This window comes from Ranitomeya imitator, chromosome 2 (assembly GCF_032444005.1).
Source record: "Ranitomeya imitator isolate aRanImi1 chromosome 2, aRanImi1.pri, whole genome shotgun sequence".
NCBI lineage: Eukaryota > Metazoa > Chordata > Amphibia > Anura > Dendrobatidae > Ranitomeya > Ranitomeya imitator.
Window position 1 is genome coordinate 46,410,861 of NC_091283.1, and position 72,089 is coordinate 46,482,949.

Consider the following 72,089-nt stretch of genomic DNA (forward strand, 5'->3'; position numbering starts at 1 on the left):
ATCTACTTTGCATCCTCTGCCTCCTTTTCCTCCAAAGGGTTTTCAGTTAGCCAAGTGGGTGCCAAGGACACATGATTCTAGTCATCTCAACTCCTACATGTCCAAGTTCACTGTTGACAGCACCAGTCAATGCTATTGACTTTACGTGTATGTCTGTTATGGGTCATTGAGTCAGTAATTTGAATTTTGAAGATGCACAACTTCTCTGGTGTTTTTCATGCCGACCTCTGAGTGGTCAGTCTAACCCCTTCCCCCTTTTATGACCTTTTGTTTAACTCTGAACATGTGTTCTGGCCACACACCCCTACATCCACTCACAGCTGAGTCCTCTTAGTAGCACATATATTCAGATCCAGGAGTCTGATCCAGACTCTAGTCTGATCCATGAATCTTTCAAATTCCATCTTTCAAATTACATATTTCTAATTACTTTGAATTAGACTGAATTGGACTGGAATTAACTGGAAGGTAACAGAATACCAAACCACTACAATGTTTTGGTTACTTTTCTCTTTCACCCCCATACTACTTTCCTTCTTACAATCTCCTGCAATCCCTCCACCTAGTAAAGAACTACTCATTTCTCCTTCAATATTCCCCAGCCATCTCACCTTCTCCTTAGAACTGTTCCTCCACATACAGTCCTTTTTCGCCAGACACACACGTCCGCATCATGTCCTATCCTGCTCCCACCTTCAAACGCTCTGTCTGCTACTTCTCATCTCTGGTGATGTATCCCCAAATCCCGGCCCTCCTCAACACATCCCCACACTCATTTCTAACCCGCTGCCACGATCCTCTACACGGTTTCCCAACCATGATAACCTCCAACCATGATAACCTCATACCCATTCATCCAGCCCCCACTCCCCCGGTCCCCTTACATGGAGCACTATGGAACACACGCTCTGTCTGCAACAAACTGCCATTTATCCATGACCTCTTCATCACCAACAAACTCTCCTTCCCTGGCATCGCTGAAACCTCGCTCAGCCCCTCTGGCTCAACCTCTCCAGCTGCGCTTTCCTATGGTGGATTCCACCTCTCTCACACCCCTCGCCCCAGCAACAAACGTGGCGGAGGAGTTGGCTTGCTCCTGTCCGACACCTGCTCCTGTCCACTACCACCCTCCACTATTTTTCCCTTGCTTGAGGTGCACTCCATTCGCATCTATTCCCCCTCCAACCTCCAGCTGGCTGTCTTCTACCGCCCCCCAGAACTAGCCATCTCAACCTTTCTCGACCACCTCACCACCTGGCTACTTCATTTTCTCTCTGCTGACATCCCCACTATCATAATGGGTGACTTCAACATCCCCATTGATACTTCCACCTCAGCGGCCTCTAAACATTTATCGCTCACTGCCTCCTTCGGCCTCACTCAATGGTCCTCTGAGGCCACTCACAAAGATGGCCACACGCTGGACCTAATCTTCACCCGCCTCTGCTCCTTTACTAATCTCCCCCTGTCTGACCACAACCTACTGACATTCTCTTCCCTCTCCTCTCCTAGTGTGCAACCCCCACTCCACAAACTCACTCACCCTCGCAGAAATCTCAAACATCTCAACTTACAATCACTCTCTGAGTCCCTTCTCCCTCTTACAGACATAGCCATGACACAGTTGCTGCTGCCACTTTTTAAAACACCACAATAACAGCAACACTCGATTCGGCCGCGCCGCTAATGCATAGCAAAACTCGTACAATCAACAGGCTGCCCTGGCTGACCAACCTGACCAAAGAACTGAGACAGGCTTCCAGGGTCACTGAGCGGAGATGGAAGCGATCCCGCTCTGCCGACCACTTCACTGCATACAAGCAGTCCCTCGCCAGCTTCAAGTCCACGCTGACTGCTGCAAAGCAAACTTACTTCTCATCTCTGATATCCTCCCTGTCTCACAACACTTTCAATTCTCTACTCCATCCCCCTGCACCTCCTCCCCCCCCCTCTCATTTTTGCTGAAGACCTTTGCCTCTTTCTTTAAACAGAAGATCAATACAATCAGAGAAAGCTTTGGCCCACAGTGCCCAATGCCCCTCTTAGCTGCTAAACCCTGTTCCTCCAACACCAGCTTCTCCACCATAGCAGAAGACCAGCTGTCCACCCTCCTGTCAAGATCACACCTCACCACTTGCACGCTGGACCCTCTCCCATCCCACCTCATCCCTAACCTTGCCACGGTCTTCATCCCAACCCTAACCATGCAGAAGTCTCCGACAGAGTACTGAAGGGGAAGAAGAATGTGATACGAATTCTGCCTACAAGGATTTGATAAAAAATTGACATACGCCGTATACACATAGGTCCACATGGGAACTGCAGACAAAAAATTGTGGCTTATTTTTAATCAAAATGTTTTGCTAAGTTGTTATATTTAGGTTGTTTTTTATTTTTTTTATTTTGCAGAAGTGGATAAATTTCTTTACTTCATTTTGCCACTGTGGGAAGAATGTAGTAGACAATTTTGCAACTTTTTAAAATACATTCATAGTTGAATGCTCATAATCTGGTTTCTCGTCATGTCTTTGTCCAATCCTAAAGGCCACAACCCCTCTATCTCTCTTCCTAGAATTCGCGCAATCCATGATACTTTAGCCGGAGTATTCTGTAACTTGACTCTCCAGCCGTAGACCAAACATCCCATTGTTCTGGAGTTATATAACGGTGATTAGCTGATAAATATTGAGACACTTAGCAGGAAATCTCCACCTGACGTAGAGTTTATATCATGGACTAGCGAATATGACACCTTATATGAGCACAATTTGTACTAAGACATCTCAGAGACAATCTTCTATGGTGTGTGGTAAGAATAGAGATCTAATCAGGTCATTACCCTCTAGTAGGCCCAGAGCCATTCAGCCCAAATCTACGGAGATGTTCACGTTGTCATGCGTTCTCCACAGTTCTCAGCTTCTCATCATGAAGATATACATTGTTATAGAACATCCATGATTGTCCATCTTTAAATGATCGCCCTATGCTATAGGTAAAGAGGCCTTCAAAATAGCTACACCAATTTATCAGCAAAAGCAGCCTACATGAACTTAAAGCGAACCTGTCACCAATCATTGGCTGATATGAGGTAACACCACCACCTTTCTGGCCTGATATACAGCATTCTATAATGCTATATATCTGCCCCCAACCCAACCTGAAAGAGAAGAAAAAAAGGTTTTATTATACTCACCTGTGGGCCACTCCGAAGGGTGTTTTGGTCTGCGGCTCCCATTTCTTACGATACTGTCCTCCTTCTTGTTTCATGTGGATGAAGTGTCGCTACATCATCCACACAGTCTCCCCAGCATCGCGCTCCTGCACAGGCGGACTTTTCTGCCCTGTTGTGGACAGATTAAAGTACTGCAGTGCACAGGCGCCGGGAAAGGTCAAAAAGCCCCAATGCTCGCGCACTGCAGTACTTTACTCTGCTCTCAACAGGGCAGAGAAGTATACCTGCGCAGGAGCAAGACTGTGTGGATAATTTAGGGACGGATCATCCACACGAAGCAAGAAGGAGGTTGGCATCATAAGAAGAAGGGAGGTGCCGGACCAAGACCAACAACATCCCTTACCGGACTGCCCCGCCGGTGAGTATAATTAAAGGTATTTTTCTTCTCTTTCAGGAGGGGTTGGGGGCAGATATACAGCATTATATCAGCCAAATCTGGTGACAGGTTCCCTTTAAGATAGCTGCGGCTGAATGATGGTTTGGCCAATCAGTCAACCTGTAACAATCTCCCCTAACCTTTCCATACACAGGAGTGCCGAGTGCTAATATGTTCTCTCTGGGCGAGCTGCTGCCAGACATCTATAGTGGAGTCATATCTTTTAATGCCCCCATACACATTAAAGGGAACTTGTCACCCCCAAAATCGAAGGTGAGCTAAGCCCACCAGCATCAGGGGCTTATCTACAGCATTCTGGAAAAGCCGGGAAGGGTCAGAGAGGCCCGGCGCCTGCGCACTGCAGTACTTTGCTCTGCCCTCAACAGGGCAGACAAAGTACGCCTGCGCTGGAGCCACAGCGTGAAGACAAGAGGAGGACGTCATCGTAAGAAGATGGGAGGCCCCGCACCGGACCGCGACACCCATCGTATCGGACCGCCCCTGGGTGAGTATAATATAACCTCTTTTTCTCATCTTTCAGGATACATCGGGGGCTTATCTACAGCATTCCAGAATGCTGTAGATAAGCCCCTGATGCCGGTGGGCTTAGCTCACCTTTGATTTTGGGGGTGACAGGTTCCCTTTAAACTAACGTCATCCGAACCCACCAATATTGACCGATTCAGACCAACGCAGTGCTCTCCAACCTGTGACACTTCTTCTACAGTTTATATCACATACCGGGGCTGATTTACAAAACTAAATGCTCCAGAAATTTGACTTAATTTGTGCCAATTTTGGATTTGCGCCACATGTATCATTTGTTTTAGACTTTTTTCTAGAAACAAAAGGGTATTTGGCCTATTAGAAAGTGCGTAGGGAAAAGGATGTTTTCTAAATTACAATTCAGATTTGTGCCCAATTTTGTAACTTTGTGGGCAAAAATAAGCCAGCTGTCTAAAAGTAAAGGCCCGCATACACACAAGACCAATTTTGTCCAAACCCCCTGATATCGATGGGCTCGACCGACAGTATAATGTGTATGAGGGCCCCCAATAGATGGTGTAGGGAAGATAAGGATTTTAGACTGCTGATTTTTTTTGTTCTCTGTGAGATAAGCCACCGCCAGAGATGTCTGGCAGAGACTCTCATAAAAAACACAGGTGGGTTTGACAAGGCGAGCAATCCTATGACTGGTGGAGTCGGGAAAGATAGCTGCAACCCAAGTGATTGGCTGATAGCCATATATTGTGTAAGGCCAGTTAGGCTGGCCATAAACATTAGACTTATGTCGGCTGAACATACCGAAATCAACGGATTTGGCCAACGGTCTAATATGTATTTAGGCTCTGGCAAAATGATGGTTGGGCGACATGTCGATCAGGCATGTCAAATTTTGGACTGCCGATCACATTGTTTTCCTTGAGATACGCCGCCTGTCGAAGTGTCAATCGCAGCTTTCTCATAGTGAACATAGGAGCGTTGACCGAACAAGTTCTCCTGAGTATGGGAGGGTAGGCTGAGATGGCGGTCGGCCGGACAATCTTTCATCTACTGTGTTTGGCCGACCTTAGTATAGAAATTGAGATGTTCCCGCTTATCCCTCGCCGACCAAAAACTATTTCTTTGCTTGCCCGGTCTTGCCTTACCTGCCTTTATATATACTCCAGAGTACACCTGTTACCTGATAGACACGCGGGTGCAGAATAGTAATCAGAGCTGCTTCTTGTAAACTCTGGGCAGAATTTTTATAAACCAGTTCACACTCACTGACTGCAGACTGATATATTGAAAACCATGAAGCATTGTTAAATTGGATGAAATCTGTGTATCACAAGCTATCATCTCATATTTTTGAAAACATGTTTAAACTATTTTTTTTTTTACTTTTTGAAAGCCGGATAAAATTGACAAATCTATACACATTTAGTAATGACAAAATTGTACCGATGCCTAGAATAAAGTTACCTTGAGCAACAGCAGTGAAATGTTGATCTTTCCATTTTACTCCACAAATATTTTTGGTTTCCTTTGGTTCAGGAAGAAGCTGGCGGCGAAACGCGCGTCGGGGTGAGGGGACGCCAGGAGTATCCATGCTGTAGGTAATTATCAACCTTTTATATTACATTGGCAACGCCATATTACTTAAAATAGCACCATATACTGGGGAAGAACTTTGGCATGTATCCCTAGGGCCATTATGCAGTGATTACAGATAGGAAATTTTTCATGTCCCTGTATGTTAATTAACACAAGGCATATCTGTGGGTATAGACTGCTTTGAGACATTGGGCCTAGTTATATTAATGTATAGATAATCTGTTGGATAGTTGATGGACTAGACTTGTCTGTTAATGAACTCTTTTTGATATGAATTGGTTGGTAATGTAATAAAATAGCTTATGTGATCAGTACTTATATGTGGGGAATTTTCCTATTTAAGTGAATCTGGCATCCCCTAGACGGCATTTTGCTTTTTTTTAATATTGTCTTTTATTGTTTGTTGTCATTTGTGGCTTTAATAAAAATAATATTTTTTAATATAGTATGTGGGATCTCTTCTTTGTCCCTAACATTTGATAATGTGGGACTTGGTTTTTGCATTGTATGGTAAGCAAAATAACTAAGTGATGACCAGAAGTAAAACTTGTCAAGTCCCTTAAAAAAGTTATGGTTAATAGGAAGAGAGGGACCCAAAAAAAAAATTAAAGTAAAAAACTACAAAACCGTATCATGTCCTTTACCTGCTGTGGTTGTATAATCATTTTAAACTATATTCGTATGGATTATTCGGTGAGCTTCACCACAGGTTCCACTAGAGGGAGCTTAATTCAAGCATTTTTTTCAGCTATTATTGAGTTAAGAGGGAATCTATCTCCTGTATTTTTTAGTAAATCTAGGGAATTTGTCAGCAGGATTTCTTACCCCAAACTATATACGGATGTCGCTCTTTCAAAGTCAAGTCCGGCAATACCTTTATATGGTCAGACCATTTCTCCGTTACTGAGAAAGCAGCGTTTGAAATGATATGCAAATGAGGCTGAAGAGCTACGGTAGATCTGAAGCCTCTGTCACGCAAGCTCATTATTTTGATGGATATCCCTAAAAAAAGCAACCAGTTTCATACTATTTCCGCTTATATTTTTCTAGTCAAAAAGTTCTTTTATGGTGAAACCCTATTACATATATGCAGCGTATATTAAAATAAAATGACGTACCCGTCTGCAATAAAGTAGCTTTATTTGCATGGAATTAAATCAATTGATCACTGTCAAATATGAATCAAATATATATTATAGTCAGTATTGTGCATTTTCTCTTTTGCAGTTGCAAGAATATAAGCTAGAAATCCAAAGAGATCTCTTGGGTCCGGAGATAATGCGGCTCCTTCCCCAGGATTTGCCTGTTATTACTCTTGTAAATATTGGCAAATTGCAACACCATTCGTGGCCTACAAACAGGAGTGGTGGTTTATTTATGGCAAAAAGAAAACAGGGTATTTTTCTTATCTTAGCATCCTCTTTAAAGGTGTTGCCCAGGGGATACATTTTTTTTATAATGGTTTAGACCAGCTAAAAAAACTAAAGAAGTAATACTCACCTTCTCCGATTCCCACTCTCCCATTCTGACACTTTGTCAGTCTCCTATACGTTGGCTTCCCATTTTGACACATCTGAAATGGCCACAATTGCCCATTTATTGGCTAAGGAGCACTGTTGGCAGCCATTATCAGTGCTTTCAGACTGGGTCAGGAAGTAGAGACTGGAGAAGAAAAGGTCAGAACTGTCAGAACACTTGTGAAGGATCAGAACTTTTTTGAATTTACCAAATGGCTGCAATGAAACAAAGAGTGAAAAATTTAAAGGGGTCTGAATACTTTCTGTACCCACTGCAGTTAGTATGTGTGAATGTGGGGTTATAATGGAGGTTGGCGGGTGCAATAATGAGTAGAGCGCCCCAAAGGGCAGCGGGGTACTCAGTAGCGGATCCTTCGGTTCACAGGGGGATGTCACGGTGGCTGACCCGGTCCGTGGCCCTTGTGACGTCCGTGTAAAAGGGAAAGGTCTTTAAGGGGAATGTTCGTGAGGCCACCTGTGGTATTCGGTCAGGGTGACCAACGCTGCTTTAAGGGGTCCGCTGGGGTGATGTTATGGCAGCTAGATGGTATACCTTCCCATAGGTGAAGTATGTCCCCAGGGCTTCCCAGTGTGTAGATGGTGGATGGTGTGAGGCACAGTGAAGAACGAGGACCCAAGGTTGCAGTCTCTTTACCTTTTACTGAAGACTTCAGCATCCACAGTCCAGGGCACCAGACCACAGGGCAGGCAGAGTCCGGCCAGTTTGGAGGCAAGTCCAGAGTCCCCTTATCCAGATGGAAATCAGTAGCCTTCCTTTACACTGCAGTGTTTTAGTCCCTTACTGCTAAGCTTCTCATAAGGTCCTCACAACTGTTGTAGATGTTATGTCTCTCTCTTTGTCCCCCAGATAGGATAGGACAAACCCGTATGACTGGTGGCTTGAGGCAGTTTATAGGGACTCTAGCATGCCCCAGTCTCTGGGAGTTGCCACCGTGCTTCTTGGGTATAGGTTGGACAGGTATCGTGGAAATAGCTGTCCTGCCGGTCTCTGAAGGAAAGAATAGAGATCCTTACTCCCTCGGTATTCCGGTCACCGGATTTCTGCGCCTCAGAAGGAAGCAGCCTGCTCCTGGCTGATCTCCCTCTGATATCCTCTCCTTTGCTTTGCTTTCCTTCATGCTTGCTGCAATATGTTCTGCTTTCTATCCATCTGTTTCCTAGGAGCTGCAGCACTTCAGGCCACAGGCCTCCTATCCTTCCTCTCCCTCTGTCTTCCTGACAGGAACTGAACCCTTTCCCTCCAGATCAGGATGTTCTTATAGGGGAGTTCACCTTAAACAGGCTTAGAGCTCCCCCTTCTGGTCTGGAGTGTGAACATGTTGCATGCATTGTGTTACCTGACAAAGAGTTCTCCTTCATTGCCTCCAAATGTAGTATCACTCCCCCCGAGAGGAAAGTAATACCACTGCGACGACCAGAACCCTGGGGCGCCGTACTGAGCATCGTCATCTTTAAGGTGCCTCTAGTATACCCATGATAATGGGGAAACCATCAGGAGCCATGTACTAAGTCACTCAACGGCGCAATGGTGACGGACTGACCTGAAAATCAAGTAGGATAGCCTCAGGAATTAGCACCCAAAGGGTGTTTCCTTCCACCACATCAACACCACAGGGAATGCCACCAAATATCAAAGAAATTAGGGAACAATGTAAAGTGCTGCAGAGCAGTAGTCGTGACCAAGCTGGTGTCTGGTTTTGCTCCGGTGCTTTACAGACTAACCGTGTACCAGTGTCCTGTCAGGTGTGAGGTGCATCACAGTCACTTGCAGGCCGCAGGCCTCCATTGCCTCCAGGCTTTCATCCTCAGGAGCCACCACACACAATTCAGGGGACACCAAGTTCTATGCAATAGGCATAAGTTTACTGGTCAGTTCAAGTTCAGATGGTGACATAGGGCACAGCAATTAATGTTTTTTTCCTCCTTAGTACAACTCCTCTTCTTCAGTCCTGTCACTAGTTCATCCTGGACTACCCCCAAGACCCCTTACTCTGTCAGCCTTAGGGATTTCCTGTCCTCCTCGGCAGGGCACTCTGGACCGGCCATCACCTAGCATCTATGATGGTCCCTGTCCATCTTTCTCTGTACATCAGAAGACATGATGTATCTGGCAGACCCTATGCCACACTTTGGGCTCCGGAAATGGCAGGGGCCACCGCTTGGGATCCCAGTAATGCCTCCCACTGTGTGGACCTGAACTTGATCTTCACAATGCACTTCTCTACCTACTCACTAACTCATTACTACCAGGAAGCGCCCCTCTTTTTGTTAACACTAGTGCCCACCCACTGGGCTAGTTGTATCATTAACTAATTCCTATCTCATATGCTAAACCGGCATTAACCCCTTCACACCCATAGCCGTATGTCTATTTCACTGCACTGGAGTGCCAGGCATTGGGCACAGCCACCGCTCCCATGAGAAAACAAGAAGGATCCGACTCATGCCCGGTGTACTGGGTTCACTGTGTTGCGGGTCTTACCATTGATGTGAATTCGTTTTTTTATTACTTTTCAAAACATTTATATGCAATAATGAAAATATATTTGGATTTCAGTTCTTCAGCATTATACGATCAATATATTCAATAAAATGGGGAGGTTTCTAGTCTCTGGCAAGTCTCGAGAAAATATTGAGTTCAATGCTAATGCAATAGAAGCTATATAAATCCATGATGTTATCTTAATTTATACAGCAATTGGCGGGAGAATGAATCTTATGATGTCACTCTACGGCTGCATTAATCAAATATTCTCATCAGATTTCCAGGGATACCAGTTGACAGCTCATACCATGTATAATTTCGATGTACATAGTTTCATACCCTAGACCACCAAATATTGAAAATGAACTATTAAGCCATTAGAGCTTCTAACAGGAGTGTGATGAATGCTATCAATAACCCATAAACAAACTAAAAATGTGTAATAGAAAAGTGAAAAGGTTGCAATCTGCCACCGAAAACAATTAAAAAATTCAAACTTTTCTTTTATTCAAACTTTTCTTTTAACTCCCTTAAAAATACGAGTTCAAGAACATACGTCACCCTTTCGGACAGTAATGTCCTTACTCAACAACCCAAACTGTGAAAATGTGTAATGTAATTTATGTAGCTGACAGTGTAGGTATAAATACAAAAACAAATATGCCATATCATTTGTGGGCACACTTGCAAATCTCACTTTAAAGAACCTGCATTTGTAAATCATAAGTACAAGTGCTGTAGTCGTGACATGGCATGACCACTGAGCCCAGGGATTGGAGGTCCCATATGGTCATCATCTAGTTTCTGCAGCCATGTCATCAAATATCAAAAGGGGAGAGGCAGCAGCAGTGGGTACGTAAGGGTCATTTTGTTCTACATTTCAAGAACTACAAGATGGAAAAATGGAAAACGCCTTAAATAATTGTTTTATGTTTACAGCTCCTCTGTAACCCAGTGTGAATCCCTGGTAAAACACACCTAGCAAACCCTGGCTTATCCTGCAGTTATTATTTATTTTTTAGAACACCATTGATTCTATTGGTACAGAAGGTAGAGGGCCCTGCCCTTTCAGACTTACAGTCTACAAAATAATGGGGAAAGACACAGTAGGTTAAGGGGTTTATGGAAGCTCCGGTGCCGGTGAGGTGGCAGCAGGGTCATTTTAGGCTCTAAGCTTTCTTGAAGAGATGGGTTTTCAAGTTCTGTCTGAAAGTTCTGAATGTGGTAGATAATCGGTCTTGTTGGGGCACAGAATTTCAGAAGATTTAGAGAGAGTACAAAGGAGGGCAACAAAATTAATAAAGGGGATGGGAGAACTACAATACCCAGATAGATTAGCGAAATTAGGATTATTTAGTCTAGAAAAAAGACGACTGAGGGGCGATCTAATAACCATGTATAAGTATATAAGGGGACAATACAAATATCTCGCTGAGGATCTGTTTATACCAAGGAAGGTGACGGGCACAAGGGGGCATTCTTTGCGTCTGGAGGAGAGAAGGTTTTTCCACCAACATAGAAGAGGATTCTTTACTGTTAGGGCAGTGAGAATCTGGAATTGCTTGCCTGAGGAGGTGGTGATGGCGAACTCAGTCGAGGGGTTCAAGAGAGGCCTGGATGTCTTCCTGGAGCAGAACAATATTGTATCATACAATTATTAGGTTCTGTAGAAGGACGTAGATCTGGGTATTTATTATGATGGAATATAGGCTGAACTGGATGGACAAATGTCTTTTTTCGGCCTTACTAACTATGTTACTATGTTACTATGTAAGATGGGGGATGCTCAGGAGACGTCTTAGAGGCAATTAGATGAGGAACGCATGAGTGTGGAGGAAAGAAGGTGGTCTTGGGAGGATCAGAGATATCATTCTATCTGAAAGACTTACTTCATTCTAAAATACACTTGGTACTTTAGCAAAAAGAAACAGACAAAGTATGACTATAGATTCAGAGATTCAGACTACACAGGATGCATTTGTTGTCTGTTACCATGGAGACACATATTTAGTGTGTTTCCAATTTCCAAAATACTAGTTGACATACACTGATGGATTGACCATCAACTTGTCTTTCACTGAATCATAAGGGGCACAGGATGGCTTCATAGTGGTTCTGTGTTGACCCATTGGCATGATCATTGTCAAAGAGGGAAATATAAAAGACCTAAATGATTAGGAAGGAACATATTTTGGGGTCGTGGACTTATGATGTGGTTATATTTCAGATTTATCTTCTAGAAGAGGCTGAAAAGTAAGGTCATAGTTGACTAAGTAGCCATCATTGTACATGTAGAGCTTATGATCGTTAGGGTTGTAAGACAGACTCTGCACATTGTCCTTTGGTTTCTCTAGGGGAATGCTCAGCCACCATTCCTTCTCAGTTTTCGTATCATACATGTAAAATATGTCTTCCTTTTTTGTGTTGATGGCTCTAGTGACATACAAGACACCGCACGCCATGAATGCATTGCTGGCTGAAGGTTTGTGCTGAGCAGTGGCCCAAGTTTGTGTTACTTCAAGAGATATAGGGTCTAGTTTACTTATCACAATGTTTCCAGCATTTGATTCTGTTGAATAAATTGCCCAAAGTCCTTCTTCATCACTGGTCATGTCAATGTCTTGGTAAACTGAGGACGAATAGCTGAAACGGTTGTCGTAAACTGCATTCGGGAGGTTAACATTGAGTTCCACGCTATTGGTCTGTGGATTGTATCTGCAGATATTTCCATTGGAGTAGCAATTATAGTACATAGATTCATTATACATAATCATTCCACCACCTTGTCCATAATATCCATAGTTGATACCTCTGTCAATGGTCGGGTTATAGATCAGGAAGTTATCATATGTGTCGTAGATACGTAAACTGTTCATTAACCTTCCATCCGTATTGAGAGGAGCCACCCACAGAATGTTCTGATCTGCTCCCACTAACGAATCTCTTCCCCATCCTCCATATCTGTAGCTGAATCCCAAGTAGTTCAATTGCACTACAACTGGTTTACTGACGGCGATAATATAACCATGTCCACAGGCACCTGCGCAATAAAACAATCAAATGTCATTAAAAGCAAGAACGTAGCTCATCATGATTCACATTAATCAACTAAGGCCATGTGCACTTCTATTTTGGAGTCTCTTTAGCAGATTCCATCATATTTCTTCAAATAATTTACTTAAAGGGGTTTTCTCACTAATAAAATTAAGTTTAATCAACAGATCTTGGAGGAATAATAATTTCCACAATTGGATATGTTTAAATAAAATGTTCCTGTGCTTAGATAATCTTATAAATGTGCCCCTGCTGTGTACTATGTATTGGTCATGTCTGACCGTACAGGTGTCTCAGTTTCTTGGTGGTGTGAACATGTCCCTACAGGCCTGTTCACCGTGTGCACGGCTCATGTGTTTGTTTCAACCAATTGTTTTCTTGTTTCTACAAAACTAGAGAGGTTCCCACCCCTCCTTGTGACCCGTGCACATAAAATCTGTTCTATGCTACGTGTCCACATCGGACATTCCCTTTCTGAGGCCTGCTCATACAGGTACTGTACATATGACCAGGTTTTTAAATACATCAGATAGGGATTACATACATTAGTTAGGACTGCTCTAATACAGGTATACCTTGACGTTTCATAGAGCGGCTTAATATACATTTTTTGCAAAAAACATATTAACCAAGTACCCTGTGTTTTTCCATCTTTTTACTAGCACTTGCTGTTTACTGATATTTTCTGCAACAGAGTATTTTTTGGTTTTACTGTGCCTTTTTGTGTCTCCGTACAGGAACATGGTCTGATCATACCACAGCTCCTGGACAGGGGAGGGTGCAAAAGATTATGCACCATGAGATCATAGCTGATTCTTTCTCTGAGATAAAACATTTTTTTAAAACAGGCAGCAAAAATGTTTTACCTCACAGAAAGAATCAGCTGTGATCCCATGCTGTAATGTCTGTATAAGCTTTTCCGTAACCCCAAGGCCAGGAGAGGTGGAAAGTTCAGACATATGTTCCTGCATTGTCAGGCACAGCCATTAATTACACGGTATACAGCAGGGGCACAGTTATAAGATTATCTCAGTGTGGAAGAACATGACCGGCCGTACAGAGCCCGGACCTCAACCCCATCCCACACCTTTAGGATAAACTAGAACTGAGATTATGATCTCCTCCAACATCAGGGTCTGACCTCACAAATGTGCTCTTCTGGACGAAGGGGCAAATATCCCCATGGACACCTCCAAAATCTTGTAAGAATCCTTCCCAGAAAAGCATAAACTGTTTTTGCCTATCAATGCCTATAGTCATCTGCATTAAATTCAGCTACATGGCCTGATCTACTACCTGAGCAGTCATTATCACACTGTAAGGTATAATATACTGTGTCAGAGTGTTATTTGGGCACTTTGCAATAGACCATAAGGGAGACAAGGCATCAGTACAATGACCAGCAACCGGAACTTCATCAATGTAAAGATGCCGGTTCTGGTGATAGTTTTCATTTAGTCATAAAATACTTAGAAGCAAACACTGCGTTTACATACCATTTTCTTTTACTGGAACTGGAGGGTAAGACATTGGTTTTGACTTGTAGTTTTCACAATCTTCAAGTCGTTTTCTCAAGGCTGCAATTTCTCTTCGGATTACAATAACATTGTTCTTATCATGGACCTGCATCTGGCTCACCATGATGGAAATGTTGCGGATCTTTTGGAAAGAAAAATAGTGGATTGGTTTAAGGAAAAAGTTGATATCTATCTATCTATCTATCTATCTATCTATCTATCTATCTATCTATCTATCTATCTATCTATCTATCTATCTATCTACCAGATACCACCAGAAGTTTACATACCCTTTATAAAAAGACACATATGCTTGTTTTGCTCAATATCTGATATGAAATCAGAATAAACCTTTCCCGTTTTAGGTCAATTAGGATTACCATAAATATTAATATTTGCCAAATGCCAGAATAATGAGAGAGAGATAATGTTTAAGGTATTTTTATTACTTACTGTAAAGTCAAAAGTTTACATACACTAAGATTACTATGCCTTTAAACAATTCTGGATTGCCCTTGTGATGATGTCATGTGTTTAGAAGCTTCTGATAGTTTTTTGGCACCATATGAGTTAATTAGAGACACACCTGTGGATGTATTTTAATGCACACCTGAAACACACTGCTTCTTTTTGTAGCGTCATGGTAAAGACTCAAGAAATCAGCCAAGATATCAGGAAGAGAATTGTGAACTTGCACAAGCATGGCTCATCCTTGGGTTCAATTTCAAGATACCTGAAGGTGCCTCGTTCATCTGTACAAACAATTATACGCAAGTACAAACAAGATGGGAATGTCCAGCCATCATACAGCTCAGGAAGGAGACGGGTTCTGTGTCCTAGAAATGAACGTGCTTTGGTTGGAAATGTGCATATCAACCCAAGGACAAACGCAAAAGGCTTTGTGAAGATAATGGTGGAAGCTGGTAAGATTGTGTCAATATCCACAGTGAAACGAGTACTGTATCAACATGGGCTGAATGGCCACTCTGCCAGGTAGAGGCCATTACTTCAAAAGAAACATAAAAAGCCAGATGAATGTTTGCAAATGCACAAAGGAACACAGACCTTAATTTTTGGAGACATGTCCTGTGGTCTGATGAAACTAAAATTTAACTTTTTGGACATAATGACCATCCTTAACGTTTGGAGGAAAAAGGGAGAAGCTTGGAAACATAAGATTGCCATCCCAACTGTGAAACATGGGTGTGGCAGCATCAAGTTGTGGGGTTGTTTTGCTGCAGGAGGGACTGGTGCACTTCACAAAATAGATGGCATCATGAGAAATGAAGATTATGTGGCAATACTGAAGAAACATCTCAAGACTTCAGCCAGGAAGTTAAATCTTGGGCGGTAATGGATCTTCCAAATGGACAATGACCCGAAGTATACTGCCAAAATGATAAAGTGGCTCAAGGATAACAAAGTCAATGTTTTGACATCACAAAGCCCTGATCTTAATCCAATTTAAAATGTATGGGCAAAACTGAAAAGTCAGGTGCGATCAAGGCGACCTACAAACCTGGATCAGTTACACCAGTTGTGTCAGGAGGAATGGGCCCAAATTCCAACCAACTATTGTGAGAAGCTTGTGGAAGGAGATCCCAAATGTCTGATCCAAGTCATTCAGTTTAACCCCTTAGCCCCAAGGGTGGTTTGCACGTTAATGACCGGGCCAATTTTTACAATTCTGACAACTGTCCCTTTATGAGGTTATAACTTTGGAACGCTTCAACAGATCCCGGTGATTCTGACATTGTTTTCTCGAGACATATTGGGCTTCATGGCAGTGGTAAAATTTCTTTGATATTACCTGCGTTTATTTGTGAAAAAAACGGAAATTTGGCGAAAATTTTGAAAATATTGAAATTTTCCAACTTTGAATTTTTATGCCCTTAAAGGGAACCTGTCACCCCCAAAATCGATGGTGAGGTAAGCTCACCGTCGTCAGGGGCTTATCTACAGCATTCTGTAATGCTGTAGATAAGCCCCTGATGTAACCTGAAAGAGGAGAAAAAGAGGTTAGATTATACTCACCCAGGGGCGGTCCCACTGCGGTCTGGTCAAATGGGTGTCTCAGGTCCGCTCCGGCGCCTCCTATCTTCATTCCATGACGTCCTCTTCTGGTCTTCACGCCGCGGCTCTGGCGCAGGCGTACTTTGTCTGCCCTGTTGAGGACAGAGCAAAGTACTGCAGTGCGCAGGCACCGGGCCTCTCTGACCTTTCCGGCGCCTGGGCACTGCAGTACTTTGCTCTGCTCTCAAAATGGCAGACAAAGTACGCCTGCGCCGGAGCCGCGGCGTGAAGACCAGAAGAGGACATCATGGAATGAAGATGGGAGGCGCTGTTCCGCACCTGAGACACCCATCAGAGCAGGACCGCCCCTGGGTGAGTATAATGTAACCTCTTTTTCTCCTCTTTCAGGTAACATCGGCGGCTTATCTACAGCATTATAGAATGCTGTAGATAAGCCCCTGATGATGGTGAGCTTACCTCACCATCGATTTTGGGGGGAGACAGGTTCCCTTTAAATCACAGAGATGTGTCACACAACATACTTAATAAGAAACATTTCCCACATGTCTACTTTACATCAGCACAATTTTGGAACCAAATTTTTTTTTGTTAGGGAGTTATAAGGGTTAAAAGTTGACCAGCAATTTCTCATTTTTACAACACCATTTTTTTTAGGGACCACATCACATTTGAAGTCACTTTGAGGGGTCTATATGAGAAAAAATAACCAAGTGTGACACCATTCTAAAAACTGCACCCCTCAACGTGCTCAAAACCACATTCAAGAAGTTTATTAACCCTTCAGGTGTTTCACAGGAATTTTTGGAATGTTTTAAAAAAAGGAACATTTAACTTTTTTCACAACATTTTTTACTTCAGCTCCAATTTGTTTTATTTTACCAAGGGTAATAGGAGAAAATGGACCCTAAAGGTTGTTGCACAATTTGTCCTGAGTACGCCGATACCCCATATGTGGGGGAGAACCACTGTTTGGGCGCATGGCAGAGCTCGGGAGGGAAGGAGCGCCGTTTGACTTTTCAATGCAAAATTGACGGGAATTGAGATGGGACGCCATGTTGCGTTTGGAGAGCCCCTGATGTGCCTAAACATTGAAACCCCCACAAGTGATACCATTTTGGAAAGTAGACCCCCTAAGGAGCTTATCTCGATGTGTGGTGAGCACTTTGACCCACCATGTGCTTCACAGAAGTTTATTATGCAGAACCGCAAAAATAAAAAATCATATTTTTTCACAAAAATGAAATTTTCGCCCCCAATTTTTTATCTTCCCAAGGGTACCAGAACAAATTGTACCCCAAAAGTTGTTGTCCAATTTGTCCTGAGTACGCTGATACCCGATATGTGGGGGGAACCACCGTTTGGACGCATGGCAGAGCTCGGAAGGGAAGGAGCGCCATTTGGAATGCAGACTTAGATGGATTGGTCTGCAGGCGTCATGTTGCATTTGCAGAGCCCCTGATGTACCTAAACAGTAGAAACCCTCCACAAGTGACCCCATATTGGAAACTAGGAAGGAACTTATATAGATGTGTGGTGAGAACTTTGAACCCCCAAGTGTTTCACTACAGTTTATAACGCAGAGCAGTGAAAATAAAAAATCATTTTTTTCCCAAAAAATGTTTTTTTAGCCCCACAAATTGTTATTTTCCCGAGTGTAACAAGAGAAATTGGACCCCAAAAGTTGTTGACCAATTTGTCCTGAGTACGCTGATACCCCATATTTGGGGTAAACCCCTGTTTGGGCGAACGGAAGAGCTGGGAAGGAGCACTGTTTTACTTCTTCAACGCAGAATTGACTGGAATTGAGATCGGGCGCCATGTCGCGTTTGGAGAGCCCTGATGTACCTAAACTGTGGAAACCCCCAATTGTAACTGAAACCCTAACCCAAGCAAACCCCTAACCCTAATCCCAACCACACCCCTAACCCCAACCACACCCCTAACCCCAACACACCCCTGACCCTAATTCCAACCCTAACCGCACCCCTAACTCCAACACACCCCTAACCCTAATCCCAACCATAACCCTAACCACCCCCCTAACCCTGACACACCCCTAACCCTAATCCCAACCGTAAATGAAATCCAAACCCTAACTTTAGCCCCAACCCTAACTTTAGCCCCAACACTAGCCCTAACTGTAGCCCTAACCCTAACTGTAACCCTGACCCTAACTTTAGCCCCAACCCTAACCCTAACTTTAGCCCCAGCCCTAACTGTAGCTCTAGCCCTAACCCTAGCCCCAACCCTAACCCTAGCCCCAACCCTAACCCTGGCCCTAACCCTAGCCCTAATCCTAACCCTAGCCCTAACCCTAGCCCTAACGGGAAAATGGAAATAAATATATTTTTCAAATTTTATTATTTTTCCCTAACTAAGGGGGTGATGAAGGGGGGTTTGATTTACTTTTATAGCGGGTTTTTCAGCGGATTTTTATGATTGGCAGCCGTCACACACTAAAAGACGCTTTTTATTGCAAAAAAATAGTTTTTGCGTCTCCACATTTTGAGAGCTATAATTTTTCCATATTTTGGTCCACAGAGTCATGTGAGGTCTGGTTTTTTGTGGGACAAGTTGATGTTTTTATTGGCAACATTTTCGGGCACGTGAAATTTTTTAATTGCTTTTTATTCCGATTTTTGTGAGGCAGAATGACCAAAAACCAGCTATTCATGAATTTCTTTTGGGGGAGGCGTTTCTACCTTTCCATGTTTGGTAAAATTGATAAAGCAGTTTTATTCTTCGGGTCAGTACGATTACAGCGATTCCTCATTTATATCATTTTTTTATGTTTTGGCGCTTTTATACGATAAAAACTATTTTATAGAAAAAATAATTATTTTTGCATCGCTTTATTCTGAAGACTATAACTTTTTATTTTTTTGCTGATGATGCTGTATGGCGGCTCGTTTTTTGCAGGACAAGATGACGCTTTCAGCGGTACCATGATTATTTATATCCGTCTTTTTGATCGCGTGTTATTCCACTTTTTGTTCCGCAGTATGATAATAAAGCGTTGTTTTTTGTGTCTTTTTTTTTTTTCTAACGGTGTTTACTGAAGGGGTTAACTAGTGGAACAGTTTTATAGGTTGGGTCGTTACGGACGCGGCAATACTAAATATGTGTACTTTTATTGTTTGTTTTTTTTATTTAGATAAAGAAATGTATTTATGGGAATAATATATTTTTTTGCATTATTTTTTTTTTTTTTAGTTTTTTTTTTAGTACGTGTGGAATTTTTTTTAAAAACTTTTTTACTTTGTCCCAGGGGGGGGGACATCACAGATCGGTGATCTGACAGTTTGCACAGCACTCTGTCAGATCACCGATCTGACTTACAGGGCTGCAGGCTTACCAAGCGCCTGCTCTGAGCAGGCACTTGGTATGCCACCTCCCTCCCTGCAGGACGCGGATGCCGTGGCCATCTTGGATCCGGGCCTGGAGCAGGGAGGGAGGTAAGGAGACCCTCGCAGCAACGCGATCACATCGCGTTGCTGCGGGGGTCTCAAGGAAGCCCGCATGGAGCCCCCTCCCTGCGCGATGCTTCCCTGTACCGCCGACATACCGCGATCATGTTTGATCGCGGTGTGCCGGGGGTTAATGTGCCGGGGGCGGTCCGTGACCGCTCCTGGCACATAGCGCCGGATGTCAGCTGCGATAGGCAGCTGACACCCGGCCGCGATCGGCCGCGCTCCCCCGTGAGCGCGGCCGATCGCGCTGGACGTACTATTCCGTCCTTGGGAACTAGGGCCCATCCCACATGGATGGAATAGTACGTCCAATGGTAGAAAGGGGTTAATATTTACGGTAATCCTAATTGACCTCAAACGGGAAAGGTTTATTCTGATTTCATGTCAGATATTGAGAAAAACATGCTGATGTGTCTTTATATATAGTGTATGTAAACTTCTAGTTTCAACTGTATCTATATCTATCTATCTATCAGGGGCGGTCATTAAAGATTTCCCCTGACCCACTTCTATTTATCACAGGACGCTGAAACTGCGCATGTGTAATGATATAAGTCTCTATAGGTACGTGCCAATTTGCAACTCGGAACTGATAACGGTCTTGTTTTTACAGGTGCTGAAGTGGTGTGAGGTTTGATAATGGACCCAGTGGAATACAGAGCAGTCATCAAGTTCCTTTACTTGAAAGGCCGCAAACCAAAGGAGACTTTCGATGAGATAAAAGAGGTTTATGGTGATGATTTCCCAAAATATGATGTAGTCAAGAATTGGCATCATCAATTCAAATGTGGTCGGACTTCGGTGCAAACAACTCCTATTCCAGGGCGACCCCCCTCTGCTATTGATGAGCACACCATCCAACAAGTGGAGGTCGCCATTTTGGAATATTGCCATGTAACCATTCGCCTCCTAGCCCAAAATGTCAAGATTAGTGTGGGATCCGTGGAAAAAAATCATCCAAGACCATCTTCACATGCTGCACTCGCTGGGTTCTCCCGGCTGTTCACACCTTTCCAGAAGCAGGAATGAGTCGAATGCTCTCAGACTCTATTGACGATGTGCCACGGAAACCAGGCGAACTTTTACCACAGACTGATCACACAGGATGAAAGCTGGGTCCATCACTATGATCCTGAGACTAAAGTCCAGTCGATACAATGGAAGCATCATGACTCACCGCCTCCAAGAAAGGCACGTGCCCAACCCTCATCAGTCAAGGTCATGCTCACAGTATTTTGGGGCCAGCACAGAGTAGTATTGATGGATTTCCTTGCAAAGGGTACCATGATCACTGGGGCATTCTATGCTTCACTGCTGCGGAAAGAACCAAGACATTGGCATGCTCACCAAAGGTGTCCGCCTTCTGCAAGACAATGCACCAGTTCACAACTCACATGTTGCCTAAATGGAAGCATGCTTCTGTGGCTTTGAAATTCTACTGCATTCCCCTTATTCACCCAACCTCGCACCATCGGACTTCCACCTCTTTCCAACAATTAAGTTATTTTTGAAGGGAAAGCATTTTCCAGATGATGAGAATCTGATTTCCAAAGTCACAACGTGGCTTTTGGAGCAACCTGTCGACTTCTATAAGTGAGGTATTTACAGTTGCTTAAAGAGATGGGAGAAGTGTGTGTCCCTAGGTGGCACCTATGTAGAGAAGGACTAATAACTGTGCCAAGTTTCATTGCTTTCAGTCCACAGGAAGTGGGTCAGGGGAAATCTTTAATGAACGCCCCTTGTATCTATTTATCTATCTATCTATCTATCTATCTATCTATCTATCTATCTATCTTTTATCCTTTTCTCACCTCTATGTACAGCTCTTCCACCAGAACATTGGTACCATTCATAGAAGTCTTCAGTTGCAGTATCAGAGCCTCCATTTCTTCAATCTCCAATTTCACCAGCTCAATTTCCACCTGAGTGTACGAGATTCCTCCCATCTCCATCACCTCCACACGTCGGGTCAGGTTGACCAGTCGCTCTATATAACTGTTCAATGTACTTTCATAGTAGTGGATCTATGAGATTATTGTAAGTTTGTTTAGTTTTAGCCGAATATAAACGAAACACTTGAAACTCTGGATAAATAATTTTATTTCAGTGGTTGTAAAAAATCATTTTTTTTTAACATATAATAATTATGTACAGCACTCCTTCAAGTTACAATAAAAAATAAGTACATATAGTACAAGTAAAAAGTAATACTGTACAAGTAGTACATATAGACAGCACTGCAGTACGTATATCACAGGTAGAGGATGATACTGTGTATGTGGTGAAGGTAGAGATTCATATAATACATACAGTGGGGCAAAAAAGTATTTAGTCAGTCAGCAATAGTGCAAGTTCCACCACTTAACCCCTTCAAGACCCAGCCTATTTTGACCTTAAAGACCTTGCCGTTTTTTGCAATTCTGACCAGTGTCCCTTTATGAGGTAATAACTCAGGAACGCTTCAACGGATCCTAGCGGTTCTGAGATTGTTTTTTCGTGACATATTGGGCTTCATGTTAGTGGTAAATTTAGGTCAATAAATTCTGCATTTATTTGTGATAAACACGGAAATTTGGCGAAAATTTTGAAAATTTCGCAATTTTCACATTTTGAATTTTTATTCTGTTAAACCAGAGAGATATGTGACACAAAATAGTTAATAAATAACATTTCCCACATGTTTACTTTACATCAGCACAATTTTGGAAACAAAATTTTTTTTTGTTAGGAAGTTATAAGGGTTAAAATTTGACCAGCGATTTGTCATTTTTACAACGAAATTTACAAAACCATTTTTTTTAGGGACCACCTCACATTTGAAGTCAGTTTGAGGGGTCTATATGGCTGAAAATACCCAAAAGTGACACCATTCTAAAAACTGCACCCCTCAAGGTACTCAAAACCACATTCAAGAAGTTTATTAACCCTTCAGGTGCTTCACAGCAGCAGAAGCAACATGGAAGGAAAAAATGAACATTTAACTTTTTAGTCACAAAAATTATCTTTTAGCAACAATTTTTTTATTTTCCCAATGGTAAAAGGAGAAACTGAACCACGAAACTTGTTGTCCAATTTGTCCTGAGTACGCTGATACCTCATATGTGGGGATAAACCACTGTTTGGGCGCACGGCAGGGCTTGGAAGGGAAGGAGCGCCATTTGACTTTTTGAATCAAAAATTGGCTCCACTCTTTAGCGGACACCATGTCACGTTTGGAGAGCCCCCGTGTGCCTAAAAATTGGAGCTCCCCCACAAGTGACCCCATTTTGGAAACTAGACGCCCCAAGGAACTTATCTAGATGCATAGTGAGCACTTTGAACCCCCAGGTGCTTCACAAATTGATCCGTAAAAATGAAAAAGTACTTTTTTTTCACAAAAAAATTCTTTTAGCCTCAATTTTTTCATTTTCACATGGGCAACAGGATAAAATGGATCCTAAAATGTGTTGGGCAATTTCTCTTGAGTACACCAATACCTCACATGTGGGGGTAAACCACTGTTTGGGCACATGGTAAGGCTCGGAAGGGAAGGAGCGCCATTTGACTTTTTGAATGAAAAATTATTTCCATCGTTAGCGGACACCATGTCGCGTTTGGATAGCTCCTGTGTGCCTAAACATTGGCGCTCCCCCACAAGTGACCCCATTTTGGAAACTAGACCCCCCAAGGAACTTATTTAGATGCCTAGTGAGCACTTTAAACCCTCAGGTGCTTCACAAATTGATCTGTAAAAATGAAAAAGTACTTTTTTTTCACAAAAAAATTATTTTCGCCTCAATTTTTTCATTTTCACATGGGCAGTAGGATAAAATGGATCATAAAATTTGTTGGGCAATTTCTCCTGAGTACGCCGATGCCTCATATGTGGGGGTAAACCACTGTTTGGGCACACGGCAGGGCTCGGAAGGGAAGGCGCGCCATTTGACTTTTTGAATGGAAAATTAGCTCCAATTATTAGCGGACACCATGTCGCGTTTGGAGAGCCCCCTGTGTGCCTAAACATTGGAGCTCCCCCACAAGTGACCCCATTTTGGAAACTAGACCCCCCAAGGAACTTATCTAGATGCATATTGAGCACTTTAAACCCCCAGGTGCTTCACAGAAGTTTATAACGCAGAGCCATGAAAATAAAAAATAATTTTTCTTTCCTCAAAAATGATTTTTTAGCCTGGAATTTCCTATTTTGCCAAGGATAATGGGAGAAATTGGACCCCAAATATTGTTGTCCAGTTTGTCCTGAGTACGCTGATACCCCATATGTGGAGGTAAACCACTGTTTGGGCGCACGGCAGGGCTCGGAAGGGATGGCACGCCATTTGGCTTTTTAAATGGAAAATTAGCTCCAATCATTAGCGGACACCATGTCACGTTTGGAGAGCCCCTGTGTGCTTAAACATTGGAGATCCCCCAGAAATGACACCATTTTGGAAACTAGACCCCCAAAGGAACTAATCTAGATGTGTGGTGAGGACTTTGAACCCCCAAGTGCTTCACAGAAGTTTATAACGCAGAGCCATGAAAAAAAAAAAAAATTATTTTCTCAAAAATGATCTTTTAGCCTGCAATTTTTTATTTTCCCAAGGGTAACAGGAGAAATTTGACCCCAAAAGTTGTTGTCCAGTTTCTCCTGAGTACGCTGATACCCCATATGTGGGGGTAAATCACTGTTTGGGCACATGCCGGGGCTCGGAAGTGAAGTAGTGACGTTTTGAAATGCAGACTTTGATGGAATGCTCTGTGGGCGTCACGTTGCGTTTGCAGAGCCCCTGATGTGGCTTAACAGTAGAAACCCCCCACAAGTGACCCCATTTTGGAAACTAGACCCCCAAAGGAACTTATCTAGATGTGTGGTGAGCACTTTGAACCCCCAAGTGCTTCATAGAAGTTTATAATGCAGAGCCGTGAAAATAATAAATACGTTTTCTTTCCTCAAAAATGATTATTTAGCCCAGAATTTTTTAATTTTCCCAAGGGTAACAGGAGAAATTTGACCCCAAAAGTTGTTGTCCAGTTTCTCCTGAGTACGGTGATACCCCATATGTGGGGGTAAACTACTGTTTGGGCACATGCCGGGGCTTGGAATTGAAGTAGTGACGTTTTGAAATGCAGACTTTGATGGAATGCTCTGTGGGCGTCACGTTGCGTTTGCAGAGCCCCTGATGTGCCTAAACAGTAGAAACCCCCCACAAGTGACCCCATTTTGGAAACTAGACCCTGAAAGGAACTTATCTAGATGTGTGGTGAGCACTTTGAACCCCCAAGTGCTTCATAGAAGTTTATAATGCAGAGCCGTGAAAATAATAAATACGTTTTCTTTCCTCAAAAATAATTATTTAGCCCAGAATTTTTTATTTTCCCAAGGGTTACAGGAGAAATTGGACCCCAAAAGTTGTTGTCCAATTTCTCCTGAGTACGCTGATACCCCATATGTGGGGGTAATCCACTGTTTGGGCACACGTCGGGGCTCAGAAGGGAAGTAGTGACTTTTGAAATGCAGACTTTGATGGAATGGTCTGCGGGTGTCACGTTGCGTTTGCAGAGCCCCTGGTGTGCCTAAACAGTAGAGACCCCCCACAAGTGACCCCATTTTAGAAACTAGACCCCCCAAGGAACTTATCTAGATATGTGGTGAGCACTTTGAACCCCCAAGTGCTTCACAGACGTTTACAACGCAGAGCCGTGAAAATAAAAAATCATTTTTCTTTCCTCAAAAATTATGTTTTAGCAAGCATTTTTTTAGATTCACAAGGGTAACAGGAGAAATTGGACCCCAGTAATTGTTGCGCAGTTTGTCCTGAGTATGCTGGTACCCCATATGTGGGGGTAAACCACTGTTTGGGCACACCTCAGGGCTCGGAAGTGAGGGAGCACCATTTGACTTTTTGAATACGAGATTGGCTGGAATCAATGGTGGCGCCATGTTGCGTTTGGAGACCCCTGATGTGCCTAAACAGTGGTAACCCCTCAATTCTAACTCCAACACTAACCCCAACACACCCCTAACCCTAATCCCAACTGTAGCCATAATCCTAATCACAACCCTAACCCCAACACACCCCTAACCACAACACTAACCCCAACACACCCCTAACCCTAACCACAACCCTAATTCCAACCCTAACCCTAAGGCTATGTGCCCACGTTGCGGATTCGTGTGAGATATTTCCGCACCATTTTTGAAAAATCTGCGGGTAAAAGGCACTGTGTTTTACCTGCGGATTTTCCGCGGATTTCCAGTGTTTTTTGTGCGGATTTCACCTGCGGATTCCTATTGAGGAACAGGTGTAAAACGCTGCGGAATCCGCACAAAGAATTGACATGCTGCGGAAAATACAACGCAGCGTTCCCGCGCGGTATTTTCCGCACCATGGGCACAGCGGATTTGGTTTTTCATATGTTTACATGGTACTGTAAACCTGATGGAACACTGCTGCGAATCCGCAGCCAAATCCGCACCGTGTGCACATAGCCTAATTCTAAAGGTATGTGCACACGCTGCGGAAAACGCTGCGGATCCGCAGCAGTTTCCCATGAGTGTACAGTTCAATGTAAACCTATGGGAAACAAAAATCGCTGTACACATGCTGCGGAAAAACTGCACGGAAACGCAGCGGTTTACATTCCGCAGCATGTCACTTCTTTGTGCGGATTCCGCAGCGGTTTTACAACTGCTCCAATAGAAAATCGCAATTGTAAAACCGCAGTGAAATGCGCAGAAAAAAACGCGGTAAATCCGCCATAAATCCGCAGCGGTTTAGCACTGCGGATTTATCAAATCCGCAGCGGAAAAATCCGCAGAGGACCAGAATACGTGTGCACATTCCTAACCCTAACCCTAGCCCTAACCCTAGCCCTAACCCTAGCCCTACCCCTAACCCTAACCCTACCCCTAACCCTACCCCTAACCCTACCCCTAACCCTAACCCTACCCCTACCCCTACCCCTAGCCCTAACCTTAACCCTAACCCTACCCCTAACCCTAACCCTACCCCTAACCCTAACCCTATTCTAACATTAGTGGAAAAAAAAAATTTCTTTATTTTTTTATTGTCCCTACCTATGGGGGTGACAAAGGGGGGGGGGGTCATTTATTATTTTTTTTATTTTGATCACTGAGATAGATTATATCTCAGTGATCAAAATGCACTTTGGAACGAATCTGCCGGCCGGCAGATTCGGCGGGCGCACTGCGCATGCGCCCGCCATTTTGGAAGATGGCGGCGCCCGGGAGAAGACGGACGGGACCACGGCTGGATCGGTAAGTATGATAGGGTGGGGGGGGACCACGGGGGGGGGGATCGGAGCACGGGGGGGGAATCGGAGCGCGGGAGGGGTGGAACGGAGCGCGGGGGGCGTGGAACGGAGCACGGGGGGGCTGGAATGGAGCAAGGGGGGGTGGAACGGAGCACGGGGGGGGGGTGGATCGGAGTGCAGGGGGGGTGATTGGAGCACGGGGGGGTGATTGGAGCACGGGGGGAGCGGACACGAGCACGGGGGGGAGCGGAGCACTGGACGGAGGGGAGCCGGAGCAGTGTACCGGCCAGATCAAAGGGGGTGGGGGGGCGATCGGAGGGGTGGGGTGGGGGCACACTAGTATTTCCAGCCATGGCCGATGATATTTCAGCATCGGCCATGGCTGGATTGTAATATTTCACCCGTTATAATGGGTGAAATATTACAAATCGCTCTGATTGGCAGTTTCACTTTCAACAGCCAATCAGAGCGATCGTAGCCACGAGGGGGTGAAGCCACCCCCCCTGGGCTAAACTACCACTCCCCCTGTCCCTGCAGATCGGGTGAAATGGGAGTTAACCCTTTCACCCGATCTGCAGGGACGCGATCTTTCCATGACGCCACATAGGCGTCATGGGTCGGAATGGCACCGACTTTCATGACGCCTACGTGGCGTCAAAGGTCGGGAAGGGGTTAAAAAGATGAGAGGCGTCTGTAATTTACATCATAGGTAGACCTCAACTATGGGAGACAAACTGAGAAAAAAAAATCCAGAAAATCACATTGTCTGTTTTTTTAACATTTTATTTGCATATTATGGTGGAAAATAAGTATTTGGTCAGAAACAAAATTTCATCTCAATACTTTGTAATATATCCTTTGTTGGCAATGACAGAGGTCAAACGTTTTTTGTAAGTCTTCATAAGGTTGCCACACACTGTTGTTGGTATGTTGGCCCATTCCTCCATGCAGATCTCCTCTAGAGCAGTGATGTTTTTGGCTTTTCGCTTGGCAACACGGACTTTCAACTCCCTCCAAAGGTTTTCTATAGGGTTGAGATCTGGAGACTCGCTAGGCCACTCCAGAACCTTGAAATGCTTCTTACGAAGCCACTCCTTCGTTGCCCTGGCGGTGTGCTTTGGATCATTGTCATGTTGAAAGACCCAGCCACGTTTCATCTTCAATGCCCTTGCTGATGGAAGGAGGTTTGCACTCAAAATCTCACGATACATGGCCCCATTCATTCTTTCATGTACCCGGATCAGTCGTCCTGGCCCCTTTGCAGAGAAACAGCCCCAAAGCATGATGTTTCCACCACCATGCTTTACAGTAGGTATGGTGTTTGATGGATGCAACTCAGTATTCTTTTTCCTCCAAACACGACAAGTTGTGTTTCTACCAAACAGTTCCAGTTTGGTTTCATCAGACCATAGGACATTCTCCCAAAACTCCTCTGGATCATCCAAATGCTCTCTAGCAAACTTCAGACGGGCCCGGACATGTACTGGCTTAAGCAGTGGGACACGTCTGGCACTACAGGATCTGAGTCCATGGTGGCGTAGTGTGTTACTTATGGTAGGCCTTGTTACATTGGTCCCAGCTCTCTGCAGTTCATTTACTAGGTCCCCCCGCGTGGTTCTGGAATTTTTGCTCACCGTTCTTGTGATCATTCTGACCCCACGGGGTGGGATTTTACGTGGAGCCCCAGATCGAGGGAGATTATCAATGGTCTTGTATGTCTTCCATTTTCTACTTATTGCTCCCACTGTTGATTTCTTCACTCCAAGCTGGTTGGCTATTGCAGATTCAGTTTTCCCAGCCTGGTGCAGGGCTACAATTTTGTTTCTGGTGTCCTTTGACAGCTCTTTGGTCTTCACCATAGTGGAGTTTGGGGTCAGACTGTTTGAGGGTGTGCACAGGTGTCTTTTTATACTGATAACAAGTTTAAACAGGTGCCATTACTACAGGTAATGAGTGGAGGAAAGAGGAGACTCTTAAAGAAGAAGTTACAGGTCTGTGAGAGCCAGAAATCTTGATTGTTTGTTTCTGACCAAATACTTATTTTCCACCATAATATGCAAATAAAATGTTAAAAAAACAGACAATGTGATTTTCTGGATTTTTTTTTCTCAGTTTGTCTCCCATAGTTGAGGTCTACCTATGATGTAAATTACAGACGCCTCTCATCTTTTTAAGTGGTGGAACTTGCACTATTGCTGACTGACTAAATACTTTTTTGCCCCACTGTATAATACCAACTGGGAGCAAGAAAGTGCATTTAGTACAGTTATAGAGTAGCACAAAACATGTAATCCGGGTACATAGAAGTACAGTAAATGTAGTAAAATAGCGAACACCGCCATACCTAACACAGACAGAGAGCAATGCACAAGTAGTACAGATAGCAGAGCAGTACATATAGCAGAGATACAGAGCTGTACAGTGCATGTAGTACAAGTAGACTAGAGAGTAGCACAGTACATGTAGTACAGAGAGAGAGCTATACAGGACATTTAGTTCTTATAGAGAGCAGTATAGTACATCTAGTAAAAGTAGAGAGTAGCATAGTACATGTAGTACAGGTAGATTGTAGCACAGTACATGTAGTACAAGTAGAGAGTAGCACAGTATATGTAGTACAGATAGAGAGCTATATAGTACATTTAATTCTTACAGAGAGTAGCATAGTACATGTAGTACAAGTAGAGAGTAGCATAGTACATGTAGTACAGGTAGAGTGTAGCACGGGACATGCAGTACAGATAGAAAGTAGCACAGTACATGTAGTACAGATAGAGAGCTATATAGTACATTTAATTCTTACAGAGAGCAGTATAGTATATCTAGTACAAGTAGAGAGTAGCATAGTACATGTAGTACAGGTAGAGTGTAGCACGGGACATGCAGTACAGATAGAAAGTAGCACAGTACATGTATTGCAGGAAGAGAGTAGCACAGTACATGCAGTACAGATAGAGAGCTATACAGTACATTTAGTTCTTACAAAAAGCAGTATAATACATCTAGTACAGGTAGCACAGTACGTGTAGTACAGATAGAGAGCTATATAGTACATTTAGTTCTTATAGAAAGCAGTATAGTACTTATAGTACAGGTAGAGAGATGTACAGTACATGTAGTACAGATAGAGAGTAGCACAGTGCAAGTAGTACAGTTAGAGAGTAGCACAGTACATGTGGTACAAGTAGAGAGTAGCACAGTACATGTGGTACAAGTTGAGAGTAGCATAGTACATGTAGTGCAGGTAGAGAGTAGCATAGTACATGTAGTGCAGGTAGAGAGTAGCATAGTACATGTAGTACAGATAGAGAATAGCACAGTACATGTAGTGCAGGTAGAGAGTAACACAGTACATGTGGTACAAGTTGAGAGTAGCACAGTACATGTAGTGCAGCTAGAGAGTAGCACAGTACATGTAGTCCAGTGTTATGACCTGGTGGTCAGGACAATAATGGACCTGGTGGTTAAGAGCACACGGAATGACCTGATAGTTACTGATAATATAGGACGAGCTCTGAGACGTGGGAACTCTGCTGACCGCAATCCCTAATCCTATCACACACACTAGAAATAGCCGTGGATTGCTCCTAACGCTCCCTATGCAACTCGGCACAGCCTAAGGAACTAGCTAGCCCTAAAGATAGAAAAATAAAGCCTACCTTGCCTCAGAGAAATTCCCCAAAGGAAAAGGCAGCCCCCCACATATAATGACTGTGAGTGAAGATGAAAATTACAAACACAGAGATGAAATAGATTTAGCAAAGTGAGGCCCGACTTACTGAACAGACAGAGGATAGGAAAGGTAGCTTTGCGGTCAGCACAAAAAACTACAAAAAGACCACGCAGAGGGTGCAAAAAGACCCTCCGCACCGACTCACGGTGCGGAGGCGCTCCCTCTGCGTCCCAGAGCTTCCAGCAAGCAAGACAACAATCAAAATAGCAAGCTGGACAGAAAAATAGCAAACCAGAGAAAAACAAGCAGGAACTTAGCTTCTGCTGGGAAGACAGGTCACAAGAACGATCCAGGAGTGAACTAGACCAATACTGGAACATTGACAGGTGGCATGGAGCAATGATCTAGGTGGAGTTAAATAGAGCAGCCAGCTAACGAATTAACCTCGTCACCTGTGGAAGGAACCTCAAAAGCCGCAGCTCCACTCACAACCACCAGAGGAAGCCCATGGACAGAACCAGCCGAAGTACCATTCATGACCACAGGAGGGAGCTTGACAACAGAATTCACAACAGTCCAGGAAGTGAGTAGCACAGTACATATAGTACAGATAGAGAATAGCACAGTACATGTAGTAGAGATAGAGAGCTTTATTGTACATGTGGTTCTTGTAGAGAGCAGTACAGTACATGCAGTACAAGCAGTGAGTAGTAAAGTAATTGTAGCATAGGAAGAAGTACAGTAACTGTAGTACAAGAAACTGCAAGACTTATAGTCCAGGTAGATAGCAATACAGTACATGTGATAAAGGTAGAGAACATTACCGTACATGTAGTACAGGTAGGAAGGAGTGCAGTATATGTAGTACAGGTGGTGATTAGTATAGTACATGTCATACTGTTAAAGTGTATTACATGCAATACAGGTAGAGAGCAGTAAATATAGTAGAGATAGAAATTAGTACAGTACATATAGTACAGGTAGAAATTACAAGTATGCGTTCAAATAGAGAGCAATATGATACATGTAATATAGGTAGAGAACTATACTGCCCATATAATGTGGGTAGTAAACATAGAGAGTGCTACCATATACGCGTAGCACAGATAGGAATCGGTGACGTACAGGTAGTACAAGGAGAGATAAGTAAAGTGTATGTACAGGTAGAGAGTAGAAACAGGTATAGAGAAATACAGTACATATAGTACAGGTATAGAATAGTAGAGAACCTGTAGTCCAGGTAGATAGCAGTACAGAATATATAGTAATGCTAGAAAACACTACTATACATATAGTGCAGATAGAAAGCAGTACGGTATATGTAGAACAGGTAGAGATTAGTACAGTACATGTAGTATAGTAAGAGAACACTACAGTGCATGTAGTTCAGGTATAAAATAGTACAATAACTGCAGTGCAGGAAGACATTAGTACAGTACATATGGTACAGGTAGAAAGCAGTACAGTACATGAAGTAAAGGTAAAGATCACTAAGTCCTCACCCTCAGCTCCAGTCCTCACACTCAGCTCCAGTTTTCACCCTCAGCTCCAGTCCTGACCCTCGGCTCCAGTCCTCACCCTCAACTCCAGTTCTCACCCTCAGCTCCAGTCCTCACCCTCAGCTACAGTCCTCACCCTCAGCTACAGTCCTCACCCTCAGCTACAGTCCTCACCCTCAGCTACAGTCCTCACCCTCGGCTCCAGTCCTCAGCCTCAGCTCCAGTCCTCACCCTCGGCTCCAGTCCTCACACTCAGCTCCAGTCCTCACCCTCAGCTCCAGTCCTCACACTCAGCTCCAGTCCTCACACTCGGCTCCAGTCCTCACACTCGGCTCCAGTCCTCACCCTCGGCTCCAGTCCTCACCCTCGCCTCCAGTACTCAACCACGGCTCCAGTCCTTACCCTCGGCTCCAGTCCTCACCCTCGGCTCCAATCCTCACCCTCGGCTCCAGTCCTCACCCTCGGCTCCAGTCCTCACCCTCAGCTCCAGTCCTCACCCTCGGCTCCTCTCCTCACCCTCGGCTCCAGTCCTCACCCTTGGCTCCAGTCTTCAACCTCGGTTCCAGTCCTCACCCCCGGCTCCAGTCCTCACCCTCAGCTCCAGTCTTCACCCTCAGCTCCAGTCCTCACCCTCGGCTCCAGTCTTCACCCTTGGCTCCAGTCTTCACTCTCAGCTCCAGTCCTCACCCTCGGCTCCAGTCCTCACCCTCGGCTCCAGTCCTCACCCTCGGCTCCAGTCCTCACCCCTGGCTCCAGTCCTCCCAATATTATCTGTATAGTTGGGAGGTCGGTTTTGGGGCCTTAAATAAAGTAAATCCTAAAAGTATTTGAAATTTTAATTATTTCTTATGTAGACAGAATTCAGGCTGCAAAGCAAAAAAAAACAAACCTGGATTTTCCTGGATAGAATCAAACATTTCTACTCCTCTTATGTTCAGTATCAACAGACACTATTGTCTCACAACAGATATGATGGACACTGTTATTATTAAGGGTTATTACTATTTATGTACCTTAGTGATCTGCTCTTCAACGCTGATAGTCAAGTTCAGGCTGGATATCTCCAACATCTCGAAACGATCTGCAGGGAAAGAAGAGTCTGGGAGGAGAACAGAGCATTGACAGACCCCTGCCTCATCCTGCGACCCTGTGGTGTTGTGGGTCTGTTGAGACAGGAGGAGATCACTTTAAGAAGAAACATATATTTGAGGTAGCATAACAATTATATTATACTATATAATAAAGATAAAAAAAAAAACTAAGAAACTATAAACGACAAAGATATAGTCACAAGGACAAGAAATACTAAATAGGAGGAGACAGGTTGTGATTGCTTCCATGACCCATGAGCTGGAGAATAAGATGGAAATAAAGCCTTAAGGAGACCTGATATTTTGAAAGCCATGAGATCTTCCATTGGGGCTAAGCCAAAGTTAATACTTTCCAAGAGCTGCTTCAAGAGCATATCACCCTGCCAATAAAAATCTCTAGTGTGTACTGATGAGGTTCAAAAAGTGTGAAACAGTCTTGTCTATGGATAGGTGTCTCTGGTTTGCCTTATATTCATAATTATGTCTCCAACCTCTGTATGGCGAGATTTTTTTTTTTACAAAAATAGTTTTGAAGGCAAGATCAAGAATTTCTGGAAGCCCAATTCAAATGGACGAGACAATATGTTTCCCCCCAAAAAAATGTGCCATTTCTGAATTCACCGTAGGAGGTTGGACACTGGTTTACAATGTAACTACCTAGGGGTGGCACTTCGGAGAGTTTTTTTTTTCCTTCTGGAGGAGAGCAAATTTGCATACGTTTCAAAGGGTGATTTGCTTTTAAGACTCCCTACACTACACATAGCTAAACATATATTGATAAATATATAGATGCTATACGTATGTGAACCCCTGGAAATAATTAAATATGTCCAGACACAGCAAAATTTTAACAATTTATGGATAGAGGGACACTATTTTAAAGAGAAGAGCCTATTTACTATTTTAGTATTCACCCGTGGTCAGTGCAAAAGCAAAAAAAAAATTATCCCTGAAATCTTTTTTTAAAGGATTTTATTTATTAGATGAAAGACGGGAGAGAGCTTTGACACATGATGTATAGAAAGTAATAGAGACGGAAATTTCCAATAGAACTTACCAAGCTGGCGGCCTGAGACTGATAGATGCCAAGGAACAAAAGTAAGAAGATGAACATGGTGACCTTCTTGTCTTCTAATACCACCAGCTAGTGTTATTCCACTATATATATATATGTGTATACTCCCTCCCACTCGTCTTCTCATCCCTTACGTGTAAGATAATGACTAATACCGTGATTGTTTCGATAACAAACCGTGGGAAAGAGACGTTCCATATTCCATGAGAGACGAATATCTGCTCCAAGACAAGTCCAAACACATTTCAATTATTACAACCGGTTATCAGTAAAGGCGTTTTCAAAAAATGTTAAGTAAAAATTTTAGGTTTCATTCTTAAGACCCTAAGGACATTTCTTTAAAAATATTTTTTTTTGGCTGGTGTGAGGGACGTGATATTTTTCTATTCAACCATTTTTTTTTTTTTAATTAATCAACTTTTAATTCAGTTTTTCATTTTACAACTTTTGAATATTTAAAATGATTTTCCTAGAAATTTTATTTTTGCATCACTAAATTCAGAGAGACATGATTTTTTAATTTTTTTTATGAAATGGCGTCATGAGCTTGTCTATTTGGGAGACAAGTTACATTTTTTAGTAGTGCTGCTTCATGCTTTTATACATTTTTTTTTAAAGGGATTAGAAAACAGCAATTATGCCACTGTTCTTGGTGATTTTTTATGGCACCCCTAATATATATATATGCAATCATAACCAAAAGTGTTGGCACCCTTCAAATTGTTCCAGAAAATGAAATATTTCTCCCATAAAATTATTGCAATTACCCATGTTTTGTCATACACGTTTATTTCCTTTGTATAGGAACACAAAAAAACTAAGGCAAATTGGACATAATTTCACACAAAACCCCAAAAATGGACCAGACAAAATTGTTGGCACCCTCAACTTGTGGGGAGGGGGTGCTGCCTTATACTACAAAGTCTGCCTGTGGGAAGGGGGCTGCCTTATACTACAGTCTGGGTGTGGTACGGGGTGCTGCCTTGTACTACAGAGTCTGTCTGTGGGGGGGGGGGGGGTGCTGCCTTATACTACAGAGTCTGCCTGGAGAAGGGGGTGCTGCCTTATACTACAGAGTCTGCCTGTGGGAAGGGGGCTGCCTTATACTACAGTCTGGGTGTGGTACGGGGTGCTGCCTTTTACTACAGAGTCTGTCTGTGGGGGGGGGGGGGTGCTGCCTTATACTACAGAGTCTGCCTGGAGAAGGGGGTGCTGCCTTATACTACAGAGTCTGCCTGTGGGAAGGGGGCTGCCTTATACTACAGTCTGGGTGTGGTAAGGGGTGCTGCCTTATATTACAGAGTCTGTCTGTGGGGGGGGGGGTGCTGCATTATACTACAGAGTCTGCCTGGAGAAGGGGGTGCTGCCTTATACTATAGAGTCTGCCTGGTGTTGATGGGGGCTGCTTTATACTATAGTCTGCCTGTGGGGAGGGGGGCTGCCTTATACTACAGAGTCTGCCTGTGGGGGGTGCTGCCTTATACTGCAGAGTCTGCCTGCGGGGGGGTGCTGCCTTATACTAGTCTGCCTGTGGGGGTGTTGCCTTATACTACAGTCTGCCTGTGGGGGGGTGCTGCCTTACACTACAGAGTCTGCCTGTGGAAGGGGGGGTGCTGACTGAAGTCTAAGAGCACCGTTTGTGCTCAAAACGCGTCCAGCGACTACATAGTAGCTTCCATCCAAATTATGTAATTTTTCGCTTGTCAGCAATTTTCCAAATTTTAATATGTTTAAATACATTTTTGATACTTTTTATTCCTGGAGCTGGATTTTTCTTTCCATGTGCACGAGTTTCAACATCAGACAGAGATGTTTTATCCTTGCTCAGACATTATGTGGACTACAGACGAAAGTTTCTACTTGGTGAGCAGAAAAGAAGTTTCTGTATTGCTGCCAGATACAACAGAATCTGCATGTGGGGGTGATGCCTTATACTACAGAGTCTGCCTGTGGGGGGCTGCCTTATACTACAGAGTCTGCCTGTGGTACAGGGTGCTGGCTTATATTACAGAGTCTGTCTTTGGGGGGGTGTTGCCTTATACTACAGAGTCTGCTTGGAGAAGGGGGGTGCTGCCTTATACTACAGAGTCTGCCTGTGGTGAGGGGGGCTGCCTAATACTATAGTCTGCCTGTGGTGAGGGGGGCTGCCTAGTACTATAGTCTGCCTGTGGGGATGGGGTCTGCCTTATACTATAGAGTCTGCCAGGGGGGTGCTGCCTTATACAGCAGAGTCTGCCTGTAGGGGGGTGCTGCCTTATACCACAGAGTCTGCCGGGGGGGGGGGTGCTGCCTTATACTACAGAGTCTGCCTATGGGGTGCTGCCTTATACTAGATGGTCTGCCTATGGGGTGCTGCCTTATACTACAGAGTCTGCCTATGGGGTGCTGCCTTATACTAGATGGTCTGCCTATGGGATGCTGCCTTATACTAGAGGGTCTGCCTATGGGGTGATGTCTTATATTACAGAGTCTGCCTATGGGGTGCTGCCTTACACTTCAGGGTCTGCCTATGGGGTGCTGCCTGTTATGATACGGTGGTCTAGGAGCAACATGGAACGAGCTCCGAAGGAAGTGGTATCTGTACTGACCGCAGTCCCTAAGCTCAACACAACACTAGAAGTAGCCGTGGAATGCTCCTAACTCTCCCTAGGCATCTAGTCACAGCCTAAGAGCTAACTACCCCTAAAGAAAGAAGCAGGAAAGCTATCTTGCCTCAGAGAAAATCCCCAAAGGATAGATTAGCCCCCCACAAATAATGACTGTGAGTGGAGAGGGAAAAGACATACACAGAATGAAACCAGGATGAGCACATGAGGCCAGTCTAGCTAAATACAGTGCCTACAAGTAGTATTCAACCCCCTGCAGATTTAGCAGGTTTACACATTTGGAATTAACTTGGCATTGTGACATTTGGACTGTAGATCAGCCTGGAAGTGTGAAATGCACTGCAGCAAAAAAGAATGTTATTTCTTTGTTTATTTTTTTTTTAAATTGTGAAAAGTCTTTTCAGAGGGTCATTTATTATTCAACCCCTCAACCCACCAGAATTCTATTTGGTTCCCCTAAAGTATTAAGAAGTAGTTCAGGCACAAAGAATAATGAGCTTCACATGTTTGGATTAATTATCTCTTTTTCAGCCTTTTCTGACCATTTAAGACCCTCCCCAAACTTGTGAACAGCACTCATACATGGTCAACATGGGAAAGACAAAGGAACATTCCAAGGCCATCAGAGACAAGATCGTGGAGGGTCACAAGGCTGGCAAGGGGTACAAAACCCTTTCCAAGGAGTTGGGCCTACCTGTCTCCACTGTTGGGAGCATCATCTGGAAGTGGAAGGCTTATGGAACTACTGTTAGCCTTCCACGGCCTGGACAGCCTTTGAAAGTTTCCTCCCGTGCCGAGGACAGGCTTGTCCGAAGAGTCAAGGCTAACCCAAGGACAACAAGGAAGGAGCTCCGGGAAGATCTCATGGCAATGGGGACATTGGTTTCAGTCAATACCATAAGTAACGTACTCCACCGCAATGGTCTCCGTTCCAGACGAGCCCGTAAAGTACCTTTACTTTCAAAGCGTCATGTCAAGGCTCGTCTACAGTTTGCTCATGATCACTTGGAGGACTCTGAGACTGACTGGTTCAAGGTTCTCTGGTCTGATGAGACCAAGATCGAGATCTTTGGTGCCAACCACACACGTGACGTTTGGAGACTGGATGGCACTGCATACGACCCCAAGAATACCATCCCTACAGTCAAGCATGGTGGTGGCAGCATCATGCTGTGGGGCTGTTTCTCAGCCAAGGGGCCTATCCATCTGGTCCGCATCCATGGGAAGATGGATAGCACGGCCTACCTGGAGATTTTGGCAAAGAACCTCCGCTCCTCCATCAAGGATCTTAAGATGGGTCATCATTTCATCTTCCAACAAGACAACGACCCAAAGCACACAGCCAAGAAAACCAAGGCCTGGTTCAAGAGGCAAAAAATCAAGGTGTTGCAGTGGCCTAGTCAGTCTCCTGACCTTAACCCAATTGAAAACTTGTGGAAGGAGTTCAAGATTAAAGTCCACATGAGACACCCAAAGAACCTAGATAACTTGGAGAAGATCTGCATGGAGGAGTGGGCCAAGATAACTCCAGAGACCTGTGCTGGCCTGATCAGGTCTTATAAAAGACGATTATTAGTTGTAATTGCAAACAAAGGTTATTCCACAAAATATTAAACCTAGGGGTCGAATAATAATTGACCCACACTTTTATGTTTAAAATTTATAAAAATTTAACTGAGCAGCAAAACTTTTTGGTTTGTAAGATTTATGCATCTGTTAATAAATCTTGCTCTTGTTTGAAGTTTGAAGGCTTTAACTTATTTGCATCCTATTAAACCTGCTAAATCTGCAGGGGGTTGAATACTACTTGTAGGCACTGTAGATAGGACAGGATGGAATACTGTGCGGTCAGTATAAAACACTACAAAAATCCACGCAGAGTTTACAAAAAATCTCCACACCTGACTAAAGGTGGGGAGGGCAAATCTGCCTCCCAGAGCTTCCAGCAAGACAGAATTAATTCACACTGATACGCTGGACGAACATAGAAAGCACAGAATGAATAAGTCCACAATCTATGGACAGAAAAGAGCAAGCAAAAACATAGCTTTGCTGAACTGGTCAGGATAACAGGGAACTCCAAAGAGATGTGAATCCAACCAGGAACCATTTACAAGTGGCACTGACTGAAGAGAGAGCCAGGCCTAAATAGCAGAGCAGAAGAGATGATAAGTGGAGGCAGCTGATGACAGCTAACTCCAAAGAGCAGCCATACCACTAGAAACCACAAGAGGGAGCCCAAGAGCAGAACTCACAAAAGTGCCACTTACAACCACCGGAGGGAGCCCAAGAGCTGAATTCACAACAGTAACCCCCTTGAGGAGGGGTCACCGAACCCTCACCAGAGCCCCCAGGCCGATCAGGACGAGCCAAGTGAAAAGCACGAACCAAATCGGTGGCATGGACATCAGAGGCAACAACCCAAGAATTATCCTCCTGGCCATAACCCTTCCACTTGACAAGATACTGAAGCCTCCGCCTCGAAAAACGAGAATCCAAAATCTTCTCAACCTCATATTCCAACTCTCCCTCAACCAACACCGGTCAACCGGGGGAACAACGGGCACCACATATCTCCGCAACAAAGATCTATGGAAAACATTATGAATGGCAAAAGAGGCTGGAAGAGCCAAACGAAAAGACACCGGATTAATAATTTCAGAAATTTTATAAGGACCAATAAACCGAGGCTTAAACTTAGGAGAAGAAACCTTCATAGGAACATGACGAGAAGACAACCAAACCAAATCCCCCACACGAAGCCGGGGACCAACACACCGACGGCGGTTAGCAAAACGTTGAGCCCTTTCCTGAGACAACGTCAAATTGTCCACCACATGAGTCCAAATCTGCTGCAGCCTGTCCACCACAGAATCAACACCAGGACAATCAGAAGGCTCAACCTGCCCAGAAAAAAAACGAGGATGAAAACCAAAATTACAAAAGAAAGGTGAAACCAAAGTAGCCGAACTAGCCCGATTATTAAGGGCAAACTCGGCCAACGGCAAGAAAGACACCCAATCATCCTGATCAGCAGACACAAAGCATCTCAAATAGGTCTCCAAGGTCTGATTAGTTCGCTCAGTTTGGCCATTAGTCTGAGGATGAAACGCCAAAGAAAAAGACAAATCAATGCCCATCCTAGCACAAAAGGCCCGCCAAAATCTAGAGACAAACTGAGAACCTCTGTCAGACACAATATTCTCCGGAATGCCATGCAAACGAACCACATGCTGAAAAAATAATGGAACCAGATCTGAGGAGGAAGGCAACTTAGGCAAAGGTACCAGATGGACCATTTTAGAGAACCGGTCACAAACAACCCAGATAACAGACATCTTCTGGGAAACAGGAAGATCCGAAATAAAATCCATGGAAATATGCGTCCAGGGCCGCTCAGGGACCGGCAAAGGCAAAAGCTACCCACTAGCACGGGAACAGCAAGGCTTGGCCCGGGCGCAAGTCCCACAGGACTGCACAAAAGCATGCACATCGCGCGACAAGGAAGGCCACCAAAAGGACCTAGCAACCAAATCTCTGGTACCAAAAATCCCAGGATGACCAGCCAACACTGAACAATGAACCTCAGAAATTACCTTACTTGTCCATCTATCAGGAACAAACAGCTTCCCCACTGGACAGCGGTCAGGCCTATCAGCCTGAAATTCCTGAAGCACCCGGCGCAAATCAGGGGAGATAGCAGAAAGAATCACCCCCTCCTTAAGAATGCCAACCAGCTCAAGGACTCCAGGAGAATCAGGCGAAAAACTCCTAGAGAGGGCATCAGCCTTAACATTCTTAGATCCCGGAAGATACGAGACCACAAAATCAAAACGGGAGAAAAACAGGGACCATCGAGCCTGTCTAGGATTCAGCCGCTTGGCCGACTCAAGGTAAATCAGATTCTTATGATCGGTCAGGACCACAACATGGTGTTTAGCTCCCTCAAGCCAATGTCGCCACTCCTCAAACGGTCACTTCATAGCCAACAACTCCTGATTGCCGACATCATAATTGCGTTCCGCAGGCGAAAACTTTCTGGAAAAAAAAGCACACGGTTTCATCAAAGAACCATCAGAATCCCTCTGAGACAAAACGGCCCCTGCCCCAATCTCAGAAGCGTCGACCTCAACCTGAAAAAGGAAGAGAAACATCCGGCTGACGCAACACAGGGGCAGAAGTAAATCGGCGTTTAAGCTCCTGAAAGGTCTCAACAGCCTCAGAGGACCAATTCGTCACATCAGCGCCTTTCTTCGTGAAATCAGTAAGGGGCTTAACCACACTGGAAAAGTTGGCAATGAAACGGCGATAGAAATTAGCAAAGCCCAAAAATTTTTGAAGTCCCTTCACAGATGTGGGTTGGATCCAGTCATGAATAGCTTGGACCTTAACAGGATCCATTTCTATAGATGAGGGAGAAAAAATAAAACCCAAAAAAGAGACCTTCTGAACTCCGAATAGGCACTTAGACCCCTTCACAAATAAACCATTATCACGAAGGATCTGGAACACCATCCTGACCTGCTTCACATGAGACTCCCAATCATCAGAAAAAATCAAAATATCATCCAAATATACGACCATGAATTTATCAAGATAATTGCGGAAAATATCATGCATGAAAGACTGGAACACAGATGGAGCATTAGAGAGCCCAAATGGCATCACAAGGTATTCAAAATGGCCTACGGGCGTATTAAATGCAGTTTTCCATTCGTCACCCTGCTTAATACGAACAAGATTATATGCCCCTCGGAGGTCAATCTTAGTAAACCAACTAGCCCCCTTAATCTGAGCAAACAAATCAGTAAGCAAAGGCATGGGGTATTGGAATTGGACCGTGATCTTATTAAGAAGATGATAATCAATACAGGGTCTCAAGGAGCCATCCTTCTTAGCAACAAAAAAGAAACCCGCTCCCAATGGTGACGAAGAGGGCCGAATATGCCCTTTCTCCAAAGAATCCTTAACATAACTCCGCATGGCGGCATGCTCTGGCACAGACAGATTGAAAAGTCGACCCTTAAGGCCCCTTCACATTAAGCGACGCTGCAGCGATACCGACAATGATCCGGATCGCTGCAGCGTCGCTGTTTGGTCGCTGGAGAGCTGTCACACAGACAGCTCTCCAGCGACCAACGATGCCGGTAACCAGGGTAAACATCGGGTTACTAAGTGCAGGGCCGCGCTTAGTAACCCGATGTTTACCCTGGTTACCAGCGTAAAAGTAAAAAAAAACAAACACTACATACTTACCTACCGCTGTCTGTCCCCGGCGCTCTGCTTCTCTGCACTCCTCCTGTACTGGCTGTGAGCACAGCGGCCGGAAAGCAGAGCGGTGACGTCACCGCTCTGCTTTCCGGCTGACCGACGCTCACAGCCAGTACAGGAGGAGTGCAGAGCACAGCGCCGGGGACAGACAGCGGTAGGTAAGTATGTAGTGTTTTTTTTTTTTTTTTACTTTTACGCTGGTAACCAGGGTAAACATCGGGTTACTAAGCGCGGCCCTGCGCTTAGTAACCCGATGTTTACCCTGGTTACCAGTGAAGACATCGCTGGATCGGTGTCACACACGCCGATCCAGCGATGTCAGCGGGAGATCCAGCGACGAAATAAAGTTCTGGACTTTGTTCAGCGACCAACGATCTCCCAGCAGGGGCCTGATCGTTGGTCGCTGTCACACATAACGATTTCCTTAACGATATCGTTGCTACGTCACAAAAAGCAACGATATCGTTAACGATATCGTTATGTGTGAAGGTACCTTTAGGGAACTTGCAACCAGGAATCAAGTTAATAGCACAATCACAGTCCCTATGCGGAGGAAGGGAACTGGACTTGGGCTCATCAAATAGATCCTGGAAATCCGACAAAAACTCAGGGACCTCAGAAGAGGGGGAAGAGGAAATTGACATCAAAGGAACGTCACTATGTACTCCCAACTAGTCACCGACATAGTTTTCCAATCCAGCACCGGATTATGTTCCTGTAACCATGGAAATCCCAGTACAACAACATCATGCAGGTTATGCAACACCAGAAAACGGCAATCATCCTGATGTGCAGGAGCCATGTACATAGTCATCTGTGTCCAGTACTGAGGTTTATCCTTGGCCAAGGGTGTAGCATCAATACCCCTCAAAGGAATAGGGCTCTGCAAAGGCTGCAAGGAAAAACCACAGCGCCTGGCAAATTCTAAGTCCATTAAGTTCAGGGCAGCGCCTGAATCCACAAATGCCATGACAGAAAAGGACGACAATGAGCAAATCAGGGTCACAGATAAGAGAAATTTAGGCTGTATAGTACTAATTGTAACAGACCTAGCGACTCTCTTAGTATGCTTAGGGCAATCAGAGATAACATGAGCCGAATCACCACAGTAAAAACACAGCCTATTCTGACGTCTGAATTCCTGCCGTTCTATTCTAGTCAAAATCCTATCACATTGCATAGGTTCAGGACTTTGCTCAGAGGATACTGCCATATGGTGCACAGCTTTGCACTCGCGCAGACGCCGATCAATCTGAATGGCTAGAGACATAGATTCGCTCAAACCGGCAGGGGTAGGAAAACCCACCATAACATCTTTAAGGGTTTCAGAAAGACCTTTTCTGAAAATAGCAGCCAGAGCCTCTTCATTCCATTTAGTGAGCACAGACCATTTTCTAAATTTCTGGCAGTATAACTCTGCCGCTTCCTGACCTTGACACAAGGCCAACAGGGCTTTTTCTGCATGATCCACAGAATTAGGTTCGTCTTACAATAATCCGAGCGCTTGAAAAAATGCATCTACATTCAATAATGCCGGATCCCCTGTTTCAAGAGAAAAAGCCCAGTCTTGAGGGTCACCACGCAGCAAGGATATGATGATTTTTACTTGCTGAATGGGATCACCAGAAGAACGGGGTTTCAAAGCAAAAAACAATTTGCAGTTATTTTTAAAGTTCAAAAACTTGGATCTGTCCCCAAAAATCAAATCAGGAGTAGGAATTCTAGGCTCTAAAGCCGGAGTCTGGACAACATAGTCCTGGATACTCTGTACTCTTGCAGCAAGTTGATCCACACTAGAAAACAAACCCTGAACATCCATGCCAAAGCATATATCCTGAACCACCCAGATATCAAGAGGACAAAAAAGACAAACCAGAGCACAGAAAAAAAAATGGTTCAGAACTTTCTTTTCCTTCTTTTGAGATGCATTTAATTCATTTTAGGCCACTTGTACTGTTATGATACGGTGGTCTAGGAGCAACATGGAACGAGCTCTGAAGGAAGTGGTATCTGTACTGACCGCAGTCCCTAAGCTCAACACAACACTAGAAGTAGCCGTGGAATGCTCCTAACTCTCCCTAGGCATCTCGTCACAGCCTAAGAGCTAACTACCCCTAAAGAAAGAAGCAGGAAAGCTATCTTGCCTCAGAGAAAATCCCCAAAGGATAGATTAGCCCCCCACAAATAATGACTGTGAGTGGAGAGGGAAAAGACATACACAGAATGAAACCAGGATGAGCACAGGAGGCCAGTCTAGCTAAATAGATAGGACAGGATGGAATACTGTGCGGTCAGTATAAAACACTACAAAAATCCACGCAGAGTTTACAAAAAATCTCCACACCTGACTAAAGGTGTGGAGGGCAAATCTGCCTCCCAGAGCTTCCAGCAAGACAGAATTAATTCACACTGCTAAGCTGGACGAACATAGAAAGCACAGAATGAATAAGTCCACAATCTATGGACAGAAAAGAGCAAGCAAAAACTTAGCTTTGCTGAACTGGTCAGGATAACAGGGAACTCCAAAGAGATGTGAATCCAACCAGGAACCATTTACAAGTGGCACTGGCTGAAGAGAGAGCCAGGCCTAAATAGCAGAGCAGAAGAGATGATAAGTGGAGGCAGCTGATGACAGCTAACTCCAAGGAGCAGCCATACCACTAGAAACCACAAGAGGGAGCCCAAGAGCAGAACTCACAAAAGTGCCACTTACAACCACCGGAGGGAGCCCAAGAGCGGAATTCACAACAGCTGCCTTATACTACAGGGTCTGCTTATGGGGTGCTGCCTTATACTACAGGGTCTGTCTATGGGATGCTGTCTAATACAGGGTCTGCCTATGGGGTGCTGCCTTATACTAGAGGGTCTGCATATGGGGTGCTGCCTTATACTACAGAGTCTGCCTATGAGGGTGCTGCCTTATACTACAGGGTCTGCCTATGGGGTGCTGACTTTTACTGCTGAGACTGCCTATGGGGGTGCTGTATTATACTACAGAGTTTGACTATGGGGTGCTGCCTTACACTACAGAGTCTGCCTATGGGGTGCTGTCTTATACTGCAGAGTCTGCCTATTAGGTGCTGCCTTATACTACAGTCTGCATATGGAGGTGCTGCCTTATACCAGAAGATCTGCCTATGGGGTGCTGCCTTATACTGCAGAGTCTGCCTATGGGGGTGCTGCATTTTAATACAGAGTTTGCCTATGGGGTGCTGCCTTATACTACAGAATCTGCCTATGGGGTGCTGTCTTATACTGCAGAGTCTGCCTATGGGGGCTGGCTTATGCTATAGAGTCTGCCTATGGGAGCTACCTTATGCTATAGAGTTTGCCTATGAGGGTGCATTATACAATATAGAGTAGGCCTATGGGGAGTGCATTATACTATATTGAGGACTATTTGGTGCATTATACAAGGGCACCTGATTGCCCTTAACTGGGGATATATTCACATGCAGGAGTCTGCTATAGACTCAGTCTGCTGCAAATCATCTTTTAACTTCCATCTTTTAAATTACATCTTTTTAATTATGATTCTGAATTAGACTGAATTCTAGAATGCATTTGGCTACTCATCACTACTACAATATTATCATCATCTGCACCATCTAATCGAGCTGTTCTCCTCTTCCCACAGGTATGCACTGACTTTACCCAGCTCTCCCTGGCTCCAGAATATCTCTGTATACTGCATTGATTTTCCATGGTATGCACTGACTTTACCCAGCTCTCCCTGGCTCCAGAATATCTCTATATACTGCATTGATTTTCCATGGTATGCACTGACTTTACCCAGCTCTCCCTGGCTCCAGAATATCTCTGTATACTGCATTGATTTTCCATGGTATGCACTGACTTTACCCAGCTCTCCCTGGCTCCAGAATATCTCTGTATACTGCATTGATTTTCCATGGTATGCACTGACTTTACCCAGCTCTCCCTGGCTCCAGAATATCTCTGTATACTGCATTGATTTTCCATGGTATGCACTGACTTTACCCAGCTCTCCCTGGCTTCTGAATGTCTCTGTATATTGCACTGGCTTTTCTATGCTTCCCCTGGATCTGAGTGTCTTGGTGCAGCACATATAATCCTTTTAGTATGCTTTCTCACCTATGAGCTTGTTTCCACGACCTGTTTTCATGTCTCTCATTGTGTGATCCTGGCATCTCTTTGAGTGGTCAGTCTTACCCCTCCCTCACTTTATGACCTTCACCTTTGCTTAACTCTCTACATCTGGTCTCCCATACCCAGCCACCCCCTCATTCACACCTGATTGCCCTTAACTGGGGATATATTCACATGCAGGAGTCTGCTATAGACTCAGTCTGCTGCAAATCATCTTTTAACTTCCATCTTTGAAATTACATCTTTTTAATTATGATTCTGAATTAGACTGAATTGGACTGGAATTGACTGGAAGGTAACAGAACACCGACCACTACAATGTTTCGGTTTCTTTTCTCTTTCACCCCCATACTACTTTCCTTCTTACAATCTCCTGCAATCCCTCCTCCTAGTAAGGAACTAGTCATTTCTTCCTCCATACTCCCCAGCCATCTCATCTTCCCCTCAGAACTGTTCCTCCACATACAATCCTTTTTATCCAGACACACACGGCCACATCATGTCCTATCCTGCTCCCACCTTCTAATGATCTGTCTGTTACTCCTCATTGCTGGTGACATATCCCCAAATCCCGGCCCTCCCCAATTCATCCCCACACTCGTTTCTATCCCCCTGCCACGATCCTCCGCACGTTTTCCCAACCACGACAACCTCATACCCATTCATCCAGCCCCCACTCCCCCGCTCCCCCTACTTGGAGCACTATGGAACGCACGCTCCATCTGCAACAAACTGCCATTTATCCATGACCTCTTCATCACCAACAAACTCTCCTTCCTCGGCCTCACTGAAACCTGGCTCACCCCCTCTGACTCGGCCTCTCCAGCTGCGCTCTCCTATGGCGGATTCCACCTCTCTCACACCCCTCGCCCCAGCAACAAACGCGGTGGAGGAGTTGGCTTGCTCCTGTCCGACACCTGCTCCTTTACTCCAATCCCGCTACCACCCTCCGCTACTCTTCCCTCGTTTGAGGTGCACTCTGTCCGCATCTATTCCCCCTCCAACCTCCAGCTGGCTGTCATCTACCGCCCCCCAGAACTAGCCATCTCCACCTTTCTCGACCACTTCACCACCTGGCTACTTCATTTCCTCTCTGTTGACATCCCCACTATCATCATGGGTGATTTCAATGTCCCCATTGACACTTTCACCTCAGCTACCTCTAAACTTTTATCACTGACTGCCTCCTTTGGCCTCACTCAATGGTCCTCTGAGGCCACTCACAAAGATGGCCACACGCTGGACCTCATCTTCACCCGCCTCTGCTCCCTTACTAACCTCACTAACACACCCCTCCCCCTGTCTGACCACAACCTACTGACATTCTCGTCCCTCTCCTCTCCTAGTGTGCAACCCCCACTCCACAAACTCACTCACCCTCGCAGAAATCTCAAACATCTCAACTTACAATCACTCTCTGAGTCCCTTCTCCCTCTCACAGACATAGCCTCCCTTCATGACACAGATGCTGCTGCCACTTTTTATAACACCACAATAACAACAACACTCGATTTGGCCACCCCACTCATGCATAGTAAAACTCGTACAATTAACAGGCAGCCCTGGCTGACCAGCCTGACCAAAGAATTGAGACGGGCTTCCAGGATTGCTGAGCGGAGATGGAAGCGATCCCACTCTGCCGACCACTTCACTGCATACAAGCAGTCCCTCGCCAGCTTCAAGTCTGCGCTCACTGCCGCAAAACAAACTTACTTCTCATCCCTCATATCCTCCCTGTCCCACAACCCTAAACAGCTTTTCAACACTTTCAATTCTCTACTCCGTCCCCCCGCACCTCCTCCCTCCCCCCTCATTTCTGCTGATGACTTCGCCTCTTTCTTTAAACAGAAGATCGATACGATCAGAGAAAGCTTTGGCCCACAGCGCCCACTGCCCCTCTTAGCTGCTCAACCCTGCTCCTCCAAAACCAGCTTCTCCACCATGACAGAAGATCAGCTCTCCACCCTCCTGTCAAGATCACACCTCACCACCTGCACGCTTGACCCGCTCCCATCCCACCTCATCCCTAACCTTTCCACGGTCTTCATCCCAACCCTAACGCACCTCTTCAACCTCTCACTCACAACAGGTGTCTTTCCCTCATCCTTCAAGCATGCCAAGATCACACCCATCCTCAAAAAGCCCTCCCTCGACCCATCCTCTGTGTCTAGCTATCGCCCAATATCTCTTCTCCCTTATGCCTCCAAATTGCTGGAGCAACATGTCCATCTTGAACTGTCCTCCCACTTCTCCTCCTGCTCCCTCTTTGATCGGTTACAATCAGGCTTCCGTTCCCATCACTCAACTGAAACTGCCCTAACTAAAGTCACCAATGACCTACTAACTGCCAGGAGCAAGCGACACTACTCTGTCCTCCTTCTCCTGGACTTGTCTTCTGCCTTTGACACTGTAGACCACTCCCTTTTGCTACAAATCCTCTCATCCCTTGGCATCACAGACTTGGCCCTTTCCTGGATCTCGTCATATCTGACAGACCGAACATTCAGTGTCTCCCTCCCCCACACCACCTCCTCACTTCGCCCCTTGTCAGTCGGTGTTCCTCAAGGCTCTGTTCTAGGACCCCTACTCTTCTCCATCTACACTTTCGGCCTGGGACAGCTCATAGAATCCCACGGTATGCAGTACCATCTCTACGCTGACGACACGCAGATCTACCTCTCCGGACCTGATCTCTCCTCCTTGCTTACCAAAATCCCGCACTGTCTGTCTGCCATTTCAGCCTTCTTTTCTGCTTGCTTTCTACAACTGAACATGGACAAAACAGAATTCATCATCTTTCCCCCATCTCACTCTACCCCTCCACCAGACCTATCCATCAATGTCAATGGCTGCTCACTATCCCCAGTCCCACACGCCCGGTGCCTCGGGGTGATCCTCGACTCTGCCCTCTCTTTCAAGCCACATATCCAAGCCCTTGCCTCCTCCTGTCGTCTCAAACTCAAAAATATTTCCCGGATCCGTGCTTTCCTTGACCGCAACACTGCAAAAACGCTAGTGCATGCCCTTATCATCTCCCGCCTCGACTACTGCAACCTCCTACTCTCTGGACTCCCCTCTAGCACTCTGGCACCACTCCAATCCATCCTACACTCTGCTGCCCGACTAATCCACCTGTCCCCCCGCTATTCCCCAGCCTCTCCCCTGTGTCAAGCCCTTCACTGGCTTCCTATCGCCCAGAGACTCCAGTTCAAAACCCTCACACTGACATACAAAGCCATCCACAACCTGTCTCCTCCATACATCTGTGACATGGTCTCCCGGTACCTACCTACACGCGACCTCCGATCCTCCCAAGACCTCCTTCTCTACTCCCCTCTCATCTCTTCTTCCCATAACCGCATCCAAGACTTCTCCCGTGCTTCCCCCATACTCTGGAACTCTCTACCCCAACACATCAGACTCTCGCCTAACATAGAAACCTTCAAAAAGAACCTGAAGACCCACCTCTTCCGACAAGCCTACAGCCTGCAGTGATCCTCAACCTACTGAACAGCCGCGCAACCTGCCCTACCCTCTCCTAGTGTATCCTCACCCACCCCCTGCAGACTGTGTGCCCTCGCGGGCAGGGTCCTCCCTCCTTATGTACTCGTGTGCCTTGTTATCTGCTCATGTTTAATGTATTTGTCTATATTTGCCCCGTATTCACATGTAAAGCGCCATGGAATAAATGGCGCTATAAAAATGTATAATAATAATATGGAGGCTATCTAGGGGGCCATCATACAGTGTAGGTATTACATTGAGGGGTCATCTTACAGTGTTGGAGCCATCAAACAGTTTGAAAGCTAGTAAGGGGGCAGTATACTGTGTGGGTGGTACAATACAGTAAGGGCGCATTATACTGTGTATAAAAGAGCATCATACTGTGTATAGGAGAGCTGTACAGGGGGGAGACTTGGGACATTATTAAATGTAAAGTGGGCACTTATTGTTATAGGGAAACTCAGGTTACTGTGACTGTCAAACACAGAGGGCATTATTACTTTCTAGGGGCAAAATGTGGACACTGTTTTCTAGGGCATTTGAACATAGCATTACTATTTTATAGAGAGGTGCTTTAGAATTTAGAAGGCACGGAGAACCACACAGCATGTGCAGTACATGGCAACAGAGGCTCAGTATTGGGGTATCAGGTGCAGTAATAGGGACACATACAGCAACAGAGGCTCAGTATTGGGGTATCAGGAGCAGTAATAGGGACACATACAGCAGCAGTGGCTCAGCATTGGGGTATCAGGTGCAGTAATAGGGTCACATACAGCAGCAGCGGCTCAGTATTAGGGTATCAGGGGCAGTAATAGGAACACATACGGCAGCAGCGGCTCAGTATTGGGGTATCAGGTGCAGTAATAGGGTCACATACGGCAGCAGCGGCTCAGTATTGGGGTATCAGGGGCGGTAAAAGGGACACATACGGCAGCAGAGGCTCAGTATTGAGGTATCAGGTGCAGTAATAGGGACACATATGGTAGCAGTGGCTTAGTATTGAGGTATCAGGGGCAGTAATAGGGTCAAATACAGCAGCAGTGGCTCAGTATTGGGGTATCAGGGGCAGTAATAGGGTCACATATGGCAGCAGCGGCTCAGTATTGGGGTATCAGGTGCAGCAATAGAGACACACAAGGCAGCAGTGGCTCAGTATTGTGGTATCAGGTGCACTAATAAGGACACATACGGAAGCAGTGGCTCAGTATTGGGGTATCAGGGGCAGTAATAGGGTCACATACAGCAGCAGCAGCGGCTCAGTATTGGGGTATAAGGGGCAGTAGTAGGGACACATACAACAGGAGCGGCTCAGTATTGGGGTATCAGGTGCAGTAATAAGGTCACATGCGGCAGCAGTGGCTCAGTATTGGGGTATTAGGTGCAGTAATAGGGACACATACGACAGCAGCGGTTCAGTATTGGGGTATCAGGTGCAGTAATAGGGACACATACGGTAGCAGCGGTTCAGTATTGGGGTATCAGGTGCAGTAATAGGGACACATACGGCAGCAGCGGCTCACTAGTGGGGTATCAGGTGCAGTAATAGGGTCACATACGGTAGCAGTGGTTTAGTATTGGGGTATCAGGTGCAGTAATAGGGTCGCGTACAGCAGCAGCGGCTCAGTATTGGGGTATCAGTGGCAGTAATAGGGACACATACGGCAGCAGAGGCTCAGTATTGGGGTATAAGGGGCAGTAATAGGGACACATACGGCAGCAGCGGCTCGGTATTGGGGTATCAGGTGCAGTAATAGGGTCACATACGGTAGCAGCGGTTCAGTATTGGGGTATCAGGTGCAGTAATAGGGTCGCGTACAGCAGCAGCGGCTCAGTATTGGGGTATCAGTGGCAGTAATAGGGACACATACGGCAGCAGTGGCTCAGTATTGGGGTATAAGGGGCAGTAATAGGGACACATACGGCAGCAGCGGCTCAGTATTGGGATATCAGCAGGATGAGGAGTTTGTGCAGGTTGGAGATAGATGGTGATGACTGCAATGTGAGAAGTTCAATGTGTCTTTGTTGTATCCTCTGCAGACGAGTCCTGGCTGGAGAAGTTTTCATGTCGGTCTGGGCTAGATGGAAAAGACGGGAAAAGTGACGACTCCATCAGAAAGGACGTCAGGGGTAAGTCATTATCTGTAACTGTGCTGTGATCTCTTATATGTTATGTAGGGCTGATATCTACCACTGACCATATGGCGGTAATATCTATGTTGGTCGTTATATAGAGATTATCTTCAGTAACAGCGCGGTCATCTGCTGAGGTTCTCCTCCACTATTAGGGTGCGTCACCCAGTTATAATCAAGGTTACCTAGTTAGGGGCCCACTCAGAAGCTTCGCCCCCCTGAACCAAAACCCTAGCTACACCTCTGCTGGCGCCAAGCTAACATCACATGACAAACAATGTCAGGGTTCACAGCGTTAATACATGGTGCGAAGCATGACATGCAGACAATTCAATTGTACATAAAGAAGTCACAATCATATTAGTAATATTATAATTGATTCATATCAACATGTTTTACAGGCATATGGAAGAAAATAAGAGAAAAAAAATTTCTTTCATTTTGTGTATATGTAAAAGTCGTGGCTGAGAACAACTGGCTATGCGTGCACTGGCCCCCGTTACATGTAAACAATGTCCCTTCTGCAACATACCTTTCGCTTCACCCTCTGCATCATCCGGGTCTCATCGGGCCGGCTGAAGTTCCACTGCTTCCGTTGTACAATAAGAGACAGAGTCCTTTTCAAACTTAAAACGATGAACTTTACTATTTGCTTATTGCAGCACATTCCAGTCAGTTACATCATCAGCATTAGGTTCCAAACAGTTTGCGTTCTCCGCTCTCCCTATGCTTTCTCCTACGTCGTTCAGTACAGTACATTACAGGGTCGTATCGCCTCCTGCGATAACAGAGTGTCCTCCCTGTGCGAGCTCACTACACTTGAGTGTTCCTCCGTCCGTTTCGGACCTGTAAGAAAGGCATCAGCCCAAGCAATGATCTGCCACATGGTGAGCAACCTGTGTACCTGTACTGGTCAAGGACCACTTCTCTCGCTTCTGTCCCGAACTGTGGTAACGTTGCTGCCTCAGCTGTACTTGCTGTCCGTCTGGACTCTGAATGGCTGGGTATAACGCTTGAACGTTGCGGAGCTGTCTGCCCAGCACGCGCACTAGGCCCCAACTGACTATCAACAGGAAGATATTATCCACTTAACACAGACAGCCCCTTCTACATAACTATGTATAATATTGTGCCCCATCTAGTGTCCGACTAAGGGTACTGCACTTACCCTATCACAACTACAATAAACAAAATAGCATATATACATAGCAGCATAACAAATATACACCTTTAACCCCTTTCTGACCTCGGACGGGATAGTACGTGCGAGGTCAGATCCCCTGCTTTGATGTGGGCTCCGGCGGTGAGCCCACATCAAAGCCTCGACATGTCAGCTGTTCTGAACAGCTGATATGTGCGCGCAATAGCGGCGAGTGGAATCACGATCCACCCGCCGCTATTAACTAGTTAAATGCCACTGTCAAACACTGACAGTGGCATTTAACTACCGCTTCCGGCCGCGTGGCCGGAAATGGGCGCATCACCGACCCCGTCACATGAGACCTCTGTGGTTACTGATGCCGGCTTGCTGTGAGCACCACCCTGTGGTCGGCGCTCATTGCAAGCCTGTAATTAAGCTACATAGGAGTGATCTGATGATCGCTGCTATGTAGCAAAGCCGATCAGGCTATGCCAGCTTCTAGCATCCCATGGAGGCTATTGAAGCATGGCAAAAGTAAAAAAAGATGTTTAAAAAAATATGAAATAAATAAAAAAAAAATAAAAGTTTAAATCACCCCCCTTTCGCCCTATTCAAAATAAAACAATAAAAATAAAATCAAATATACATATATTTGGTATCGCCGCTTCTGAATCGCCCGATCTATCAATAAAAAAAGGATTAACCTGATTGCTAAATGGGATAGCGAGAAAAAAATTCGAAACGCCCCAAAAAATTTTTTGGGTCGCTGCGACATTGCATTAAAATGCAATAATGGGCGATCAAAAGAACGTATCAGCACCAAAATGGTATCGCCAAAATGTCTTCTCAGCACGCAAAAAATAAGCCTTTGCCCGACCCCAGATCACGAAAAATAGAGACGCTACGGGTATCCGAAAATGGCGCAAAGTTTGTTTTTTTTAGCAAAGTTTGGAATTTTTTTTCACCACTTAGATGAAAAATAACCTAGACATGTTTGGTGTCTATGAACTCATACTGACTTGGAGAATCATCATGGCAGGTCAGTTTTAGCATTTAGTGAACCTAGCAAAAAAGGCAAACAAAAAACTTGCATGGGATTGCACTTTTTTTTGCAATTTCACCGCACTTGGAATTAATTTCCCATTTTCTAGTACACATCATGGTAAAACCAATGATGTCGTTCAAAAGTGCAACTTGTCTTGCAAAAAATAAGCCCTCAAATGGCCATATTGACAGAAAAATAAAAAAGTTATGGCTCTGGGAAGGAGGGGAGTGAAAAACAAACACGGAAAAACTGAAAATTCCAAGGTCATGAAGGGGTTAAGGGGGTAGGGATGTGGCACCCCCTTACATATATACGAAAAAAAGAAAAAGCCAGGTCAAGAACCCGGAACAAAGGATTTGTTTGAATTAACAGTGAACCATCTTAGCGTCAAACACCAAGTGTGCCACAGTGTTTGACACTAAAGGTACCGTCACACTGAAAAATATCGCTAGCGATCCGTGACGTTGCAGAGTCCTGGCTAGCGATATCGTTCAGTTTGACATGCAGCAGCGATCAGAATCCTGCTGTGACATCGTTGGTCGGAGCAGAAAGGCCAGAACTTTATTTCGTCGCTGGACTCCCTGCAGACATCGCTGAATCGGCGTGTGTGACGCCGATTCAGCGATGTCTTCACTGGTAACGCAGGGCCGCGCTTAGTAACCCGATGTTTACCCTGGTTACCAGCGTAAAAGTAAAAAAAAAAAAACACTACACGCTGTGCTCACAGTCAGTGCAGGAAAGCACAGCGCCGGGGACAGACAGCGGAAGGTAAGTATGTAGTGTTTGTTTTGTTACTTTTACGATGGTAACCAGGGTAAACATCGGGTTACTAAGCGCGGCCCTGCTCTTAGTAACCCGATGTTTACCCTGGTTACCGACATCATTGGTCGCTGGAGAGCTGTCTGTGTGACAGCTCTCCAGCAACCAAACAGCGACGCTGCAGCGATCGACATCGTTGTCGGTATCGCTGCAGCGTCGCTGAGTGTGAAGGTACCTTAAGATAATTCAAGGTTCATTCAAGCAAATCCTTTTTGGTGGGTTCTTGATCTGGCTTTTTATTTTTTTGTATATACACAAAATTATATACAGTGGGGCAAAAAAGTATTTAGTCAGTCAGCAATAGTGCAAGTTCCACCACTTAAAAAGATGAGAGGCGTCTGTAATTTACATCATAGGTAGACCTCAACTATGGGAGACAAACTGAGAAAAAAAAATCCAGAAAATCAAATTGTCAGACAATGTCACAATTGTCAGATATAGACAGACATTGTGATTTTCTGGATTTTTTTTTCTCAGTTTGTCTCCCACAGTTGGGGTCTACCTATTATGTAAATTACAGACGCCTCTCATCTTTTTAAGTGGTGGAACTTGCACTATTGCTGACTGACTAAATACTTTTTTGCCCCACTGTATATATATATATATATTATACTAGCTGAAGAGCCCGGCGTTTCCTGGGCATAGTAAATATCTGTGGTTAGTTATAGCACCTCACGTCTCTTATTTTCCCATCATGCCTCTCATTTTCTCCCTTACACCTCTAATTTTCTCCCTTACACCTCTCATTTTCCCCCTCACTCCTCTTATTTTCCCCCTCACTCCGCTCATTCCCCCCTAACACTTGTCATTTCGACCTCACATCTGTCATTTTCCGATCACTCCACTATTTTCCCTCACTCCTCTCATTTTGCACTTACACCTTTTCATTTTCACCTCACACCCCTCATTTTCACCTCAGTATATACATGTTTGTCATCTCCCTTATATATAGTATACACCTGTATGTCTTCTCTTGTATATAGTATATACCTGTGTGTCATCGCCCCTGTATAGAGTATGTACCTGTATGTCATCTCCTCTGTATATAGTATATACCAGGATGTCATCTCCTCCTGTATATAGTATATACCTGTATGTCATCTCCTGTATATAGTATATACCTGTGTGTCATCTCCCCTGTATATAGTATATATGTGTGTGTCATCTCCTCCTGTATATAGTATATACCTGTGTGTCATCTCCTCCTGTATATAGAATATACGTGTGTCATCTCCTCCTGTATATAGTATATACGTGTGTCATCTCCTCCTGTATATAGTATATACCTGTAAGTCATCTCCTCCTGTATATAGTATATACCTGTGTCATCTGCTCCTGTATATAGTATATACCTGTAAGTCATCTCCTCCTGTATATAGTATATACCTGTGTGTCATCTGCTCCTGTATATAGTATATACCTGTGTGTCATCTGTTCCTGTATATAGTATATACCTGTGTGTCGTCTCCTCCTGTATATAGTATATACCTGTGTGTCATCTCCTCCTGTATATAGTATATACCTGTGTGTCATCTCTCCTGTATATAGTACTAAATTGGCAGCCTGATAAATCCCCAGCCAACAGGAAGCCCTCCCCCCTGGTAGTATATATTAGCTCACACATACACATAGTGGTCATGACAGGTCATGTGACTGACAGCTGGCGTATTTCCTATATGGTACATTTGTTGCTCTTGTAGTTTGTCTGCTTATTAATCAGATTTTTATTTTTGAAGGATAATATCAGACTTGAGTGTGTTTTAGGGCGAGTTTCATGTGTCAAGTTGTGTGTGTTGAGTTGCATGTGGCGACATGCATGTAGCGACTTTTGTGAGATGAGTTTTGTGTGGCGACATGCGTGTAGCAACTTTTTGTGTGTCGAGTTGCATGTGACTGGTTAGTGTAGCAAGTTGTGTGCAGCAAGTTTTGCGCATGGCGAGTTTTGCGCATGGCGAGTTTTATGTGTGGTGCGTCTTGAGTATGTGCAAGTTTTGTGTGAGGCAACTTTAGCATGTGTTGCAACTTTTGTGCATGTGGCAATTTTTCTGCGGGTGCAAGTTTTGCGTGTGGCGAGTTTTCCCATGAGGTGAGTTTTGCACGTGTGGCGAGTTTTGCGTGAGCCTAGTTTTGCATGTAGTGAGTTTTGCGCGTGGCGAGTTTTGAGCGGCGACTTTTGTGTTTCGACTTTTATGTGGCGAGGTTGGTGTATGTGTGGTGAAATGTGTGCTGAGGGTGGTATATGTGTTCAAGCACGTGGAAGTGTGTGGCACATTTTGTGTGTGTGTTTATATCCCCGTGTGTGGTGAGTATCCCATGTCGGGGCCCCACCTTAGCAACTGTACGGTATATACTCTTTGGCGCCATCGCTCTCATTCTTTAAGTCCCCCTTGTTCACATCTGGCAGCTGTCAATTTGCCTCCAACACGTTTCCTTTCACTTTTTCCCCATTATGTAGATAGGGGCAAAATTGTTTGGTGAATTGGAAAGCGTGGGGTTAAAATTTCACCTCACAACATAGCCTATGACGCTCTCGGGGTCCAGACGTGTGACTGTGCAAAATTTTGTGGCTGTAGCTGCGACGGTGCAGATGCCAACCCCGGACATATACACATACACACATTCAGCTTTATATATTAGACTAGCTGAAGAGCCCGGCGTTGCCTGGGCATAGTAAATATCTGTGGTTAGTTATAGCACGTCACTTCTCTTATTTTCCCATCACGCCTCTCATTTTCCCCCTCACATCTCTCATTTTCTCCCTCACACCTCTCATTTTCTCCCTCACTCCTCTCATTCCCACCTAACACTTGTCATTTCGACCTCACATCTGTCATTTTCCGATCACTACACTATTTTCCCTCACTCCTCTCATTTTGCACTCACACCTTTTCATTTTCACCTCACACCTCTCATTTTCACCTCAGTATATACATGTTTGTCATCTCCCTTATATATAGTATACACCTGTATGTCATCTCCTGTATATAGTATATACCTGTATGTCATCTCCCCTGTATATAGTATATACCTGCTGTGTGTCATCTCCCCTGTATATAGTATATACATGTATGTCATCTCCTCCTATATATAGTATATACCTGTATGTCATCTCCTATATATAGTATATACCTGTATGTCATCTCCTCCTATATATAGTATATACCTGTATGTCATCTCCTTCTATATATAGTATATACCTGTATGTCATCTCCTCCTGTATATAGTATATACCTGTGTGTCATCTCCCCTGTATATAGTATATATCTGTGTGTCATCTCCTCCTGTATATAGTATATACCTGTATGTCATCTTCTATACATAGCATATACCTGTATGTCATCTCCTCCTGTATATAGCATATACCTGTAGGTAATCTGCTCCTGTATATAGTATATACCTGTGTGTCATCTCCTCCTGTATTTAGTATATACCTGTATGTCATCTCCTCCTGTATATAGTATGTACCTGTATGTCATCTCCTCCTCTATATAGTATATACCTGTGTGTTATCTCTCCTGTATATAGTATATATCTGTGTGTCATCTCCCCTGTATATAGTATATACCTGTGTGATCTCCTGTATTAGACCTCGTTAACACGTTATTTGCTCAGCATTTTTACCTCAGTATTTGTAAGATAAATTGGCAGCCTGATAAATCCCCAGCCAACAGGAAGCCCTCCCCCTGGCAGTATATATTAGCTCACACATACACATAATAGACAGGTCATGTGACTGACAGCTGCTGTATTTCCTATATGGTACATTTGTTGCTCTTGTAGTTTGTCTGCTTATTAATCAGAATTTTATTTTTGAAGGCTAATACCTGACTTGTGTGTGTTTTAGGGCGAGTTTCGTTTGTCAAGTTGTGTGTGTTGAGCTGTGTGTGGCGACATGCATGTAGCGACTTTTGTGAGATGAGTTTTGTGTGGCAACATGCGTGTAGCAACTTTTTGTGTGTCGAGTTGCATGTAACAGGTTAGTGTAGCAAGTTGTGTGCAGCAAGTTTTGCGCATGGCGAGTTTTGCGCGTGGTGAGTTTTATGTCTGGTGCCTTTTGAGTGCAAGTTTTGTGTGAGGCAACTTTTGCCTGTGTTGCAAATTTTGTGCATGTGGCAATTTTTCCGCGTGTGCAAGTTTTGCGTGTGGCGAGTTTTCCATGAGGTGAGTTTTGCACTTGTGGCGAGTTTTGCGTGAGCCTAGTTTTTGCATGTGGCGAGTTTTGCGCGTGGCGAGTTTTGAGCGGCGACTTTTGTGTTTCGACTTTTATGTGGCGAGGTTGGTGTATGTGTGGTGAAATGTGTGCTGAGGGTGGTATATGTGTTCAAGCACGTGGTAGTGTGTGGCGCATTTTGTGTGTGTGTTCATATCCCCATGTGTGGTGAGTATCTCATGTCGGGGCCCCACCTTAGCAACTGATCGGTATATACTCTTTTGCGCCATCGCTCTCACTCTTTAAGTCCCCCTTGTTCACATCTGGCAGCTGTCAATTTGCCTCCAACACTTTTCTTTTCACTTTTCCCCATTATGTAGATAGGGGAAAAATAGTTTGGTGAATTGGAAAGCGCGGAGTTAAAATTTCACCTCACAACATAGCCTATGATGCTCTCAGGGTCCAGACGTGTGACTGTGCAAAATTTTGTGGCTGTAGCTGCGACGCCTCCAACACTTTTCATTTCACTTTTTCCCCATTATGTAGATAGGGGCAAAATTGTTTGGTGAATTGGAAAGCGCGGGGTTAAAATTTCACCTCACAACGTAGCCTATGATGCTCTCGGGGTCCAGACGTGTGACTGTGCAAAATTTTGTGGCTGTAGCTGCGACGCCTCCAACACTTTTCATTTCACTTTTTCCCCATTATGTAGATAGGGGCAAAATTGTTTGGTGAATTGGAAAGCGCGGGGTTAAAATTTCACCTCACAACGTAGCCTATGATGCTCTCGGGGTCCAGACGTGTGACTGTGCAAAATTTTGTTTCTGTAGCTGCGACGCCTCCAACACTTTTCCTTTCACTTTTTCCCCATTATGTAGATAGGGGCAAAATTGTTTGGTGAATTGGAACGCGCGGGGTTAAAATTTCGCCTCACAATATAGCCTATGACGCTCTCGGGGTCCAGACGTGTGACTGTGCAAAATTTTGTGGCTGTAGCTGCGACGGTGCAGATGCCAATCCCGGACATACATACACACATACACACATTCAGCTTTATATAGTAGACTAGCTGAAGAGCCCGGCGTTGCCTGGGCATAGTAAATATCTGTGGTTAGTTATAGCACGTCACTTCTCTTATTTTCCCATCACGCCTCTCATTTTCCCAATCACATCTTTAATTTTCCCTCTCACATCTCTCATTTTCTCCCTCACACCTCTCATTTTCTCCCTCACTCCTCTCATTCCCGCCTAACACTTGTCATTTCGACCTCACATCTGTCATTTTCCGATCACTACACTATTTTCCCTCACTCCTCTCATTTTGCACTCACACCTTTTCATTTTCACCTCACACCTCTCATTTTCACCTCAGTATATACATGTTTGTCATCTCCCTTATATATAGTATACACCTGTATGTCATCTCCTGTATATAGTATATACCTGTATGTCATCTTCCCTGTATATAGTATATACCTGCTGTGTGTCATCTCCCCTGTATATAGTATATACCTGTATGTCATCTCCTCCTATATATAGTATGTACCTGTATGTCATCTCCTCCTATATATAGTATATACCTGTATGTCATCTCCTCCTATATATAGTATATACCTGTATGTCATCTCCTTCTATATATAGTATATACCTGTATGTCATCTCCTCCTGTATATAGTATATACCTGTGTGTCATCTCCCCTGTATATAGTATATATCTGTGTGTCATCTCCTCCTGTATATAGTATATACCTGTATGTCATCTTCTATACATAGCATATACCTGTATGTCATCTTCTCCTGTATATAGTATATACCTGTGTGTCATCTCCCCTGTATATAGTATATATCTGTGTGTCATCTCCTCCTGTATATAGTATATACCTGTATGTCATCTTCTATATATAGCATATACCTGTATGTCATCTCCTCCTGTATATAGTATATATCTGTAGGTAATCTGCTCCTGTATATAGTATATACCTGTGTGTCATCTCCTTCTGGATATAGTATATACCTGTATGTCATCTCCTCCTGTATATAGTATGTACCTGTATGTCATCTCCTCCTCTATATAGTATATACCTGTGTGTCATCTCTCCTGTATATAGTATATATCTGTGTGTCATCTCCCCTGTATATAGTATATACCTGTGTGATCTCCTGTATTAGACCTCGTTAATACGTTATTTGCTCAGTATTTTTACCTCAGTATTTGTAAGATAAATTGGCAGCCTGATAAATCCCCAGCCAACAGGAAGCCCTCCCCCTGGCAGTATATATTAGCTCACACATACACATAATAGACAGGTCATGTCACTGACAGCTGCTGTATTTCCTATATGGTACATTTGTTGCTCTTGTAGTTTGTCTGCTTATTAATCAGATTTTTATTTTTGAAGGCTAATACCAGACTTGTGTGTGTTTTAGGGCGAGTTTCGTTTGTCAAGTTGTGTGTGTTGAGTTGCGTGTGGCGACATGCATGTAGCGACTTTTGTGAGATGAGTTTTGTGTGGCAACATGCGTGTAGCAACTTTTTGTGTGTCGAGTTGCATGTGACAGGTTAGTGTAGCAAGTTGTGTGCAGCAAGTTTTGCGCATGGCGAGTTTTGCGCATGGTGAGTTTTATGTCTGGTGCCTTTTGAGTATGTGCAAGGTTTGTGTGAGGCAACTCTTGCATATGTTGCAAATTTTGTGCATGTGGCAATTTTTCCGCGTGTGCAAGTTTTGCGTGTGGCGAGTTTTCCATGAGGTGAGTTTTGCACTTGTGGCGAGTTTTGCGTGAGCCTAGTTTTTGCATGTGGCGAGTTTTGCGCGTGGCGAGTTTTGAGCGGCGACTTTTGTGTTTCGACTTTTATGTGGCGAGGTTGGTGTATGTGTGGTGAAATGTGTGCTGAGGGTGGTATATGTGTTCAAGCACGTGGTAGTGTGTGGCGCATTTTGTGTGTGTGTTCATATCCCCGTGTGTGGTGAGTATCCCATGTCGGGGTCCCACCTTAGCAACTGTACGGTATATACTCTTTGGCGCCATCGCTCTCACTCTTTAAGTCCCCCTTGTTCACATCTGGCAGCTGTCAATTTGCCTCCAACACTTTTCCTTTCACTTTTCCCCATTATGTAGATAGGGGAAAAATAGTTTGGTGAATTGGAAAGCGCGGAGTTAAAATTTCACCTCACAACATAGCCTATGACGCTCTCAGGGTCTAGACGTGTGTCTGTGCAAAATTTTGTGGCTGTAGCTGCGACGCCTCCAACACTTTTCATTTCACTTTTTCCCCATTATGTAGATAGGGGCAAAATTGTTTGGTGAATTGGAAAGCGCGGGGTTAAAATTTCACCTCACAACGTAGCCTATGACGCTCTCAGGGTCCAGACGTGTGACTGTGCAAAATTTTGTTTCTGTAGCTGCGACGCCTCCAACACTTTTCCTTTCACTTTTTTCCCCATTATGTAGATAGGGGCAAAATTGTTTGGTGAATTGGAACACGCGGGGTTAAAATTTCGCCTCACAACATAGCCTATGACGCTCTCGGGGTCCAGACGTGTGAGTGTGCAAAATTTTGAGCCTTGAAACGCGTTGAACTAAACCACTTTTGTTTATTTGAACACCTTGACTTTTTATCATTATCGGCAGTGCAGAATAAATCCACAAAATCATCTATCTTGACATAATCATACAGTCTTCTTGGGGACCTGTGGATCTGCTGCAGCTGGAATTTCATTGAAATCTATATGCCTTACCAATAGATCTATCAGGTTAGTGCAATTTAAATTAAATTAAATTTGTGTCCATCGGATAAGACCCTATTGCGCTGATCTCTCCTACAGTTTTTTCCTTGCACACAGTCAAGGCACACAGTACCAGAGACAGTAAAACAACCCCAAAACATCTTTGAACCTCTACCATATTTGACTGTAGGTACTGTGTTTTTTTCTTTGTAGGTCTGATTCTGTTTTCAGTAAACAGTAGAATGATGTGCTTTACAAAAAAGAAGGATTTTGGCTTACACAAGTACATTTTGGTAAACTGCAGTCTAGGTTTTTTATTTTAAAGCGAAGAAAAAAATGAACGGCACTGGGGGTACTAAATCACCACTTCTCAGACACGGATCCACATCAATCTGAACTTCACAGTAAAATAACAGCTGGTAATGGTGCTTACATGAATTCAGAACGACTCTGAATGAACAATATAAGGAAAAAAGTGTAGCACTCACTAGCATGAAGATAAATCCAAAAGTCCTTTATTCACATACGTGCCATGGACAAAGGTTAGAAGTGCAGGACATGTGATACATGTGGACCCGTAGAAGCGAGTAATCACAAAACGGCCGTCGTCCTCTCCTTCCCCCACATGTCTCACATGTCCTGCTCATCTAACCTTTGTCCATGGCACGTACAGTACAGACCAAAAGTTTGGACACACCTTCTCATTTAAAGATTTTTCTGTATTTTCATGACTATAAAAATTGTACATTCACACTGAAGGCATCAAAACTATGAATTAACACATGTGGAATTATATACTTAACAAAAAAGTGTGAAACAACTGAAATTATGTCTTGTATTCTAGGTTCTTCAAAGTAGACACCTTTTGCTTTGATGACTGCTTTGCAGGAGTGCCCTAATAGATAGAAGCATGGCTCCCCCTGGCGGACTGGAGTGTGAAGTGTTTTGTGGTTGTGATACCTGGACAGAAGATCTCCTTCATTGCCTTCAGATGTAGCATCACTCCCCCTGGTGGAAGAATAACATTACTGCAACGACCAGGACTCAGGGACGCTGCATTTACTTTACCCACAATTTTGGAAAGGTGCCAACTATTTTGTCCAGACCATTTTTGGGGTTTTGTGTGAAATTATGTTCAATTTGCCTTTTTTCCCTGCTGTTTTTTGTTGTTCCAATACACAGTGAATAAACATGTGTATAACAAAACAAAACGTGTGTAATTGCAATAATTTTCTGGGAGAAATACTTCATTTTCAGGAACAATTTCAAGGATGCCAACAGTTTCAACCATGACTGTATATGTGTGTGTGCATACACAGTTTGGTGAAAAATGTTTGCCCCCTTCCTGATTTCCTATTCTTTTGCATGTTTGTCACACTTAAATGTTTCAAATCACCAAATAAATTTAAATATTAGACAAAGCTGACACAAGTAATCACAAAATGCCTTTTTCAATGTAGGTTTTTATTATTAAGGTAAAAAGAAATCCAAGCCTACAGGACCCTGTGTGAAAAAGTGATTGCCCCCTAAGCCTAATAACTGGTTGGGGCCACCCTTAACAGGAACAACTGCAATCAAGCATTTGCGATAACTGGCAATGAGTCTTTCACAATGCTCTGGATGAATTTTGGCCCACTCATCTTTGAAGCATTGTTGTAATTCAGCCACATTGGAGGGTTTCTGAACATGAATCGCCTGTTTAAGGTCATGCCACAGCATTTCAATCAAATTAAGGTCAGGACTTGAACTAAGCCACTCCAAAATCTTAATTTTTTTAAGCCATTTAGAAGTGGACTTGCAGGTGTGTTTTGGATTATTATCCTGCTGCATAACCCAAGTGTGCTTCAGCTTGAGGTCACAAACAGATGGCCGGACATTCTCCTTCAGGATTTTTTGGTAGACAGCAAAATTCATGGTTCTGTTTATAACTCTGTACAAATCCCTAGTTAGACCGCACATGGAGTACTGTGTCCAGTTTTGGGCACCGGTGCTCAGGAAGGATATAATGGAACTAGAGAGAGTACAAAGGAGGGCAACAAAATTAATAAAGGGGATGGGAGAACTACAATTCCCAGATAGATTAGCGAAATTAGGATTATTTAGTCTAGAAAAAAGACGACTGAGGGGCGATCTAATAACCATGTATAAGTATATAAGGGGACAATACAAATATCTCGCTGAGGATCTGTTTATACCAAGGAAGGTGACGGGCACAAGGGGGCATTCTTTGCGTCTGGAGGAGAGAAGGTTTTTCCACCAACATAGAAGAGGATTCTTTACTGTTAGGGCAGTGAGAATCTGGAATTCCTTGCCTGAGGAGGTGGTGATGGTGAACTCAGTTGAGGGGTTCAAGAGAGGCCTGGATGTCTTCCTGGAGCAGAACAATATTGTATCATACAATTAGGTTCTGTAGAAGGACGTAGATCTGGGGATTTAGTATGATGGAATATAGGCTGAACTGGATGGACAAATGTCTTTTTTCGGCCTTACTAACTATGTTACTATGTTACTATGTTACTGCAAGTCTTCCAGGTCTTGAAGCAGCAAAACAGCCCCAGACCATCCCACTACCACCACCATATTTTACTGTAGGTATGAAGTTTCTTTTCTGAAATGATGTATTACTTCTATGTCAGATGCAATGGGTCATAAACCTTCCAAAAAGTGCAACTTTTGTCTCATCAGTCCACAAAGTATTCTCCCAAAAGTGTTGGGGATCATCAAGAGGTTTTCTAGCAAAACTGAGATGAGCCTTTAAGTTCTTATTGCTCCAAATGTTTGCATGGCAGAGTTCCAAGACAAAAGTCTTGGACGAAAGTCTTGGAACTCTGCCATGCAAACATTTTTGCCTGTCAAGCTTCAGTCCAGACTGGGTGGTGTGAGCAAGGGGATTGTGGCCCCACTGTGCCACAAACCAGACTGCTCTGGAAGAGGCATACTAAGCAGCTTCCTTGGTGTTCGCAGGAGTCTCTGATGGTGAGGTCAGACTTGTGCGGCAAGTAGCTGCCAGGTACCACTCCAGGGCGGTGGCAGCTGATCCCACTGAGGGACTAAACAATAACAACAAGTGCAGGCAAGTGCAGATGGGCATGTCTAGTACTCTGGTGGGCACGGCAGGCACTCTTGGCAGGCAGGCGAGCACGGCTGGCACTCTTGGCAGGCAGGCGGGCACGGCTGGCACTCTAGGCAGGCATGTGGGCACGGCTAGCGAGACTGGAAATGGTTGTGGTAGGACGGGAATATAGGCAGGTATGAGTAGGGAACAGATGGGAGCCAGTTTAGACAGGAGGGACAAGGACACACAGGGCGCGGAGCGGGAGCAGAGCAAAACTGCACAATGTGGAGAGCAGGACTGAGCAAAGAGTAGTACCGCAAGAGGCGGCGCAAAGAGTAGTACCGCAAGAGGCGGCACAAAGACCAGAACTGCAGGAGGCTGAGCAAATACCAGAACCACAGGAAGCAGAGAAAAGACCAGAACCGCAAGAGGCGGAGCAAAGACCAGAACCGCAAGAGGTGGAGCAAAGACCAGAACCACAGAAAGTGGAGCAAACACCAGAACCGCAAAAGGCAGAACAAAGAGCAGAACCGCTGGAGGCAGAGCCAAGACCAGAACAGCTGGAGGCGGAGCCAAGAGCAGAACCACTGGAGGCAGAGCCAAGAGCAGAACCACTGAAGGCGGAGCCAAGAGCAGAACCGCTGGAGGCGGAGCCAAGAGAATACCGCTTGAGGCAGAGCAAAGAACAGAAACGAAGGAGGCGGAGCTAAGAGCAGAATCGCAGGAGGCAGAGCAAAGAGCAGAAACGTAGGAGGTGGAGCTAAGAGCAGAACCACAGGAGGCAGAGCTAAGAGCAGAACTGCATGAGGCGGAACTAAGCAGAACCACAGGAGGTGGAGCAAAGAGCAGAATGAGTAAACACAAGGAAACACACAGCAGAATAGGAAAGGCTACAGACAGGGATACAAACGGACACAAGTATAGGACTAAGTTCAGACAGGGTTAGGAACGGGACAAGGCACAGAAACAAGGACTCAGACCAGGGTACAAAGACCCTCTGAGTGGCTGAAACAAGGGACACAGGTACAGGCCAGGGTACGAAGCCCCTCTGGGTGTCTGACACGAGAGACACAGTAAGACAGGACCTGGCAACTCAGTATCAAGACACTAACTGAGTAAATACGTTGCTCAGGCATAGGCCCTAGGGGTGGGAATGCTTTATGTACCTGATGCCTCTTGGCAATTGGCATGGGACACCTTAGGAAGGTGCACACAGTCACTACAAGAATCATGAAGTGCCGGGGCCTCCGCCTTAAGCACACAGCCAGGAAGTATGCAAAGAGCAGGCAGGAGACATGATGCAACCAGCATGGAGCCGGCAGAAGACAGAGCTCACAGCATGGCCTGGGAAAGTGAGTAAGTTGGTGTGTAAGGCAGGTGGGGGATGGGAGGCCATGCAGTGATGCCGGCAGGGTTGTTACATTGCCCAGTCTCTTTCTTATGGTGGAGTCATGAACACTGACCTTAACTGAGGTAAGTGAGGTCTGCAGCTCTTTGGATGTAGCTGTGGGATCTTTTGTGACCTCTAGGATGAGCAGTGGTGTAATTTTGGTTGGTTGGCCAGCCACTCCTGGGAAGGTTCCCCACTGTTCCATGTTTTTGCCATTTGTGGATAATGGCTTTCACTGTGGTTCTTTGTAGTACCAAAACTTTAGAAATTGCTTTATAACATTTTCCAGATTGATAGATCTCAATTACCATATTTTTCACACTATAAGACGCACCGGACCATAAGACACCTAGTTTGGACGAGTAAAATAGAAAAAAAAATGGAAGCATAAAATGTGGTCATTATGCACTTTTTTTTGAGGGGGGAGGGGAATCTGCTGCTCACTCTGTTATAGGGGTAATGTCCCACAATTCTGTACTAATATCCCCCATCCTGGTATGTATATGTCCCCAATCCAGGTATTCATTTCGCCCCCATCCTGACATATGATCCTCATTCAGGTATACATGGCCCCCTCATCCTTGTATACATTGCATTCACATCCCCATCCTAATATACCTGGCCCCCTCATCCCCATCTTGGTATACATGGCCCCTCATCCCCATCCTGAGGTTCATGGCCCCCCATTCCCATCCTGGTATACATGGCCCCCATCACACTGCCCACATATAAAAATAAACCATTCTGCTTACCTTCCCTCCGCTCCCTTGCAGCGTCCTGGTTTGATGCAACAGCTGATTTCAGCTTGTAAGTAGCGCATGGCAGTGACGTCCCACCACTGTGAACTTTACCGTTTGGGTTTGCCGATCCCTAGTGACGAGCCCTTTTTAGAAAAACATTTAGCAATTTTATTTTTCTTATCACAAGCTCTAGTAAAAAGTACAAAATTGGTAATTTTGTAATGTTCACACTACTATTTTAGGCCCATGCTGTCTTTTCATTTAGGAACAATTTTCAGCAGGCTCCTTATCATCATGTGACATTTGCGCATGTTCATTAGACACTTCAATACAAAAGTTAGGGTTGAGATTCGACCATTGCCACTAATGTACATGTATTTCTCGAAACAACAGTAATCATAAGTAAATATGAGCAAACCTTTCAAGGTTTGGTTAGATTGGCCGAACATTTAGAAGTTTGCCGAACGTTCAATGGGAGGCCAAACCAAACATGTACACAACAACTTAAGGGGTGACAAAAAGTTTTCCAAACAGCTAAAATTAGGGGCAGACACCATGACAAGTGGCATCAATTGACCCACAGTAGAAATTTGCAAATGGCACAACAGTAGTCAGCCATGGGTCATGCATGTTCTATCAGGGTCTGGGCCAGCATTTACAGCTTGGAATTGAAGTTTTAATGAGGACCTGGTGGCTAAGGGAGCGGTGTAAGCCTTCTTAGCTGAGAGCCTTGATATCTCATGAAACACGTCCAATTTTGTTTTTCCAGTCACACTCAGATGGCACAAACATCAGTCTCATACAGTACTGTTGGTAGAAAAATGTAAGAATAGTAACACAGGTAGTTGACTGAAAGTAAGTGATTTCAAAAAATAAATGTCACACACCACTAAAGTGGCATCAATTTCCACAGAGTAGAAATAGTATAGTAGGCCTTAAACACACCTACCACTACAGGCAACCCACCAGATGAGACCCAACTTCGAGTCTCCACATTTCAAAAGATTGTTTGTAACATCAGCAGCAGTAGCAACAGCAGGCACAGAAGTCACGACAAAGGTGTCACAGACTGCATTAACACGAGATCACTGCATGACACTAAGAACGACACCACCTCCTAGTCTGGGGTGCAAAAGTCATTTGAGATCCATGACTTGTTCATTTTGATGAAAGTTAGGTGGTCCACACTGTCAGGAGAGAGTCAGATGCGCTTTTCAATCAGGACATCACCAGCAGCACTGAAGACACGTTCTGAGAAAACACTGGCTGCCAGGCATGACAAAACTTCCAATGCATGACAGGCAAGGTCAGGCCACTCTGCAATTTTTGAAAAAAAAAAATGCAAAGGGCCCAGACCCTCCCTGATGACATTGATATTGAGCTCCTCCAGATACTCCTGCACTATTCTCTCCAGTCGTTCACAATGTATCAGACTTGTACTCGGGCAGGTGTAAAAAATGTGTGAAACGACTGGCAGAAATTGCTTATGCCACATACATTGCTGCTGCTAATGTTTTTGCGATGACGTCTTGACATTCCCAGAGTTGGACTTCTAGAACAGGGATGTACACTGTGTGCCTCACTGCTGTCTTGGGGAAAACCACTCTTAAGATTGTTTGCAAGTGTGTTTCGATACTCCAGCATGTGCGCGTCCCTTGCCAGGGCGGGGAAGCATCTGGAGAAATTTTCTCTTGTACCATGGGTATAACAGAGTGGCAACCCAGTAGTCAGCACTATTTCTAACCTGAATAATAAAAGCATCATGTTGAATATAGTGCAGCAAGAAGGTGCTCATGTGTCGGGCGCTTCCGTGAGATACAAGTCCATGGTGTGTTGGTGGCGAGTTAACACTCAAGGTTGCTTCCTCCATTCCCTCCCTTCAACCAAAGACAACAGAGAGGGAATCATTATCCTCTTCATCTGCTGACTGTTGCGTGTCCGTCACCTCATCCTCCTTCATTAGTTCCTCGGCTCCTGCACCTTCACTAACAGTTCGTCTGGTACCATAAGCCTCTCTTGGTCACTGTAAGCCACTATCCCATGGCACACTGTGCAATGACAGTCCAGAAATTTGAGATATTGTTATCCCTTCTGCATCCTCCTCTGCTTTCACCTCTTCCTGTGGGACCACCACCTCCTCACGCAGCCTATTCAAAGTGTGCTCCAGCATGTAGATGACTGGAATAGTGATGCTGATGAAGGCATCGTCAACGCTAACCATCTTAGTAGCCATTTCAATACGGTGCAGAAGGGTGCATAGATCCTTCATCTGTGCTTACTCCGCAAGCATGATATGCACCACAGCCATACTGCACTGCCCCAGGCTATGCAAAAGGACATATTGCACCATGGTTCGTCACTGCATCCACAGTTCCTGCAACATGTGCAGAGTGGAATTCCACCATGCCAGAACATCGCAAATCAAACGGTTAGCCGGAAGGCCGAAAGACCACTGTAGCGATGCAAGTCAATTGACCTGCAGGGTGCGACCATTGGAAGTGAGCACATAGCACCCATGCTTTCAGCATCAGTGCATCCAGGCTGGGATAGTGGTGGAGAAATTGCTGTACCACCCGGGTGAGGACATTAGTCATGCAAGGCACATGTCTGAGGTTGCGTAGGGCTACCACCAGTTGTGCACTGTTATCGCACACGGCCTTTCCTGGCTCCAGGTTCAGTGGAGACAGCAATTACTCTAACTTGGCCTGGATAGCTGTCCACAACTCTTGAGCTTTGTGACTGCGATCTCCAAGGCATATTAATTTGAACTCTACCTGATTGTGGTGAGCCATTGGATGCACAGTACGGAGATGGGGGAATTCTATCTGCACTGTTGGAACATGTGTCTGATTAAGGGACAGGTTGCGGGCTCAGGTGGAGGCCTTAGAGGAGGTGGAAGAGCCAGAAGCAGTGGATGAACTGTTACATACAGAAGTTTGTCCCGCAAGCCTTGGGGATTCAAAGACTTGTGGAGCAGCCCCTTGATCACCTGCCCCACAGCCACCAGACTCACCCAGTGCCCAGTCAGTGAGATGAAACGTGGAAAAGAGGAAGGAACAAAGCGCAATAGGGTCTTATCTCAAAACACACGAGTGTCAGGTAAAGGAGAGATACACTCACCTTGCTGAATTGCTTGATGGCAGCACATAAATAGCATATATCAGCTGCTGCACAGATACCGGTCGGGAGGATGACACTTGGTGAAAGGAAAAATGAGGAAGGTATCACTAATGCGCTGCTTAGACGGAATATCCTTAAAAGTAAAACTTTTATTTATCAGGTTTATAAGTCTACGCATTTCAAGGTCACGCCAGACCTCTTCATCAGGACACACGTTGATATGCGTAGACTTATAACCCTGTTAAATAAAAGTTTTACTTTTAAGGATATTCCGTCTCAGCAGCGCATTAGTGATACCTTCCTCGTTTTTCCAGTAAGTAAGATGTAACACCCCTGCCCATGTTTGCTTGTCCAGGTGTCAGTTGTCAAATGCACCCTGGCAGACATTGATTTTTTCAGGGAGCTGGTTATATCTGTAACATGCTGGTGTAGTGCAGGCACAGCTTTCTTAGCAAAGTAATAGTGACTGGGTAACTGGTACTAAGGGACTGCGAGGGCCATCAGCTTTCTGAAACTGTCTGTATCCACCAGGCAAAAAGGCAGCATTTCCATGGCCAACAGATTGGAGATGGTGGAGCTCAAAATAGTAGCTTTGGCTTGAGTAGGAGGAAACATTCATTTATGTGACCATAACTGCGGAACCGAGGTCTGGATGCTGTGCTGAATGAGGGTGGAGTACAGAGAACAGGAGAAACTGCTGGACTGTGAGTGGAGGTGCCGGTGGAGATGTTATTGTGGATTGAGAAAGATGTGTTGTGCTAGGTGACACAAAAAAAGCAGTCATGTCCACTTCCGTAACAGCTGGTGGGCTCTCACTCACCCTGACTTCAACAGGTAAACAAGTGGAGTTTCTGTGGCTGGAGA

At 44.6% G+C, this 72,089-nt stretch overlaps 1 protein-coding gene across 1 annotated transcript; it reads right to left on the reverse strand.

Annotated features, from left to right (window-relative positions):
* Window positions 1–10,213: 10,213 nt before the first annotated feature.
* On the reverse strand, window positions 10,214–34,521 carry LOC138661742 (olfactomedin-4-like). Its single transcript, XM_069746632.1, has 5 exons — window positions 34,381–34,521; window positions 33,246–33,395; window positions 21,618–21,830; window positions 14,282–14,444; window positions 10,214–12,771 (listed from the first exon to the last, which is right to left on the reverse strand). The coding sequence occupies exons 1-5, from the start codon at window positions 34,435–34,437 to the stop codon at window positions 11,948–11,950; spliced, it is 1,407 nt and encodes a 468-aa protein (XP_069602733.1). The 5' UTR covers window positions 34,438–34,521; the 3' UTR covers window positions 10,214–11,947.
* Window positions 34,522–72,089: the final 37,568 nt, after the last annotated feature.

What these genes read in the sequence shown, in the direction of transcription:
- LOC138661742 (XM_069746632.1), bottom strand. Translation starts at nt 34,437, where the DNA reads ATGTTCATCTTCTTACTTTTGTTCCTTGGCATCTATCAGTCTCAGGCC. An exon ending in AGTCTCAGGCCGCCAGCTTG is followed by an intron (nt 33,396 to 34,380) that starts GTAAGTTCTATT and finishes CTGTCTCAACAG; the next exon opens with ACCCACAACACCACAGGGTC. An exon ending in TGGAAGAGCTGTACATAGAG is followed by an intron (nt 14,445 to 21,617) that starts GTGAGAAAAGGA and finishes TCTTTCCAAAAG; the next exon opens with ATCCGCAACATTTCCATCAT.